We start from the raw sequence: 72,089 nt of genomic DNA on the forward strand, positions 1-72,089 counted from the left end.
TGCACACCCACATTTTGGCATCCTGGTATTTGATGTATTGGATGAATCTATCCTTCCATGCCACGAAGTCAGTTCCTTTCATCAGCCTCGGGGCCTTAGTGGCAGACCCCGCTTCTACTTCCATCTTGACCAAATCGGAGATGTTGATCGACGACATCCTTGCAAAAACCTGAAAAACCTGGAAAAACAAAAAAATATTAAAACAGCTCAGTAGGCGAAGTTAAGAATAACTTCGCTTGAAGGTTAACTTCGCTGAAAGAGAACTTCGCTGAGATCTTAAATTCGCTTGAATTTGGCGAAGTTAAAAATAACTTCGCTTAGCTCTGGCGAACTTATGAGTTGAGCGAACTTGGGTATGAAGCGAAGTTGCGGATAACTTCGCTAAGGCGAACTTATGAAGTGAGCGAAGTTGTAATTAACTTCGCTAATCCTTATATCTTCGCCAAAAACCCTAATTCCAGCGACGGAAACTTCGCCTGAAGAATGGTAACTTCGCCCGATGAACGGTAACTTCGCCCGATGAACAGGGAAGTTTGTTCAGATCTGTTTTCGTCAATCCAGCAGCTCCCGATCAATGCAAAGGCTTGAAAATGACTGTCAAGCACTAGCAAAACTCAATCCCAACAAAAACACGTCCCGCGAATAGGTCAAACGAGACGTTTTCTACACCCGCGTGAAATCCCGAACCTCACAATCGAGCCGATCGGCTCTGATACCAATTGTAGGTTCCTGGACGGATCGTACACGGGATATCGCTAACAACGCAGGTGCGGAATCCCTGCGCAGGTAGTTACGAGTGTAGAGATAGAATCACACGAGCAATAAATCAACCACGTTATATTGATAACCGAACACGTGACTCACGGTCACTATTACAGAAGATGACACGTAACAATATGAAACACACTGAAACAAAACCCTAAACAACCGACACTCAAACTGTTTCAGCGAAACAGTTATATACACGACAACTTCGCCTATGGCGAAGTTGTCCATAACTTCGCTGATTCAACAAGTTCGCCATAGCGAACTTGTTGACAACTTCGCGTATTACAAAACAATCATAAACTAAACATAATTACATTACAGACTCGATTACAAATGCTAGACTATGAACTACTGACACACATGTACCAACATTTAGTATTAGCATAACCAAGTCGACGATGCCAAAGCATTGCATTATGTTCTGACACTTTTGAAAACAAACAAGTTATTTCGTCAGGAACATTTTTGTTCATGTCAATCACATACGCATTATCTTTTCGTTGTGATCGAACAAGAATCCAGTTTTCTGGTATGATTATACCAGGTTTCAGAATTAAGCACTCCTTTTTGGTGAAATGAGTTGAAATATCTTTGTCGCAAATTTGTGACACGCTCAAAAGACTATGCTTCAATTCTGGAACAAAATTAACATTCTCAAACTTTAAAACACCGTTACTTACAGTACTCTTCTGAGTGATCTTTCCTTTCTCTCCTCCCGCAAAAGACACGTGCCCACCATTAAATGTTTGAATGTCGTGTAGCTGAGTAATGTCCCCTGTCATGTGCCTGGAACAGCCACTATCAACATACCAAGGTCTGATGATATTCCTCCATAGCTGTCCCTGCACAAATGCGGGATTAGTTAGTTTTTGGTACCCAGTCCATACTTACACTGGGTGACCCTGATTTGTCTACAGTTGTCACGGACTGCCATGAAATATCCTTTTGATCATCAAAAATAGATTTCGTTGAAGATTTCTTCGGAGATTTAGGCAACCATCTATGTCTATGTGACTTGGAGTTATATGTACGAATGGTTGTTGTAACCTCCGGTGATTTAGACGTGAGAGGAGACGAATCCGCCCTTTTCTCCTGTTTGGGTTTAGTCTTAGTGTTTATATTAGAATTTGAACATGAAACATCTTTTCTGACCATTCTTTTAGACATGTTAGGTTTGGTCTGATGAGGACTAAACCTGCCAGATTTGTTTCGATTCCAATCATCGTCAAAGGAACTAGCTGGATACTGCCTGAATCCTTTTTTGTATGCATTATGAGGCACATATGGCATATTCCTTTGATAAAATCCGTAATAAGGAATGTACGGACGATGAGGACAATTTCTGGCAATATGACCAAGAGTGCCACAGTTAAAACATGTCTGACGTCTTATGAAAAATTCATTCTGGGCAACTCCTTGTCTGGACTGGTTGTGTGGACCAGTCTGCTTAGATTTGCGAGAATTTTTGTTCCCATTTTTGAACTTATCACCTTGTTTGTCATTGGAGCATCCCTCCTTAACAAACTTAGGTGCAACATATTTTTCTGATGTTTTTCAATTTTTTGAAATTTTAGTTTTATTAGAAACCACATTCCTAGAGTTTAAAGTTTCAACTGAATCAACCACACAAGTATCCTTGCTCTTTAAAACAGAGCCCACACAAACAGTCGGAATAACAGAATTCAAAACAGGAAGTTCTAAAGAAACATTAGAAACAAAATTATTATCAAAATCAAAGCTAGGGTCGTCATCCTCATCAGTCCACTCCTTCACAATTACTCAATCTGCACATGAAGTAGATACATAAGAATCGTTCATATTTGAGGTGGACGGACCAGCACTCGCAGAGCTGGTCTCACTACCTTTGTCTTGTTTACCATACTTCGTATCATTTATCTTTTCCTCCTGTTCCTTGGTAACAAGAGTAGGGACATAATTATTATTGTAAGGTGGGGGAACATGACTGTATCCTATTCCCTCACCTTCATTTTCTTTTCACCACAGTTGATTCTCAATCATTGAATTAACTACTTTACTAGAAACATCGAATTTTCTAAAATCAAGTTCAGCCCTTTCAAACTTATTAGTTAGATTTAAAATTTCTAACTTGGAAGCTTCCAGTTGAGCGGTTAACTCGGTAATTTTTCCTGTTGGGCATCTAGATAATGACAGCCTTTTATACTAAGATCAGACTTAAGTTTTTTAATATCCTTGTTTTGAGCTTCTATTTTGTCTAGAAAACCCTTTTCATTTTTCTTAAGTTTAAAATTCTCTGATTTTATTCTTTCCATATCTCTACTTAGACTGTCATTATGAAACTTATACATTTCTATTTTATCACCACAATTTAAAGAGCATGGTTGAAAACGTACCTCAGATGAGTCCGGAGAAGTGAACGCCATGAATGCAAACTGGAGCTCCTTGACCTTCTCCTCAGCAATATTTTCTTCAGAGTCTTCAACAGTTGCGAAATTTGCAGTCTGATTTCCAACGTTAAGCGCTGCCATCTGACCTTCCCAAGAGAACGTTTGAGCAACCATACCTCTTTCACCATTACCCGAACTACCTCCAGCTTCACCCCGAGTATTTCCAACTGGAACCAGAGCCCTTTTTGTATTCCCATCCTTAGTTGGATTAGTGCATTCACGAACAAAATGACCCGGCTCGTGACAGTTGTAGCACCTGAGAATCTCTTTGTTAAAACCCACATTTTGATTATTTGGCGTGTTTCAGTTATTTCTGCACGTCCTCTTAGTAAACTTCTTTGCACGGAAAACTGCCATGGCAATTTTCCATGAGATGTTCATTTCTTCAACATCATCGGGATGAATTTGATCTAGTTCAGCAGTAACCACTGGTTGAACCAAGTCTCCGGACAGAAAAGCATGATAACAGTTCATAAATCCCGCCATTAGAGCGATATTCTCTTGAGTCTCTTTTGGTATGGTGGAAATCTGACCGAAGTTCTGACTTTGAGTGGTTTTACCAGAGTCATTATAGGACTGACCAGACTTGGTAAAAAATGCTGGAGCTGGTTTGGGCGAATTGGATGATGAGGATTGACCTAGAGTAGATGAGAACATTTGGAAGTTCCTTGAGGTGGTTGTTGAGTAGGCTTGAATAGTGAGAAGCTATCTTGAGACATAAGAGCACTGTTGGAAGCAATGTTGTATCCAGCAGCACTGTAAGAACTAGCATGATTTATTGCCTGTTGTTTATCATCCATATCACAGGCTTTAATAGTGGCTATCATTTCAGTCATTCCCATTTTGTTGAGATCCTTTGTCTTTTTGATAACTGCAACGTTCATGTCCCAACTTTTCGGCAGAGAATTTACCAACTTATTGTTTATTTCCGAGGTTTGCAGATAAATTCCTACAGTTCTCATCTCAGTCACAAGAGATATGAATCTTTGAAGTTGAGATTCCAATGTCTCTCCCAAAACATGATTGAACATATTAAACTTTTGTCTCAGCAGATCTTGGCGGCTTCTCTTCATGTCTTCATTTCCCTCATAAACTTCTACCAGTGCAGCCCACAACTCTTTAGCAGACTGAAGTTCTCTAAACTGAAGGGCAATCTCAAGTGAAAGTGCCATAGTTAGAGTGGAAAGAGCTCTCTCATCTTCTTCAACTTTAGCAAAATCATCATCATCATATTGAACAACTGGTTTCACAAGAACCTCATTAGAACCAGCCTTTTGATAGGTGATTATTTGAGGTCCCCTTACAATACTTTTCCAAACTTTTGAATCTTTCATCTTGGCATAGTGTTCAAACCGAAATTTCCATTCACTGTACCCCTCATGAGACAACAAGCTGGGTATACGAGTAGCAGTGCCCATGATGGAATCAAGTTCTTGATGAAGTTACGAGTTGGTGGAATTGCTACCATTAGTTAATTGGGCCATTTCAATTTGATTAGATATTGATTTTAAGTCCAACACCTGATTAAAACTAAATTCAATTTAACAATCCAAGTCCAAAGGAAACAGGCCCAAAAGCAACAGAATGGGCAGAGAACACGTTGAAACAGGTTGACCGAGAACACAGTTTTTTGACCAAACGTTGACCAAAAACTCTGAGTGTTGACCAACCTTGACCGAGAACCACCAATCTTTGACCGAAAACCCAAGAATTGACCAATAACTAACCGATAACCACTCTTGACCGAGAACTACTCTTGGCCGAGAACAAAGTACCACCGAAAACCAGAATAAGCCGAGAACATATAAGTATTTCAGCCGAAAACCCAGTTTATAGGCTGAAAACTCTGAAAATTCGCCGAGAACACTCACAGACAAGTTTGACCACGTAACTTTGGTAACAATTTAATCCCGTTTTTTATGGGATTCAAATTATTTCCAATAATAACGGATCTATGACCAAAACTGTAGCAGTCTTCTTCTCCGATCAATACCTCGCCGGTAACACCACCGAGATTGCAATTCTTGAATCTTTGATATCACAATAACGAGCCTGAATAAGGTCTAAGGCTTTGATACCAATTGTAAGTCCCGAATCTGGATTACTACAATTATGATATCAATATAACAAGTATAGGTGCGGAATACCTATACTTGGTGATTCAAGAACACGAGTTAACACAAGATGGTAACACAAGATTGCTTCAAAACACACGTATATTAGCAAATACGTCTGGTGCTTAAGCACTTACAATGACACGATTGTGAAATCAAAACAACAAGTCAAAACCAACAACCTAACCCTATACACCATATGATCTATATATAGGGAAACCAACACTGGCCCAAAACATACAAAAGCCAACCGAGAACACAAATGTGTTCTCGGTTTACACAGAACCCGCACCCAAGCCCATTACAACTCTATTAAGTACAAACCACATAAACTTGGCCCAACAGTTAAGCATAATGTATGGTTGATGATTTTGTGTAAATCGTGTTAACCTTAATGTTTTTAATGATTTGAGATAAAATCACCTATGTGAAAGAGAAGTGGGGTCGCTCCGGATGAAACTGTGGGGTGCGTAGTTCCTAAAGCTTTCACAGAACCAGGCTAGTGTTCCATGATTATAACGGACACGACAGTGAGGGGATGTGCCCAGCTAAGGAGAGTATTGTGTGAAGGCATATTGTCGTTTCCACAGATGGGGGTCTGTTCAAAAACATCGCGTCTACAAACCGCTAAGAGGCTAAGTATGCTTCACAAAGGAAGGTTCAAAGGGTAACACCTACCTATTATTAGTGAAAATGGGTTTTCACTAACTTTGGACATGAATAATATATTTATATATGTGTTGTATAAATATTGATTTGAGTGTCCAAAACCGAGCTTAGATGAATGAATATCAATGCTCGAAGTTGTATGGTTGGAATAACCAAAGAAGAGAAAATTGGATTTATCTTTGACATCTTGTCCCACGTAGGAGCGCATGAGTGTCGCGCCTGCATAACGGACTGTTGTGAACAGTTCTTTGGACCTAGTCAAATAGTTTGTTTCAACTCATGTCATGAATAAATATGATGGTTTTGATTCACCACTTAAATCTAATTAAAAGTATTTAACCATGATTAATTACAATAATTAATTTCAGGTTTATTATAAGATTAATTATCTTGTTTATGACTAAATTAATTTTATTGTTTATGACATATTAATTTTGGTTGAGTATTTCTCATTTTGTGTAAGTATATAATGAACTTGTTGGTTCATGTTGTAATAACACTTAAAAAAAATATTTTGGAGTCACTTACACACCCTCATGACAAAATTTAGAGAGGAGCACTCTCTATACTTATGTCAAACAACTTCAACAAATTTTCATACATCTTGATAAACACCAATATAGCCGGTGACTTCCTCGGGTTTGTGGTCATCTCCGGCAGTACACATACTGTTCCGGTTGTTATACCCTGGAAAACAGACGCGCTTGAGAGTAGGCACGAAATCTGTTTTAAGGGCCCCGTGTCTAACACGATCCTCAACCAAAATCGTTACCCAATTTCAATAAACGAATTGTTGTTTTGAAGAAACATTTGTTGAAGACTCAAGTGATGAAGACTCGTGACATGGATGCTAGAAGAAAGCTTATGTAAGTACTCCTTGTAAGATATGGATTGAATCATTTCGGTACATAAATTTTTATTTTATATTCTTTTTATGTACTTTTGCAAACGGTATTGTACTAAGTGAATTTCCCACGATTAACGAGAGTATCATTATTATATTTTTATTATTATCTTAACTAAAAGTGAACCACTTCCTACAAATCTCTCCATATTCTATATGCTAGTTTTCCTTCCGTAATGTAACGATCAAACCTTCAACCTTATAGTGCCAAAGGTGCAATGATAGATATCCTGGGGATGTTGTTTCTGTCATAAAAACAAAATTTATTAAACACCTAAAGTACTAAGTTCAAATCTCACTTAGTGAAAAGAAAATGTGAATAATAAAAAAGGTTCAATGATAGATAGGGATAGTGATTGCGTAGTGATGGGTTGAGGATGACACAAACCATTTGCTTGCACTTTTATGGAATGAAAAACACGTTTTGTGCTTGGTAGTTGGTAGCGATCATTTCTTTTGGATTCAATAATTGACATATTGAATGAAAGGATTTGAGGGATTGATGAAGTCAAATAAGTTAAGTATCAAACACTTAAATTTTAAAGAAAAATAACGTAATAACATAGTTATTCTTGAAGACTAATGTTGACAAATGGATTTTTTTTTGGAGGGGGGGTGGGGTTAAGGGTACACATATGTGTCATCGTCTCGACATGCAAAGAAGTAGGATACAACATTACTTAAATTTTGAGTATGATTCAAAAGGGTTTGTCGAGTTCTCATTGCAAATTTTATATTTTGTAGTTGTCATCAACGTTATGGTATAAAAAAAATTAATGTCTTAGATGTGATTGTAAAAACTGTGTTTAGGCTTTGCATTATTGGAAATGTGACTTAGGCTATGTGAAAGAAACAATTTGTGACAAGTAAGAACCATCTTCAAGGCTTTCACATTTAAAAGCATGTTTTATGGTAAGGTAAAATAAGAAATGTGATAGTGTGTTGAGACAAAGATAGATGATTGACTATATAATTAAATAATAATTAACAAGAACACTTGCGTAGCCCTCATTCTCTCGCACCCACTAGTAGTCTCACACCCCTCGCACTCTCCCTTTCCCGCCCCTATGGGTGTTGTTTGTCATCCTATTTAGCCACATCGCCTTCAATGGCGAAGCCATGGAACCCCCCCCCCCCCCCCCCCGGCGGTCTCCACTAACCCGTTATTAATAGTTGCACAATGTGATTGAAACACGTTGAATTCGAGTTTTTTTTTGTGTTAAACTTCAAAGGTTTATTAATTATTAAAAACGTAGTTGTACTTGACGTAAAACATTTTTTTATATCGTAAACTTTACCGAGTGCAGTTACCATACTACATCTGTGACAAGCCGAATCAATACCGACTAACAGCAAAGGCACCAATGTCATCATTATCGTGACCAATTTCGGTATGTGTTTTTATAATTTCCAATTGATGTAAAACATATGTCAATATCCTTTACAAATAGGTAGCAGTGTCGGTATTACCAAGACTTGTATTAGTGTTTGTTTTTGTGACTTTGGATCGATGTAAAACTTGTCACTGTGCGGGTACGTTTACTAGTTAAATATAAATCATAAACTTTTGACATGCTTAATCTATATATGTATAAGACTATTTACACTGCGCCGTTAATGTTGATGCCTTTGATGGCATGGAATGCATCCATAATTACAGGCCCATTGTAGATATTCAAATCTGAAGTAAACGTCCGACTATAAGGCCTCAATACATTTGGGTCCTTGTGCTAAGATAATAACTTTTTCCTTTTTTCTTTCAAATGATATTTCATTATTATTTTATATACCAATGATATTAATTAATATTTTATTAGAGTAGATGAATTTACCTCACATATAGATCTTGTTCATCTTTAATTTATTTAATCTTAATTATTTTAGTTATATAGATATTATTAATTTCTATGTATAAATGTTTTTTTTAATCTTGTTTGCTTTTTATTTAAATATTATTTAATCAATCAATTATTTTCAAATTATCAAGTTAATTAAATAAATTTTATATGTGAGAAGCATTTAAATTAAAGTAAAAATGGGTGATAAGATGGCAGTTGAGAAGGCAACTAAAGGCACCTAAGGACGCTCTTACTATTGGAGGTGAAATTAAAATTTTAAAAGATTTGTAAGAATATGATAACAGCTGGCTGGACTGCTAAAGGCGTCTAGGGGTTCCCTTAACATTAGAGATAGTATAAAATAGATCAAATGAGAGTGTCATTTGCCACACTTTTTCGCAATGTTTTAAAAACCGGTATTTTAGTTGTATCAGATTGGGCTAAAAAATGGTACAACCGGTTGAACCAGATTATACCGGAAGGTTCAACCGGTTGAATAGTTTACCTTATAATTTCCTATAAATGTAACTTCAATCCAAAAATAACCTAAAAGTAAATGATTTCATAACAAAAAATGATCTAAAACTTAATCCATATTAAACATAATGCAAAAGCACTCAAGTTTTAAGAAAAATAGTCATAAGTTTACATGTTTGAATGTTAATTGTTGGGTTAAAAGTAATTTTGAAAAAATATGGGCCACAAATATCAAAAAATTCTCGGACATAGAACCGGTTTGCCGGTAAAAACCGGTATTTTAGACAAAACCCGTTGATACGACGTTCTAGCAAACCAGTCAAAAATATCGGACTCAAAATACCGGCCTGCTATGTGAAATCCGATTTAACTGGTTCAACCAATCGGTTTGAACCGGTTTTTAAAACACTGGTTTTTCGAACCCTTATTTACTTTTCCACTTCTCTTCCTTAACAAATATGTTTTTCTTTCACTTAGTTTTATTTCTAAATCTTTTATTAGTATCACTTACTTTTTCTCTTTCTAAATCTAACAAATATATTATTCAATTATGTATAATGGTAGAAGACTTAATGTTTTTAGTGAAGACTCAAGTTTGAATCTCATTTATGTCATATTTTGATGGGTATTGACAATAAGTTATTTGAGCTAGGCTTTATACAAAGGTTGTGAGTTCGAACCAGCACACCCAGGTTTTCGTCCCATCGTGTGTTACGTCAGAGAGTTTTGCTCTTGTGGTGGCATGACGACTGTCAAGTGGCAGTCGGCGGTATGGTTTCTCGGGGGAACGCCGAAGCCAAACTCTAAATCCAACGTGAGCCCAGTTAAGACAACATAGTCTAGCCAGAGTAAAGCATAGGAGCTCTTCAAATTTGGAGAGTGTAGTAACCAAAATAAAAAAAAATTGTCTTTCTAAAAAGAATTTAATAAAAAAAAAATTTTCACTTAATTTATTTTTTTTAATCTTTTGTTATTATCGCTTACTTTTTCTCGCTTCTTTATTCATCTAATAAACAAGATACTCTTTCATTTATCTTTTGTAATTATTTCATCTTGATGAGTAACTATTTAAGTTTCTGTTATTCAATCCATATAACACACTTCTAGTACTGTTATATTACATGAATGCGTTAAATGCTTATCAAAATTTAGCCACATATCATTTACTACCATTTTAATTCAAGACCGAATTTAACAAGTTCTTTCATGAGATAGGCCAATAATCTCCGGTTGAAGTAAGACTATAATAAAAGGGGGGGGACCTTGAGTTCAAGTACCACTATCAAAATAAAGGTTCTAGGTTGGGCTACGGGGTTTTCTCACATATGATAGGTTTCCTTCTGAAGATGATCTCCACGATTTCATACTAAAGATAATCGGATGGATTACTGGTCTATCCGTAATCAAAATAACCGTTAAAAATACATATAAGATATAGTAATTTATTGTAGAGGACCAAAAGGACAAACATAACATAATGATGTCATTACAACCATTATCAATTGACTCAAACATGTGAAATGCCATGAATTGACAGAGATGGAATGATTACACCATTAAACCCAATGCATCATTAAAGTCTTGAATAGAATATTTTCTTTTGCATATTAATCCCATGGTTTATTTTGAGTTAGGCTATAAGTTATCTATGTTTGTTATAATAAAACTAATAATAACTAAATAGTTGATCAATTTTTTTTTGAACGGCCTATATTAGACAATTTTTTTTAGGTTTATGAGATTTAAACCCTCAACAAACGGAAATGCCAAAGCCTTGTTTAGCATCTTAATATTACTAGATGAAAGACTCTTTACAAAATAGTTGGTCAAGTTATATGGTCAACTTAGATGCTATAAAGTAAAACAGTCAAAGCAATTTGCTAATGACGCTAGGAGCCTAGGATGTGTATGATGATTGCTTAAGATATGCAAGTGGTACCACGATGTTTTGAGTCCAATCATCATATGTGCAATTGGTACCATGATGTTTATTAAACTATCAACGTAATAATGATTTCTGTCTTTAATATAAGATGGTATATTTGCGTCCCAGAGGATTCCCATGATACAACATATCTATACAATGTAAAAAACAGTATTAACTAGCTTCTTGACCTCACTTTCGTTCCATTCAATTTGGTCCACAAGGACCATGTTGAAAGGTGACTACTATGAAAAGGAAATTATCCTGTAAAAATATACCCCAACAAGTTAGTTAAGTGTGAATGAGAGGCAAAGTAAGCCTATAAAAAGGATTGAAAAACGTGTTATGCCACTTATCTTTTATAACAACTTAAATTACATATAACTTTTTGTCATTTAACTCTTACGACATGGAAAAAACAAAACCTTATCCAACGCATTTCAATACAACCAAACACTTATTTAATGAATAAAATGATAGCAATCAACCAAATAGTCTTATAACTTTTTTAAGTAATCTATCATGAGCCTTTTGGCTTAGCGGTAGTCAGATTTCTTCACCTGGAACAAGTCTTTGGTTTCAATCTCGACCCCATCACGGCGAGGCTGTTTTACCCAATTATTTGAGTTTTCGCCTACGGTGTATTTTCGAGTCAAACCTGAAATGTTAAATAGCCGGGGACGACTAAAAGCTTGTCAAAGATAAACATATTCAGTTTTATCACTTTTTTAAGTAATCTATCATGAGCCTTTTGGCTTAGTGGTAGTCAACTTTCTTCACCTAGGACATGCCTTCGGTCTCAGTCTCGACCCCAACATCGATGGGACAGTTTTAGCCAGTTATTGGAGTTTTCGCTTAGGATGTATTTTTGAGTTAAACTTGAAATGTCAAATAACTAGGAACGACTAAAAACTTGTCACAGATGAAATCGAAAAAAAGATTGCTATTAAAACATTTCTTTTCATCGAAAACCCCCCTCTATATATACCCATCTCAAACCCCTTCAACTCTTCACACAAACAAAACCCTTGTTCATTCATATTCAATAACAATGGCTTCCTCTGTAACCCCAACCCCCTTACTAAAAGACGAACTCGACATCGTCATACCCACAATCCGAAACCTCGATTTCCTCGAAATGTGGCGACCATTTAATCATCGTACAAGACGGCGATCCTTCCAAAGTCATCAAAGTCCCCCAGGGCTTCGATTATGAGCTCTACAACCGTAACGATATCAACAGAATTCTGGGTCCTAACTCTTCTTGCATCTCCTTCAAGGATTCTGCCTGTCGGTGCTTCGGCTACATGGTCTCCAAGAAGAAGTATATCTTCACCATTGATGACGATTGCTTTGTAAGTTTTCTTTATTTTCTGGGGTTTGCTTCAATGCTTCTTTATGATTGAAATTGAGTCCAAGATTTCATTTTTAGATTTGGGGTTTGTTTAATTGTGGGTTTGAATTGAGGTTTTCAATATGGATCTGCTGTTTTTCTATCTATATATCTTATATGTAATTAACTGTGTTTGTGACATTTTGATTGATGGAGAATACTTAATTATACAATGAATTTCATGTTCATTAATCAATAATATTATAGAGTTTTCTATGTATGTATGCATTTTATGGCTGGTGAATCATACACATGGTTCTTCGTTGATTCAAATCCAAACACTAGGCCTGATTATTTTCATGTCGTGTCAGGAAGTGTCACCCCTAGGCGTGTGTAGAAAAGGGTATTTTAGACATTTGACTAATGCTAGATTTGTTCAAAAGGCCATGGCTTTTTACCTATACTGATTTAAGTCATGTTACCTATGTTACTCGAAAAGGGGTAATTTATACATTTTACTGACGACGCGTATGTTGATTTGATAGGTTGCTAAAGATCCATCGGGGAATGATATCAATGCACTTGAGCAACACATCAAGAACTTGTTGTCTCCATCGACACCATTTTTCTTTAACACGCTTTATGATCCGTACAGGGAAGGAGCTGATTTTGTTCGTGGGTACCCTTTCAGTCTTCGTGAGGGTGTCCCAACTGCGGTTTCTCACGGGCTTTGGCTTAATATCCCGGATTATGACGCCCCCACTCAACTCGTCAAGCCTCGTGAACGGAACACGAGGTGTGTTTTCATTAATCTTTTTTTCATAATGTTGATATTGTGTCGGACATATGAACCTGAACATGACACTCATTTGCGGGCTGACATGAACAAGGCCTGTTTAACCTGAATTTTTTTGTTGCATATTAATACTTTGAAAATTCAGTTTTACAACTAAAAACACAAATGTTAATTATAAGATGTTATGTCAATTTCTCTCTTTTAAGTTTTAATATTTTTGGCATAAGATACTCGACAAATTAAATTATTGACATAAACCACATTCTAAAAATATAAAATAAAAGAAAAGGGGTTAAACGGGTCAACCTGCAACCCGCCAGGTTGACACGGACATGATACGAATATTCGCAGGCTGAGTTTTTTAATTCTTTATTTTGTTGCATATTGGTAACTATAAAAATTCAACTTTATAATAAAAAAATACAAGTGTATATAGTACGAATACATGTAATTATAAAATGTTGTGTCAATTTCTTTTTAAGTTTTAAAATTTGGCATAAAATACCTAACTAAGGGGCTTTTGAAACCTACTACCTGAGCCATTAAGAGGGCTGACCGATTCAGAGGCTCCATTCATTATGTTTATAAATCTGACTGATTTAATGGCTCCATTACTGATTCAGCGGCTTCCTTTTAGTGAGAACCAAACATCCGTTGGTGCTGACCGATTCAGCAGTAGCCTCTTTTAGACTCATTAAGAGGCTAGCAAACAGCCCCTTAATTATTTATATAAAACGCATCTTAAAAATATAAAATGAAAAATAAATGGGTTAAAACGGGTCAACCCGCGAACCCGCCGGGTTAAAACGAGTTTGCCCTGAAATGAGTCAACCAACTGACATAAAATAAATTTAAAAGGTATAAAATAAAAAATAGGTGGGTTAAAACAGGTCAACCCGCAAACCCGGCATGAACATCTGAAATTAAGCGAACTCGTTTATACTGAAATTAAACCAGCAAATATCGTGTCACGTTCGTGTTGTGTTTTTTGGGTCGTGTCAGAAATTCACATCCTCTGTCCAAACGCTTTTTCTGGTGGACCTTTAAAATCTAATCTTTTGTGCTATATTATTAGATTTGTTGATGCGGTGCTAACCATACCAAAGGGCACCCTCTTCCCGATGTGCGGAATGAATCTTGCTTTTGACCGTGAGTTAATCGGTCCCGCAATGTATTTTGGTCTCATGGGTGATGGTCAGCCAATTGGGCGGTATGATGACATGTGGGCTGGCTGGTGCATCAAGGTATCAATTTTATTATATTTTGTTTTTATTACTCCGTAATAAATAATGTCTTGGATGGGATTACAAAATTTACACCGTTTCAGTAATAATCTTGTTTTTTGGATATTTTTTAGGGGGTGTTTGGGATTGTTTTTTTAAAGTGATTTAACTGTTTTGCGTTAACTAGTTTGCTTTAGGTATTCTAAAACCGATTTTATCCCTCTAAAACATAAATAAATAATCACTTTCACCTAAACACTTAAAAACTGATTATTCGTGATTCTGAAGCTACAACTATCAGATTATTAGTATGTATAGGCAAATTTTAAACAGTCCTTTAGCTTTTATGCATTGAAAATACTTCCAATCAATTTGACCCGTTCACTTTACAAGTAAACCGGTCAAAAAGGCCACATTAGGGCTGTTCAAAAAGCTTGAAACGTGCTCGAAAAAAGCTTTCGTAAACTAGCAGAGTCGGCTCAGTTTGTAAATGAGCCGATCCCGAGCCAGGGTCAGCTTGGCTCGTGGCTTGCTCGTTAACTGGCTTGTTATGTCTAATAATATAAATAACATATAAAAATACTGGAAACAAAAAAAACAGGACTCGCAATATTTTGAATCAGCCTTTCAAAAAACAAAAATAATACATATAATATTATAGGTTCTCTAGTTTATAACGAAAAACTGAAAATAAAATAAATTAACGAGCCCAGCTCAACAAGCTTGCTTGAGCTTTTACGAGCTGAGCTCAAGCTCGAATTTTCAGCCATGAGCCGGCTCGTTTAATTTCGAGCTCTAGTCCAAGCCCAACCTGGCTCAGCTCGTATACAACTCTTGCCTCATCTAACTCATAGTTTCCTACTTTTCACTAACCACCCTTTTATAATTGGTTGTTATAGGTAATCTGTGACCACCTAGGATTGGGCGTGAAGACAGGTTTACCATACATTTGGCACAGCAAGGCGAGCAACCCGTTTGTGAACCTGAAAAAGGAATACAAGGGTATTTACTGGCAAGAGGAGCTCATCCCGTTCTTTCAGGGTGCCACCTTGCCAAAAGAGTGTACAACGGTTCAGAGCTGCTACAAGGAGCTCTCTAAACAGGTCAAGGCTAAGCTTGGGAAAGTCGATGACTACTTCAACAAGCTAGCTGATGCCATGGTTACGTGGATTGAAGCATGGGACGAGCTTAACCCATCCACACAGCTTCCCAATGGGAAATAAAGTGTTGGTTTTTAGATTATTGTCGGTTTTTCTGTTATACAATGAAGTTTCTCATGGTTTTATGAGTTTATTTTATTTTATTTCATTTTAAAAAAGGTATTTTTAGTCATTGTTGCAATATGGATTCTTGGATTATGAGGATATTAATTTTGTTAATCCTTTTGTTTTGATAAGATGTAGTTTGTTAGTTTTGTTTTTGGATGTTTGTTTGGTCAAAGTTAGTGATAAGAGTGTATTTGTCATTTGTATTTTATTCTTGCGTCTTTCTGTGTTTACGAAAAAACATAACTTAAAAGGTTCGTTTCATTTCTTGTCAATCCCATTCCATTTTCAATCCATTACCCGATTCCAAAAAAAAAAAAAAAAAACCTAAGGTGTTTATTAGGAACTAGCAGAATGATATGTGCCTAACTCTGTGCCGCCATGCACCGCCGGGAGTTGTGAACGTGGGATATTATGTGGGTCTAGTTAGTTTAATAGTTAGTGGGTTAGTTTAATAGTTAGCGGGTTAGTGGTTTACTTCCTTTGTTATTTTCTTTTATCAATGTAAGCCTACAAATGGCCTTAGTTGTTTTATTTTAAGGCATGAATGAAAATTATGAAAGTCTAATATTCTTTCTAAATTGCTACTCTGGCTTCTCTCTAATTATCTTTGAGATTGATCCGCTCTACGGGTTACCTATCCCATTCTTGACTCTACCTAACTGTGGGTACTGAACACAGAATTAGAATCTGTCTTTATTAGGAACTTTCCCTGCACCTCTACTCACCAGGTGTGTGGCAACTATGCTATCAATATTTAATCCGCTGTAATTTTCAAAAACCTACGTTGTATTTATTTTAATTATCAAAAAACAACTTTTAATGTATGTTTGTTCGAAAAACGAACATCTGATGTATTTTAACTCCCAAGAATTAGAATTTGATGTATTTTAGTTCTCAAGATAATCATTCAATGTCTTTTGATCCTCAACAATCTAACTCACCTCACTAAAGTAAAATCACTACACATAAGATTTTCTCAGGTCTTTAGTGAAAAAATAAACCCACTATAGGGTGGTTTTAGAGCATCAGCTGGTTCAGGACTTCAGGCTGGTTTTTGGCATGCGGCTAAGTTCACGAGACTGGTCTAGTTCTATTTTTACTGGTTCACTCCGATTTTGGCCTGTCAAGACCGATTCAGGCCAGTATTGTGCCTAGACAGAAGTCTAGTTATAGGGGAGTAAACGAGCTCGGCTGGATTCAAGTCTATGTTTCTGGACTCGAGCCCGGCTCACAGACGGAAACTGTAGCTCGAGATCGGTTCGGCTCGTCCCTCGCTAATTTCAGAGTAACCTTAAATCAACCTAAGCTCTGCTCGAGCTCGTGTGCGGTAACTTAAACAACCCAAAGCTCGGCTCAAGCTCAAGCCAAGCTCCGCTTGCAGTGTGAAATTAATATATAGGCATCCAAAACAGTTAAAACTTACAAATACACAACACTCATTAAGGCTCAACGAGCTCAAACAATCCTCTCATACACGACTCCAGCTCGTACTCGACAACTAACCGAGCTTTATTTGAGGCTCGAGCACAGCTATAAGGCTTGGCTTGTTTCGAGATTTTTATCAATCAGATCTCGAATAGCTCGGTTCATAAATCATAGAACCAAGGCCTCACCTTCACCTGATCGCATGGGTCGCCTTTTTGAGGCCCTGCACCTAGGCCGCCCAGCTTTTGATAACATAGACATTACCACAAGAACACATTTCTCTACTAATCTTTTCAGAATGTAACAATAACTTATATTATTAAATGTGTCATCAAAATTTCATCCTTTAATATTTAAAAGCTCACATCATGGATTCAAATTGGTTTCACATCAGGTATTGTTTCACATCAATGTAAATCATCATCATCATCATTATTTGTATAAATAATAACAAAATTGTACAAATAATGAATTTCCGGCGATGAATCGGCAAAGAAGGCTGTTCAATTTCGACGTCGGAGATACCTATGTCGGTGAGACGAAACCCTAGTTTCTCGCCGACTCTGGAAGCGATGTTGGCGTCCCAAAACCTGTGGGGTCTAGGGAACGTGGTGAGCTTCGATCGGTAGTGTGGCATAAATTCCTGTTCGGTGGATGAGGCCATCGCCACGATGGAGTCCGTGGCGGAGTTGGTCACCTGAGCGGTTATTTTCCGGCAGGAGAGAGCTAGCCGGAGCAGATGACGTTGGTTGGGTGAACTCATCGGGGGGCTTTAATTTGTGTAACCCACTGAGTTTCATAATATTGCTTGGAATAATATATCACTTCTTTTCTTTTATCATATTGCAAAAAATGGTCATGTAGTTCCAAAACTTGTTATCCCGTACACGCAAACCGGCCTACGCCGGACCGGCCTACTTGACGGCAAGGCGATTAGCGTTTAGGATTGGATTCGAACCCGCAAACCTAAAACCCCCTTAACCAACTAAGCTATCTACATAGCAATAACAAGAAAATAATTAAAATAACGGCTATATAATGTTTACGTCCATTATTTCTTTGTTGGTCAGGATGTTAGTTTTTCTTTGTCATAGTCCATTTCTTTAAATGCGCTTATATTTATCGTGGATTGGTTCATTATCGCTACTAAGAAAATGGTTTAATACTTTGGATGTTTTAATCTTTACACCGTTTGATTATTGGAAATAAGTTTGTTCAAATAATTCAAAGCTCGTTTGAAAAGAAGCTTATAACACTTGAAATAAACTCAGAGGGTGTTTGGGTGAGTTTTTAAATTTTGTTTGTTTGATTTTTGAAAGCAAAAATAATTTTGAAAAGCTCCATTTTAAAGCTTTTGGATGAGCTTTGTCAAAACACATTTGTTTTTCAAAAATCAAATAACAAGTTTGAAAAACTCACCAAAACACCGAGTCACTTGTGCATAGGTTTCTATTCTAATGCTTTATCAAAGTAACTGATTAATCTTTTATCCTAAAATAAATTAGTGTAGATAACTGAGATAACCAACCAATATGCCTGCGTGAATTGAAACATAAAAAACACTTGGTATGGTAAAAATAGTGAACCAAATGTTCTGTTTTGCCAAAACAAGGTCAACCCTTAATAATTTCACAGTCAACTTCTCAAAACAAATGATTGCAGAAGCAGCCTTGCGTTGGCAGCTATCACGATCGACTCATCGTCCTGCTTCTCTTTTGCAGCCGCAACGGCAGCCACGTAGGCTTCTTGTGCCTCTTCCATTTTCCTCATTTCCACCTCATCCATGTCATCCTGCATATTACACATCAGATTAGAAGTTTTTCTATGACTTTGAACTAGTGGGGACGCTGCAGGTGGCATATGGCTTACTATTTCAGGAAGGTGACCACAATGTGGGGTTACATCATAACAGTCTTCATGCGAAAGGGTATAATTGCCATTTGGCAAACCATCGAATAACCGCGTATACGATGACGTCTCTCCTTGAATGGCATTCAAATCTTCCTGGAGTTTATCCACCTTTTTGTTGGAAGTCATTGTTTCCCATTCTAGTTTCTCTATAGATGCTTGTTTATCTGCAAGCTGAACCTGTGACAACCAACCAAACAAACAAACAAACACACCCTGTAATAGAAACAGATGAAAATCCTTAATGCATTCAAGTTAACAACGTGTTTGTATGGATGATAGTTCAACCGCTATGCTTTTAACCAGTGGCCCCGCCATTACCATGTTAACCAATGGGATCAAGTAAAATGCAGCTTGTGTTGAGCAAGTAGCCTTAAGCAGTGGAAGTTGTACTAGAGGCACTTATCGTTGTGCCAGCCCGTGAAGGTTATATAATCTTTAATAATCATAGGGGTGTACATGGGTTAGATTTGGACTCAAACCAATATTTCGGTTTTTGAGTTTTGAAACCATTCAGTTAAGGTTTGCCGTTTGAGCTTGATACTTTTTGGCCAAAATTATATTGACCCAAAATAATGGATTTGGGCCTAAATCTTTTTGTGAATTAAGAGTTATTAATTATTATACATTTGGGCTAAAACATTTGGGTTACACAATTTATTAAATTCTTATAAATTACTTAAGCTTCAAAACAGAAAACGAAAATCCATAAATTAGCTTTAGTTCGGTTTGGTTTTTCAGTGATAATACATGCAAAACCGAGACTGTCAAAAATTCCGTTTTTCACGAAAATATAAAACCAAACTGTCAATTTTTGTTTGGGTTCGGTTATTTCGGTTAAGGATCGGATTTTCAGTTTCATGCACACCCCTGCTTAATATGATAAACTTCTAACCCCATTCCACAAACCGTCTCTTTTACTTTCACAAAAATGTCGACTTAGTCATTTTATCTATAAATTCTGTTAGAAAAGCATCTGATTATTAGAATTTCAAACATCAAAAAAGCAATTTTCACACCACGTTTAGTTGCAGTTAATTACCGAACTCTCATTATTCAAAATCACATCTTTGCTTTCAAAACACATACCTTCACATCGGCTAATTGTGCTTGAGTGGATTTCAGTAAAGCATCCTTCTCTGACACCAGTTTTTTCACTTGATCAAGCACGCTACGAACACAATCAGTTTGACTTTTTAAATCTTCCGTTGACTTCAAAATTTCATCTTTCTCAACCAACTGTTTCTGCAAATCCTCCACTTTCTCCCTCAACTCTTCCCTTTCTTTTATCAAATTTGCACCGACTTTCCCGATTCCACCATTTTCCACGCCTTTTTTCCCGTGATCATTCTGACCTTTTGCTCCATTCATCTAAAAACAAAATGTAAACCTTGCAAATTGTGGAATTGTGATAATTCAAGCCATGGAATACAGAATCGAAGAGAATAATTGCTTAAAGTGTTGTAAACATCGAAATTAGTCTGCCACTAGTCAGTAGTCGGGCAAATTGGTCAAAAGTCAGACCTTTAAAATAAAACTGTCGTAAGTTTTGAAAGGCATTCGGACCTTGGTTTTCTCAATGTTTTGCTACGTTTACGTTTAATTGTTACGTTCGAAGTATTTATATGAACACTTATATGTAATTTGGAAAATGTCATATAAAAATTCCAATCGAATTGATTCGATTAGTCACCGGTCAGTACCCCACCTCCGGATTAGCGAGGTTTACAAGACTGATTACCTTATTAGAGATTGAATCTCGTGAAGGTTTGTTGGTGTAGACCATCGACCCTCTACGAACTACTCGCATTTTGATCCTATGAAAACAAGCAAGCCACATTTAAAATTAAGGGTTCAAATCAATCGTTTTCATGAAACCCTCCAAAGAAGATGCAAGCAATAACAAATACAAAGAAACTAAGAATCCCTAATGTAATTGAAGCATATATAAATGGAAATTTAAACTTACAATGAACGATCTGGACGAGGTCATCAAATAAAAGGCGGTCGACGTTGTTGGCGATCGACTGATGATGCATTGCTGGATCAACGACACAAAATCTAGATTTTGAAAGTCAAGTGGGGAGAGGTTTGAAAGATGTGGCGGGGTACCCGTATAAATTGTACGCTCCGAATTAATAACATAAAAACAAAAAAACAAAAAAAACATTACACGAAACGAAAAATAAAACGGTACATAGATAAAAATAAGATGTTACATAAAAATACTACATAAACAAAACGGTTGATTGTTTCAAGCATTAATTGGTATTTGATCGCGGGTTCACCTTACCTGTTTTCGACAACCTAAGGGTTGTCCGCTTCAACAATCGGAGCGCGTCGTACGAAAGTGCGCAATCTAACTCGTCATTCACTTTACCATCTTCGACAACCGGAGGGTTGTCCTGTTCGAAAATCGGAGCGTGTACGGTTGTTGAACCAAAGCGTTGTCCAACCCTCCAACGAAAGTGTTGTCTAATTCGGCAACTAAAGCTTTGCATGGCTTGACAATTGGAGGGTTTTCTAATACATCTTGCGGATGTGGTTTCCAAACAATTTGTTACCATGTCAGTTATTCGAGTTGATTGGGGCCGTTTTTTTCTAAGGTACTGAAATAGTAAAGATGATAAGATATGCTTTATAGAAAGTGATTTATATAGATGAGCTTAAGTAACTAATGGGATATAAAAATTCCTTTAATAATTGGAAGAGGCCCCATCCCCTATATTATTTTATCGTAAAACATCTCTATAATGACGTGATGTCACATGACGTAAAACATTTTCTTAGAAGCTCCATCCGCTACGCCGTCTGACCAGTTGAAAACGGTAATAGAATATCGAAATATTTATATATACCTTTTGTAAGTGGGCCCAACCCCTCATGTTTGGAAAGTTTTTGAAACCCCGAACTTAACAAATCAAACTTTCCTCCCCACAACAGGGGGTCATCCACCACCTCATGGGCGCAAAGAGCAAAAGCACCAATGGACGAATCGATGAAGGTTTTGGTCTACCATACCTTGCTGGGGCATACGAAAAGAAACATAAATAGGTGATGATTGTATGCTGTTTGTACATACTTGAAAATTGAAATATTGTTGGCTTTCATTTTTTTCCAATACACACATATATAATATATATATATATATATATGTAAGTGGCGGATCCAGGATTTTTCGCCAATGAGGTCCCAATTTTTTCGGCGTTCATATATTACGGGTCAGTCGCCGTTGGGTCGGGTCAGAACGAGAAACATAATAGAAAAGAATACCATAATAAGGTATTCACAAAAATTGTTTTGACAATTTTTGAGTTGTCTTATGCAGTACCAATCATTTTTAAACAATATTCACATTTTTATCAATTTGCTTCATCAGAAAATTTACTTTTATTTCATAACTGTTAAAAGCCAATACTAGACAACAACATCAAACGAAAACCAAAACATCCTTGATAAAATAAGTACAAGAAAATACACTCTTAAGTACTTGAGCAAGAAACAAGTATAAAAGATAAGACTATAATCAACACATTTAACAACTTTGAAACACATGTGCCAACATGTTAGGACTTAGGAGAACTTAAAAGCACCTTTTAGTCCTAAAAAATGAAATAAAAAACGGGATTTGGAAACCCTCGAAACCGTGACCATTTGCATACAAACCAAGAGATTTACCACTACATTAGAATCATCATGGGTTCCATTTGTAAATTTTTATGGGATCCATGCAAAATTTAACATACCACATCTAAGAAATTTTTAAAAAACATTGGTGTCCTGAGACCACGATCCTCTTAATATGGGTCCGCCCCTATATATATATATATATATATATAAATAAGGGATTTCTTCCCCCTCACATTTTACTATTCAATTTATTATTCCTTTTCTCTATAACTTTTAAAAATAAAGTATATTTAACAAACCTTAAACGTAGGCAAGTGTCGGCTTTACATGTTTTATTTGTCGGTTAAAATTTTCTTAAACTTTGCTTTCGTATTTTTATGGTTGGTCTTTAAAATGACTGCAACTTTTTTTATGATTTAAAATTGTCTCATTATCACATGTTTTTATATCCGCGTTTCGACGTTTGATACCACGCATTTAAATTTTTGATTTTTTGGCTTACTAATTCAAGTATACCAATTTGTGTTGGTATTGCCGATACTAACCGAATTTGCATCGATTCACAACTGTAACGTGCTGGTTTTTATGTTCCACATATGATAGTTTGTTGTATTTTGACATTGACAAGTTTATTCTTTTGTTTATTTTCGATGTCTTAACCCGATACATGCTAATTTCGCATTGACTCACAACACGTTCGTATTTTAACTTTTTACGCATGTTTTTTTGTTCTGTTTAATGGTCCCGTAGTGAAGCACGGGGTTCCTAAATCCTAGTATTTAGTTATTATGAGGGAATGAAAAACATTATGTTTGGTTGTTTACAATGACGAATCCAAGAATTTTTTTAGGTGGTGCACTAGTTTAAATTCTTCAATTTCATGAAATCGAATATAAATGTTTCGGGTCAATTTGATGGTTCGGGTCGGTTCATTACATAATAATGCTTTACCACTAGTTTAATTTGCGAATTATAATCTAAAATTTTACAAACAACTTAACAATTAACAAATAAACCTAAACAATTAACAATATCAAGAACAATTGACATATGGATCTAAACTCATCGTCATGATCGGAGGATTCGAGGAAGAGTAGCAACTAGCAAGGCTGGAGGAAGGAGGCTGGAGAAAGGAGGCTGGAGAAAGGCACGAGCCTGCTGCGGACGGCGGTGGTATGTGGTCAGCCGGATGCCTGGACTACCGGGGGAAGGAAGTGTGACGTCTAGCCGCCTGTGTAATCGTGGTGGAGAAGGAAGAAACGCATAGAGCGGCGTTTGTAATTTGTATATTTGTTTAAAAGTTTTGGTTTATAAAACCTAAAAGACCGCATAAATTTTTTTTTAAAAAAATAGTGTAAAACGGATTTGAACATGTGACATTCAATTAAACAACGCAGGGAGTTATTCACCAGACCAACAGTTTATATTATAATCAAGATGTTTCCTTTCTAATTTATAAGGTGGTTCACTCTGTTGTTTCCTATATAATAATGCACTATTATTTCGAAACTCGGAACCACCCATTTATATGGTGGATCCGCCCCTGGTTGTTTAATTACATGAAATAATCGATTACAATGTATTAGTTAATCATGCTTTATTGCATTGGATTAGTTAATCATGCTTTTTACCTCCTTATGTTTGATTCCTTAATTTATACCTCCTTATGACTTATAACTCTTTATTTTTCCTCCTTAATTTTACTTCCTTATGTTTACCTCCTTATGACTTATAACTTATGAAAAGTTAAAAAAAGATGTTTGGAATTACTTATTATGTGAGAGGATAAGTTGTAACTTACAACTTATTGCTATAAGTTATACGGAGGTAAAAATAAGGAATTCAAAACATCTCCTAAGAAGAAGAAAAAATGAAACATAAAACTATTTTTTTTTTTTTTTGAACATTCAAGCTTTCCTCCTACTATTTACATTATACCGTCAATGACATAAAACTATTAATAATGAAGATTAATGTATTTAAAATGATAGGGAGGAGGGATACTCTATTTTGATGGCATGCGACATTTAAAAACCTTTATATATTATATAGTATAAATTTGTTAATTAATATTAATGTTTTATAAGAAATAATATTATTGGATGAATAGTAAGCTTTATTTAAAATTAAAATTTTCAATAAACTTTAACTTATATATATATATATATATAGGGATGGATCTTCCGAGAAGTGATATTACAACGAGAAGTGAAGGTATAATTCCATTAATCCATAATTTCACTCTCTTTCATATGATGTTACATACATATATGTAGGTTGGTTGTATTTATGTCTCAATTACACATTCAAACCTACCTACAAACATATAAATGTACCGAGCCACATTCAAACCTATGTACTGTAACATCCTAAAATTTTAATTATAAATAAAGAAAGTTATGTTTAGTGATTTCACGTTGTTAATTATTTAATGTCGAGTAAGGAGGGAGTTGGGCTTAGATTGCGTAAGATGGGTTAAATGAGAATGGGCCTCGGGTCCGTGGGCTTAGAGGGATATAAATATCCCATCCCAAACCCAATCTTTCATTTCCACCTTCTTTCTTCACACACTCAAAACGCACACATTCTAACCGATCAAGATTCGAAGCCGAGACCCGAGATTTTGTTGATAGATCTGAGTTGGTAAGGTAAGAACAAATCCACCAAAGCTAATATTACTGAAAATGGTTAGGATTGGATGGGTTAACCGGACCCGAAACCCAAACTGCCCAAATCGGACCCCTAAAACGTCGATTTTAGGCCGATTTGATGGTTGGGATTTGTAGGCGCCGATCATACGATTCCGTGGGTACCAAAATCGAGTTATTTGGCTAAGAAACGAAGGATTTATGGGCAAACAGATCTGCAGCGCGATAACTTCGCCTGCAAGATTAAGTTCGCCTGATGAACTTCGCCTTCAAGCGTAACTTCGCCTAAGGTTTAACTTCGCCTGAAGCCAAGTTCGCCTAAGGTTTAACTTCGCCTACGGCCAAGTTCGCCTAAGGTTTAACTTCGCCTGAAGCCAAGTTCGCCTAAGGTTTAACTTCGCCTGAAGCCAAGTTCGCCTAAGGATAACTTCGCCTATGGCCAAGTTCGCCTAAGGTTTAACTTCGCCTGAAGCCAATTTCGCCTAAGGTTTAACTTCGCCTGAAGCCAAGTTCGCCTAAGGTTTAACTTCGCCTGAAGCCAAGTTCGCCCGAGGTTTAACTTCGCCTGAAGTGAAGTTCGTTTATAAAATAAATTAAAAACCTAATGGAAAATGTGTTAAAGCAGTTATCGAAAATAAAATTTTTCCAAGCTGACCTGGCAGCTTAACCCCAGCCAGGGGCTCTGCCCCTTGGACCCCGCTAGGGGCTGCCGCCCCTAGAACCCTGCTGCCAGGGGCGCTGCCCCCGGACCCCCGTTCGTTGTGGGTCATATATAGATAGAAATACAAAACGAGTAGTAGTAGTTAATTGATATGTGTAAATATTATACAGTTAGCCGAGCCCAGTTAAAGAAAGGAATTACGATCAACGGCGAGCGTAACAGGATCCAGGTGAGTTTCTAGCCCCATTCCTTGTTATGTTTTCGGGGCTGTGTGCATACTTGATGTGTTGTTAATACATTTATCCTAAGTGATAAGTGTATGCCATATGTGATATATGTGATATGTATGAATGATTGCTTGATGGTACGTGAACGATCTTCGGATATTGCACGTACTGTCAGGTTGTAATGTTATAAATATGGTAAGTATGATATGTATGTTTATGTGTATGAACGTAATAAAGTTAATAAAAGAAGGAAATGACGGTTGTATGGTTGTATGGTTACGAAAAGGGTACCGAGCCCTAATAATACTCGAGGTATGATGTATGGTTGTATGGTAACGAAGAGGGAATCGAACCCTACTAATATTCGAAAACAAGGGACCAGACCCTTATAAAATCTGTGATGTTAGGGACCAGACCCTTATAATATCTGTGATGTTAGGGACCAGACCCTTACAATATCTGTGAGGTTAGGGACCAGACCCTCATAATATCTGTGATGTTAGGGACCAGACCCTTATAATATCTGTGATGTTAGGGACCAGACCCTTATAATATCTGTGAGGTTATAGGGCGAAAGGCTCTTTAAAACGTATGATTATGAATGTAAAGAAAGTATGTAAGTAAGAAAGAAAGTATGTAAGTAAGAATGAAGGTATGAGTACTTATGTGTGTATGAAAGAAAGTTATGAGGTTAAGTACGTATGTATGTAATAAGGTATTGTATGGTATTGTATGATTAACTAGAACTCACTCAGCGTAGCTGACTTTTAGTATGCACGCAGGTGAGTAGGATGAGACAGCTGGCTTGAGTGGAGGACACATGGCAGAAGACTAAAGCCTGGCATCTGAAGATCTAATATGTTTTATAAGTTATGTTTTGATTTTGAAAGACAAGAGGAATGTTTTAAGACATGATTATGAATTGATATGTAATGTTTTATGAAAGTTTTATATTCCGCGTAAAGTTTTTAATTAACTCTGATATTTAGAACTGTGTTTATGAGTAAATCCAACACGAAAGTAGGGTTACCGGTGACGGGGCCTTACATGTACCTACACACGTACAAACATACTTAAACATATACAAACATAAGCACACATATACAAACATACATACCTACACACATACATATGCGCCTACACAACGCACCTACACATAAGAAATGAAGTTAAATTAGGGATTAACGGAGTTACACCTTCACTTCTCGCACTTCTCGCTGTAAAAAAAATTCTGAAATGATCCAATACCTATATATATATATATATATATAGGTATTGGATATATATATATATATACAGGTATTGGATCATTTCAGAAGTTTTTTTTACAATGAGAAGTGCGAGAAGTGAAGGTGTAACTCTATTAATCCCTAATTTCACTAATTTTCTTATTGTGTAGGTGCGTATGTACGTGTGTAGGTACGTATTTTTGAATATGTGTATGTATGTATGTTTGTATGCGTGTAGGTATGTAAGTTTGAATGTGGCTTGGTACGTTTATATGTGCGTAGGTAGGTTTGAATGTGTGTAGGTACGCATATATATGTGTGTAGGTAGGTTTGAATGTGTGTACCTTAGACATAAATACAACCAACCTACATATATGCTTTACCACTAGTTTAATTTGCGAATTATAATCTAAAATTTTACAAACAACTTAACAATTAACAAATAAACCTAAACAATTAACAATATCAAGAACAATTGACATATGGATCTAAACTCATCGTCATGATCGGAGGATTCGAGGAAGAGTAGCAACTAGCAAGGCTGGAGGAAGGAGGCTGGAGAAAGGCACGAGCCTGCTGCGGACGGCGGTGGTATGTGGTCAGCCGGATGCCTGGACTACCGGGGGAAGGAAGTGTGACGTCTAGCCGCCTGTGTAATCGTGGTGGAGAAGGAAGAAACGCATAGAGCGGCGTTTGTAATTTGTATATTTGTTTAAAAGTTTTGGTTTATAAAACCTAAAAGACCGCATAAATTTTTTTTAAAAAAAATAGTGTAAAACGGATTTGAACATGTGACATTCAATTAAACAACGCAGGGAGTTATTCACCAGACCAACAGTTTATATTATAATCAAGATGTTTCCTTTCTAATTTATAAGGTGGTTCACTCTGTTGTTTCCTATATAATAATGCACTATTATTTCGAAACTCGGAACCACCCATTTATATGGTGGATCCGCCCCTGGTTGTTTAATTACATGAAATAATCGATTACAATGTATTAGTTAGTTAATCATGCTTTATTGCATTGGATTAGTTAATCATGCTTTTTACCTCCTTATGTTTGATTACTTAATTTATACCTTCTTATGACTTATAACTCTTTATTTTTCCTCCTTAATTTTACTTCCTTATGTTTACCTCCTTATGACTTATAACTTATGAAAAGTTAAAAAAAGATGTTTGGAATTACTTATTATGTTAGAGGATAAGTTGTAACTTACAACTTATTGCTATAAGTTATACGGAGGTAAAAATAAAGAATTCCAAACATCTCCTAAGAAGAAGAAAAAATGAAACATAAAACTATTAATAATGAAGATTAATGTATTTAAAATGATAGGGAGGAGGGATACTCTATTTTGATGGCATGCGACATTTAAAAACCTTTATATATTATATAGTATAAATTTGTTAATTAATATTAATGTTTTATAAGAAATAATATTATTGGATGAATAGTAAGCTTAATTTAAAATTAAAATTTTCAATAAACTTTAACTTATATATATATATATAGGGATGGATCTTCCGAGAAGTGATATTACAACGAGAAGTGAAGGTATAATTCCATTAATCCATAATTTCACTCTCTTTCATATGATGTTACATACATATATGTAGGTTGGTTGTATTTATGTCTCAATTACACATTCAAACCTACCTACAAACATATAAATGTACCGAGCCACATTTTAACCTATGTACCTACACACGTACAAACATACTTAAACATATACAAACATACGCACACATATACAAACATACATACCTACACACATACATATGCACCTACACAACGCACCTACACATAATAAATGAAGTGAAATTAGGGATTAACGGAGTTACACCTTCACTTCTCGCACTTCTCGCTGTAAAAAAAATTCTGAAATGATCCAATACCTATATATATATATATATAGGTATTGGATATATATATATATATATATATACAGGTATTGGATCATTTCAGAAGTTTTTTTTACAATGAGAAGTGCGAGAAGTGAAGGTGTAACTCTATTAATCCCTAATTTCACTAATTTTCTTATTGTGTAGGTGCGTATGTACGTGTGTAGGTACGTATTTTTGAATATGTGTATGTATGTATGTTTGTATGCGTGTAGGTATGTAAGTTTGAATGTGGCTTGGTACGTTTATATGTGCGTAGGTAGGTTTGAATGTGTGTAGGTACGCATATATATGTGTAGGTAGGTTTGAATGTGTGTACCTTAGACATAAATACAACCAACCTACATATATATAGGTAACATCATAAGAAATGGAGTGAATTTAGGGATAAATGGAGTAACACCTTCGCTTCTCGCTGTAATATCACTTCTCGCAAGATCCATTCCATATATATATATATATACTATATTAATATACATATAGGATGAGCAAAACAGTAATTTTAGTAAAAAATCTTAAAATTGAGAGGTACAATGTTAAAGCAGAGAGTACAAGTTTATTTAGCGTCTGAAATTTGCAGCTTGAAAACACGCGGTACAATAGTCAAACCATTAGGATTCAAATTTCAAATTTGATGTTATTCGTTTGATCTCGGTTTACTAAAACCCTAATCCTCATGTTATTACAATACTTGGCTCTGTCTAATCACAACACCCTAGCTATCTCCCTTAGGTCGTTCAAATCATCCGTAAAGTTTCTCACTATCAATGGAGTTTCTTTAAATCGTCTCCAATTTTCTCTTCATCTTCACAGAGAATCAAAGCCTTAAAATGGGTGTGAGGAACACACTGGTAGAGACGAACACTGCAAAAAGACAGGTCTTTTTGATTTTATTCAGTTTTTGTTGCAATTACAAACAAATATGCTTCCATGTAATATTCTTATTCTTGGTATTACTTTTGTTATATTTTAAGAAAGAGTATATTCCTGGAATTTCATTATGGAGGATTTGGTTGTCTTATATGTTTTTTGTTGTTCGAATTGTTGGGTTTATTTTAAAAGAAGTTATATGTGGTGTTGCACATTTTTTACTTATTTTGTTTGATGGCAGCACATCTAGGACCAAGATGAAATATCAAATGGAGAAGATATGAATGAAACTACAAAGCAACAAAACAAACTCAATGATGTTGGTCTGTTATCATACCCTGAGGCGTCTGACCATTCAGAACCTAAATCTGACCTTGAGGTATTATCTTGGTCAAATTCACTTTGACGTTTCTCTCCTACAAAGTACAGTTTTTTGTGAATATTGATTTTTTTTATCTCAATAGGTTCTCATATGGTGAGTCGATGATTGTGTAGTCCAATCATCTTTGGTGAAGGCGATGAGAATCTGTGTGTCGTGGAATCACAAGATTCTACAAAACAAACAGAATTCTCTAAATTTGAACCTAAATATTGACATGTTTAGAGAATACTGAAAGGTATACATTTATTTTAAAAAAATTAATGATTTATTTTCCCATATACAGTTTTATTCCTGTGTATTATCATTAAACTTGATAAGATGATGCTTGATAAATTCAGCTGCAATAATCTTCAAGAAATAGCAAGATGTGGAAACATGTGTGTGTCAGACACAATGGCCATGGGCAACACAGGAAACATGTATGAATGGGTTTGGCTTTACTCTTTAAATTCTTATCCACTTGCATAAATACTAAAAGGAAATTATGATAGTATATAAACAATATTACTACAATAATAACAATGAATGGTTTTATTGTCCTATATTTAGTAGTTTTTTTTTTCAAAATTTTATTAATAGTTACATACATGCTTCAGAATGTTTTTAATCTAGTTCTTAAATTGCAAGGTTGAGTTGCGGATTGGAGGCAGATTGTTGCATGAGCCAAATCTAATTATTGTCTCACATTCAAGTTCTATTTACATGCTCTCTAAATTAGTTGGTATCTTATGCCAATTTTCAAAACTAAAAAAGAAACCAACAAAAGATTTTATAACTAACATATTACTATTTTATATAAAATTATAAATGTTTTAAAAACCTAAATTTAATGAATTAATTTCTCAAAACAATAAAAAAAATAAAAAACTTCGGGTCAAATTAGGGATGAGCAAAATTGGTACCACAGTTTTGAGTTTTCGTACCGTACTCATACCGGTACGGTACGGGACCGATATTTCATGAATTTTTACCTTCAATACCGGTACCGTCCCGGTCTGGTACCGGTATCGAACCGAATATTTCGGTACCGTTATCGATACCAAAATTTCGCGATTTTTGGGATCGTTACAGTCCCGATCTCATCCCTAGGTCAAATGGGTCACGTTTGTGTCAATTTGTGAATATGTATGTTGGGTCATGTTTTTGGATTCGTATCGAGTTGGACCCATCAGAGTGCGAATATGACCATTCTAGCATTCTTGCTTATAGTTTGGTTACTGTCACCGTGCATACGTGACAACAAATGGTAAAACCGGAACCAAACTGAACCAAACACAACCTAAAAAACAAAACTGGAAGGTTTCCAAAAACTCAAAAACCAAGTTTTCTGTTTTGGGCTCGGGTTGAGCCCAAAACTGACACAAACCAACCCACCCTACGACCTTTTATTTTTTACTTATGTATTTAATCTAAGTTTCTGTATGAGTTTTAGTTAGTGATCGCCTATCATTCTATACATGTAGCAGGTAGTTTAAATGATAACAATTTTCATGTGCTAATCCTTTTTTTGAATTCTATCAATAATTATGATTAATATCATTATCCAGATTCCAATCTGCAACTTATTTGACATATTTTTACATTGCAGGTTGTTTGGCCAGGCGACTTAGTTTCCAGACATTATGTGTCTTTTAGTGGTGTATTTGCTTCCAAAAGGGTGTGTTCATTAATTCCTCCCTTTCCTTTTTATAATTATATTTCATTTGCTTCAATTACCATGGAAATTATGAGTTAAAGTTGTGTTTTGAATTTCTAATATTTATAAAGCCAAAGACGAGCCCGTTGCACATGTTACCCTTTATTCTGGTACTGTTTTCGGTAATTAGGCATGTACTTATTCTTCTTTTTTGTTGTGTGCACATGTCAGTTTGGGCTAAATTCGAAAACTCGGTTTTTAGATTCAGTTTCGGTTCTATCTTTTGGGTTTAAAAAATGTTGGCTGCTACAAATAATGAAATTAGTTATTATATAATTAATTGTTATACATATGGGATAAAACTGAACCGAAAAACAAATCTGAGTTTTTAAAAACAGTTTGATTATTATTATTATTATTATTATTATTATTATTTTGGTTTTTGGTTAGGGGGTTGGTTTTTAAATTTTTATCTTTTGGGCTAAAATTGTTAGGCTTAAAAATTTTTGTTTGTTAATAATGATTTGATTGTTATACATTTGATTACATTATTCTTTTAATTATTAATTTAGATAAAATTTTGACTTTAATTTAATTTCATTCATGAAATTTCTTTGTTGTACATGCATTAGGATCCCATGGAATGTGAAATAGGATATTGTGATTGGCAAGTACAGGATTTTTGATTTTTATTTTTCTTTGTTGTACATGCATTAGGATCCCATGGAATGTGAAATAAGATACTATGACGGGCAAGTACAGAATTTCTGATTTTTATTTTTATTTTTTAAATTTTGACAGTTTTTGAAGGTTCATTGACCTCACTAATTAGTTTCTTAAATTGATTATGACCTCACGATGGTCGTGCTTTACTACTTTTACTTCTAAAAGTTTCGATGTCGTGAACTAGACCAACATTTGTTTTTCTTGGTGTTGATATTTTATTATATTATATATTTACTTTTAATTGTCAATTGGTTTGAAATTAATTAATTCGATCGTTTGTAATCCAGTAAACTCACACAAGAACATAAGCGTTTGGATGACATTATTAATATGATTCACACTACAAGCTTTATACATGATGGTGTGTAGGATCAAAGTGATATGAGAAGAGGTAAAACTTTTAAATTCATAAATGTGCTTCATGATTTATAATTATAATTTTATTAATATCACGTAATCCCCTTTAAAGATTTTATATAGTAAGCATTTTTATTTCCGTATGCAGCCCAAGAAACTGTTTATTAGCTTTTTGGTACATGAGTGGCGTTTCTAGACGGTGATTTTATGTTTGTACAATCATGATGGTACCTTGCGAGTTACAGGGAGTTGCTATTATAATGTAAAGCATTTGCATGTTTAATATTGCACATTATTAAACCATTTTGTTGACTGTAGATTTGTAGAACTTTAATACATCCGTAGTTTTGGTTGGGTTACAAAGTAAAGCGATTATTATTAATACAATATAATGCTTAGTTTATACATCAATAGTCATTCACTTGCACATTTGGCTTCACCTTAGTCTACGTTCACGCGGTGTTATTTTTTATTGCATTTTGTACATAATCACATTTTTGTATTGCAAGTTGTTTTCGTATCCCGCCGCATCGCGCGGGTACCTAATAGTATATATATATATATATATGTTTATTAAATTACAAGTTTTTTCTTTCAAACCCTTAAAAGATAAATTCACTATTTATGTATTCTTAGCGTTTATGTTAATTTAAACGAGCGAGTTTCTTTAACCGATTAAATGATCAAACATGGTTAGGCCAAAACAATTTATGATTATAATGAGTTTCAGTCCACGTGTTGGTTTAAAAGAGTATCCATTTACAACTTTTTTTACTTGGACTATTTAATTAATCAATCATTTATGTTAAGTTCATCATCTTAAAATTCACTATACACACACACACACACATATAGAATTAAACACTAGACTAGATGTTTTAGTTTTTCAAATGGATAAGACAGTTTCTTGTTTTAAGAATACACATGTTAGACTTCGTATATCCTTTTATTCTTGAAGATTTCAAAAATATAGATTCCGTATGAGTAATACATGAACCAAAAAATGTGTTTGTTCAAAAACTAACAACCGTTGCTATCCATGTTTCCTATAGATAAAAATATTACCATTGTTTAGCTGGTATATGTCAAAATTAAAATTATATGTTACAAGAAAGTATTACTTTCCTAATGTTTTGACTGGCTTCAAAATTTAAGGTTGCAAGTCATAGGTTAGTTCAAAAAACTAATGTTGATACCGGTTAAAATATCAATAAAAAAAGTGGCATATGCAATGGAACTAAATTACATATGAAAATATAATATGGTAATTATCGTGTTATAGAAGCTGAAACTATATCTGGAATTAATATCGGAACTCACACTTTTAGGGTATGTTTGGCAAAAAGCTTTTATAGGAGTTTTTAAGAGCTTTTAACTACAAGATTTTAAGAAAAAAAAAATCCTATTTAATAAAAAGTCTTGTTTGGCTGGAGTAGTTAAAACTTTTAGGTTAAGACAAAAAGCTTGAAGCTAAAAACTCCAACTAGTTGCATTTAGGAAAAGCTAAAAGTTTGAAGCTAACAACTCCGACCATGCAACCGTCAACCAACATCTCCGACCACATGACTGTTCACAAGGATCCCCGACCACGTATCCGGAAAAATCCGTCACAGTTTGTTCCTCCATTTTTCCTTAACCCCATTTTTTGCTCCTTGTGAACGCCGACGTCTCTGCCAGTTTGTATAAAGTATTCAACCAATCCATCTCCATTGATATGGGTAAAAGATTAAATACAAAACTGAGAGCTAGAAGTTAGGAACTGTTACAACCAAATTAAGAAATTGACAACTATATAAAATGTAACACCGCGTCTATAACCCTATAAGAATTTAGCTAAATAAACTAACTTACAAAGTATAGGGGCTAAACTTGACAAATCTGAAATTATCATCCATCACGATACGCGACGGAGTTGGCATAAAGCCCATCGCGTAGCGCTATGGACTGGCACAAAGACCCAGTTTTGGGCGGCGTAGCGATACGCGATGGATCATCCCACGGTACTATCGCGTAGCGCGATGACCAATGCTGAGTCACTAGACACATGGCATGATATGACAGGCCACGCGTCACCACCAGATAAGGCGGCGTCAAATTGCGGCGTCGCGATAAACGACGGGGTTGAGAAAACCCATCGCGTATCGCGATGGGGCGTAAAATTCGCCTATAAATAGTGAGTATGGGATTGAGCTTCATTCATCCCAAAACACACTCACTTTCACACATATAAGCATAGGGAATTGTGCCCAATAGCCGAGACGAGCCGACGTGTTATTTTCTTTAAGTTTATGCTAGAAACAAAGCCATAATCAAGTAGTAGTCACATAAGTGAGTAGATCAAGATCCCGCTTTTTTCTTATTATCATTCTAGTATCCGATCTAAGGTAGGTGTTACACCCCGGCTTAGGGCCTAGGCGTATGACCAATAGTTGGTACCTGTTTTGTAAATACATCATAGTTGCGGTTTATTTTAGCGGAAGACTTTGGTTATAATATTAATTTATTTGAAAGCTTGTCGGGTAATAAATACCCGAGTGTTTGATTTATAAATCATGTTTCAATCTTGTTTATAATATTTTGATAATTTAAAACTGAGCCATCTCTACCTTGCGAGCGTCTATCTTCATGAATGACTATGTTCCTTGCTACCTGTGCTAATATGTTTCCCTGAAATGTGGGGAAAATACTTTAGCTATATGCTGGTGAACACGTATGACTCAATAAAACATTTGAATGACAATATAATACAAATATAGTTTTCTCTATAAGCTCAGCAGAAGCATTTCTACTTATGGTCTATGTACCACTGCCCTACACACACAATTGTTCCCAAGCCACGTAGCTCTTACCGGGAGACTAGTTATGACCATTAGCCCACGACCACGTAGCCTTTGAATGATTAGGCTGAACGGTTATGTTTGGATCCAGACACATGTGTATTCGGTCTGAGTTGACTTTATTTTCTACTTTGTATTATAAAGTTTTAGAGATTACTCGATCTCATGTAGACATTGATTGACTCGTTAAGACAAACACCCGTTCGTCTCATTGAGTATAAATATGTTTTGACTGATAAAAAGGTTAACGTATTCACCTGTCCGTCGGTGCGCGTTTGAAACCTTGACTGTGAATGAATGATTGATTGACTGACTGACTGATTGATTGACCTATAATAAAATAGGTATATAAATATCCGGATTGTCTCTTGATCCGGCTATAGACCTTTAGTTTGGTTTAAATAGCTTTAAACCTTGATTGATCATTTGTTTGAATAAAATATTTAGACCCGTAGTCTTTCTGTTTATTTATCAAATCATATGATGAGTTTCTTCCTCATGAAGAAACATCTATAATCTGTTCCTTCTTCAAGAAGAAACATTCATTGACTGCTATGCATGTAAAATCTTATGTTTCTTACACATGAAGAAACAAAGTTTTAACTATATTCTTTGTATACGAATGCTATGTTTCTTAATCGTGAAGAAACTATATTTCCTTATGAATATAAAACTGATGTTTCTTAGTTGTAAAGAAACACTATTATAATCCTTTGAATGTTTAAAGCTTATGTAAACATAATTATGATCAAGGTTTGGGCTATACTCTTGACTATGGTCTAAGCCATATAATAATAATATCATAATGACTTAGGTCAGAACCCTTACCTTACACGGGTATTCGAAGTTAGATACCTAAGTTTGTATGAGCAGCACTTCTACTCTATGTCGCATACTGGTGCTTAGATTGTCAGAACTTCGGGGCTTTGCACGAACTTTGAGGTTGGCACGCAAAACGAGGAAACATATGGTGGCCGTCGTGATGTGCACGTACTTCGAGATAGAATGTCGGGTTATTCTCGTGTAGCACGCACTTCGAAGTTTCTTCAGTGTATGGCACAGATTACGAGGTAACGATTGTCGGATCGGCACGAAAACCGAGGTAGTGAGTGAATAATTCTAGAGAGAGAGTGGAGAGGTGTGTGGCGAATGAGCTCGTGGCCTCCCCTTTTATAGCTGATTTTGGATCCCATCGCGGTACGCGATGGGATTCTTCCCTGACTTCGTCGCGTAGCGCGACGTGTACATTCTGCCACGTGTCCTTGAGTCATCACGTCCCATCGCGGTACGCGATGGCCGTCTCCTTGGACTCATCGCGTAGCGCGATGGGTCCCTATATATTATTTTTCATTTTCAGTCCTTCATCTTTTGTAGCTTGTCACTTCTGGTCTAATTCTCGTTGTCCAAAAATACTAAGGCGGCTCGCGACGATGCGAGCGTGTGAAGTGCAAAGTGCGCCATCAAAGCGCCACATTGCGCCCATCGCCCGAGCCCGAGCGCGTCGGGTGCTTCGCACCCTCCGCTAGGAGCACTGGGTGCATGTTAGGCATATAAGAATATAAATATGGAAAATCTCTTCCTTTTAAAGAGCTTCTATTTGTTTACCACTTTCCATGTGGGATGAGTTTTAACTTCCTTATTTATACCCATGCGGAATGCTTCCACTTTCTTACATCTTTCAATGTGGGATGAAATTTCCTTATTCTATATCCTTAACATAAGGTAACTTTATTTAAATGTTCCCAACACTTATTTTTGTAAATTTTTGATCCTTCAAATTTACTTAGTTGTCAAATTTGGATCAAAATTTTGGGGATGTTACAGTAGGAATTATGTTTAAGTTATTCGAATTATAGCTTAGACCATCAATCGAGGCTATGGCCTTTAACCTTGAAAATATTTTATAAAGCGTTCTATAATCATTCATAAACAAGTTTTCATAAACGTTACTTCATAGCAAAGTAATGTTAACAAAAATTATATTTTGACGGGCATGTAGTAAATGGTAAGGGGGATATCACTAGTAGTGAGTTTCTTGCCTACGGAAAGTAATTCGTGCAAATCCCAATCAACTGAGGGACCCGTTTACTTACCTAGAGAAACTTACCAAACGTGTTATAACCTATTAGGCCAAAGCATGCTACATCAAACGTCATATAAAACTAAGTGTTTTCATTCACAATCAAAGATAAACGATTTCAAGGTTAAGCTTAGCAATCATAGCTTAATCAAGAAACACCATTCAAAATGTTTATACAAACCTATTTATGTATAGGTTAAATATCATTCTCATTCACCATCAAGGTTTCAAACGCACACCGACGGTACAGGTGAATACGTTAACCTTTACAATCAGCCAAAACATATTTATACTCGAAAAGATGAACGGGTGTTTGTCTTAACGAGTCAGTCAACTTTTACATGAGATTACGTGATCTCTAAAACATTATAATACAAAGTTGAAAATAAAATCAACTCAGACCGAATACGCATGTGTCTGGATCCAAACATAACTGTTCAGCCTAATCAGTCAAAGGCCATGTGGACGCGGGCTAAGGGTCATGACTAGTTCTCTGTCCAGGGCTACATGGCTCAGAGAATATAATTATGTGTGTAGGGCAGTGGTACATATACCAGAAGTAGATATACTTCCGCTGAGTTTGCCAAGAAAGCTATGTTTGTATTGTAATTGTTATTCAAAAGTTTTATAGAGTCATACGTGTTCACCAGCATATAGCTGACGTATTTTTCCAACCCATTGCAGGTAATTAAGCATTTGTAGCTATAGAAAGGATTGGAGTCTTGTGAAGATAGAAGCGCGTTACGAGATGGCTCCGTTTTTGATAAACTAATCCTTGTAATATGAAACACATATTTTGTAAACTAATAATTGGGTATTCAATTCCAGAGTAAATTTTCAGTGTAAATTATTATTATATTCAAACCTAAAGTCTCTCGCTAAAATTACCCAAAACTCTGATAAATTTACAAAACATGTACCAACTTGTGGTCACACGTCTAGGCCTTAAGTCGAGGTGTGACAGGTTGGTATCAGAGCCATCGGTTTCAGCGAATTAGAATTAAACAATTGTACCTAGGCTTTAACCATTAAAGTTATTACTATTCTTATTATTTCATAGGGATAATATAGGATTGGTAAACCTACTATCCCTAAATTTAACTAAGTGCAGATGACTTACATTAACTATCATGGTTATAGACGCCGAGTAGCTATTCGATCAAAACTGACAATCATTCACGAACATCTGATATGGAGAGTAGCAATAGTTACTATACGAGCTTTTTCTGTCACAATCAACCAATCAATCCGGTGATGCCCTATGGGAGCCAACCCGTGTATCCCAGGAAGTCAGCAAATGCCATTAGAAATTTCTGACGACACCACCTATAACATTCCCCAGTACTATCCATCTGAAATCCCAACATACCATCCTTCCGAGGAACAAGAAGTGCAGAGCAAGATCAAATAGGAGACTATCTCCGAATCATCTAGCTGGATGAATTGTCACTCTGACCAAAGGAGATGGCAATTTGGATCGCCACCACCGAACTTTCAATACCAGATCCCACAGACCATTGCAGGACCAAGCCAAAAACCAAAGATGAGGGCTATCTTACCCTACAAAAAGAGATTAGTTCAATCACCAATCAAGAATCCTTATGAATCGAAAGAGGATCCCGAAGAAGAGGAGGATCCTGAGAAAGAAGATGAGGAGAATGAGAATCCTTATTTTCCTCCATACTTAAGAACGAAACCTACAATCTCTAAACAAGCCAACGATATCCGCGAGTATGCAAACCTTATTGAGGAATTCTATACAAACAATATTCCCAATAAGGAAATGCATGCATACGTTGCAAACCCGCATCTCTATCCACAAGAGAACGCTTACCTCTTCCCAGCTGCATCCGCACCAACGGGATATCCTAACCCGCCGAATTCAGTGATGGACGAGTTGAGGAACGAGAAAGTGGGCAAAAAGAAAATAGGAAGGAGGATTGTTAAGAAATGTGACAAGATGAAAAATCTTGTTAAAAAGTGGATTAAGGATTAGGAATCGTTGTTATGTATTGTTGTTAGTTGTTATGTTCTCTTTCTTGTAAAATAAATAATGTATGATAAAGAAAGTGTATCGTCTCCCAAAATCTTGTCTTATTCATGTAACAGCATGTCTAAAGCCAACAGTAATCAAGAGGTTCAAATAAATAATAAAGAAAAGACAGTTGAAGAAAACATGCAAATAATCAATAATAAAAAAAAGACTGTTGTGGAAAATATACAAGCAATACCACAAGATTATGTGCTTGGTATTCGCGTTCTGATCAAAGAAGCCGTAACTCCGCTTTATGAATTAATGAAAAACGATCCTAGTCGTACTGCCTCACATTCTAATAAAAGGATGAATCGAAGAAAAAGTGAAATTGCTAATTCAAAAAGAGAATCTAAGAAGAAACAGAAAAAGAAAGTAAGAAAAAGGAAAAGGAACCCGAGAAAAAGAAAGAAGCAAGTGATGAGAGTTCAACAGCTGAAAACGACCTCCGTGATAGAACAAAGAAACTTAAAATACACGAAGGTTGTGATTTCAAGGTGTTCAAGGTCTATAATCCCAAAGTATTCCATGGAGACAAAGGAGCGATAGTTACCCTCCGATGGTTGGAGGAAATGGAATCGATCGTGCTGATAAGCAAGTGCACGAAAAAGAGAAAGTTCAATATACTTCCCAAATGTTCTAAGGGGAGGTAATAGAGTGGTGGAATACCCTAATAGCAATTAAGGTAGAGAAAATTTGTACAACTTGGATTGGGCAACGTTTAAAGCCATGATATTAAAGAAGTTTTGCCCAATTAATAAAATGGATCAAATTTAGACTAAACTGTGGAATCATAAGGTTGTGGGAACAAACCTCAAGGAATATAACACCAAGTTTCTTGAGTATTGCAGAATAGTCCCTCACTTGGTCACTCCTGAAATTAACAAAGTGATACGATACATCTACGGGTTACCAATAGAAATCCGTGATTTGGTTCGTTCACATATGCCGTCTTTGACGGAATCTGCTATGGAGTTGGACGAAAACTTGATAGATGGGATGATTAGAAACCGTGATGAGAAAAAGAAGGATGACGGAAAAGCGACTGTGTGAGGAAAGATGAAGAAGGTTGAGAAGAAACGAGAAGGGGGTGTTTGTGTATAGTCGCCCTGTTTTCAAATCTTGCGGTAGGAGACATTTCGGTAGATGTGTTCGACCAACCAACACCGTTATATGTAATTTTTGCAAGAGACCAGGTCATGTGGAAGCGGACTGCAAGAAGAAGGCAGTAGTGTGTTTCGACTATTGTGAGAAAGGACATTTTAGCAATGAATGCCCGAAGAAGAAGCCGACAACAACAACGGCTGGTGCAAGTGGCAGCGATGCCAAGACCGATGCCAAAAAGAGAAGCACACGTGTCTTCATGTTAGACACTCAAAAGGCTGCCGATATACCAGACGTGATCACCGGTACGTTTCCTATAAATAATGTTTATGCTAGGGTTTTATTTGACTCAGGTGCAAACCAAAGTTTTATAGATTATAAATTTTGTAGTCTATTAAATGAACCCTTAGTTAAACTAGATAAACATTATGAAGTCGAAACTGCTAATGGTAATGTGAGTAGAATAACCGTAGCTCTAAATAACACCATAATTTCGTTAGCCAATCACATCATACATGTACGACCGTTACCTATGACATTAGCAGGTTTTGATGTAGTTTTAGGAATGGACTGGTTATCGTCTAATCAAGCCCGTATCTTATGTAGCGATAGAGTTATTGATATCCGAACGTCTAACAATAATACCATTCGTATTAACGGAGACAAAGAAGTTGGAAAGGTAGGAATAATTTCAAAGATAAAAGCAAGTAGTTGCTTAGGTAAGGGATGCCTCGCATGCATGGCTTATGTAACTAAAGAACCCCAACCCAAAGCAAACGAAGAAGTATCAATTGTATCCGAATTCCAAGATGTGTTCCCTGAGGAATTACCAGGAGCCCCGCCAGACAGGGAAGTAGAGTTTAGGATCGACCTTATACCAGGAACTTCACCGATAGAAAAATCTCCTTATCGTCTAGCACCTACGGAAATGAAAGAATTGAAGAAACAATTAGATGGGCTATTAGAAAATTCATACGACCAAGTTCGTCACCGTGGGGAGCTCCAATTTTGTTTGTAAAGAAGAAGGACGGATCGATGAGGATGTGTATAGATTATAGAGAGCTAAATAAGGTAACAATTTAGAATAAATACCCACTACCGAGAATCGATGATCTGTTTGATCAGCTATCTATTCCAAAATATCTCGAGGACGAGATCATTCAAAAGGTGGGGAGGATGTAACACCGCATCTATAACCCTATAAGAATTTAGCTAAATAAACTAACTTATAAAGTGTAAGGACTAAACTTGACAAATATGAAATTATCATCCATCACGATACGCGACAGAGTTGGCATAAAGCCCATTGCGTAGCGCTATGGACATGCACAAAGACCCAGTTTTGGGCGGCTAGCGATACGCGATGGATCATCCCATGGTACTATCGCGTAGCGCGATGATCAATGTTGAGTTACTGGACACGTGTCCAACCACGTGTCAACACGTGGCATGATATGACAGGCCACACGTCACCACCAGATAAGGCGGAGTCAAATTGCGGCGTCGCGATATGCGATGGGGTTGAGAAAACCCATCGCGTATCGCTATGGGGCATAAAATTCGTCTATAAATAATAAGTACGGGATTGAGCTTCATTCATCCCAAAACACACTCAATTTCACACACATAAGCATAGGGAATTGTACCCAATAGCCGAGACGAGCCGACGTGTTATTTTCTTGAAGTTTATGCTAGAAACGAAGCCATAATCAAGTAGTAGTCACATAAGCGAGTAGATCAAGATCCTGCCTTTTTCTTATTATCATTCCAAGTATCCGATCTAAGGTAGAAATTATGTTTAAGTTATTCCAATTATAGCTTAGACAATCAATCGAGGCCATGGCCTTTAACCTTGAAATTTTTTTATAAAGCAATCTATAATCATTCATAAACAAGTTTTCATAAACGTTACTTCATAGCAAAGTAATGTTAACAAAAATTATATTCTGACGGGCATGTAGTAAACTGTAAGGGGGATATCACTAGTAGTGAGTTTCTTGCCTAAGGAAAGTAATTCGTACAAATCTCAATCAACCGAGGGACCCGTTTACTTACCTAGAGAAACTTACCAAACGTGTTATAACCTATTAGGCCAAAGCATGCTAAATCAAACGTCATATAAAACTAAGTGTTTTCATTCACAATCAAAAATAAACGATTTCAAGGTTAAGCTTAGCAATCATAGCTTAATCAAGAAACACCATTCAAATTGTTTATACAAACCTATTTATGTATAGGTTAAATATCATTCTCATTCACAATCAAGGTTTCAAACGCACACCGATGGTACAGGTGAATACGTTAACCTTTACAATCAGCTAAAACATATTTATACTCGATAAGATGAACTGGTGTTTGTCTTAACGAGTCGGTCAAAGTTTACATGAGATTACGTGATCTCTAAAACATTATAATACAAAGTTGAAAATAAAATCAACTCAGACCGAATACGCATGTGTCTGGATCCAAACATAACTGTTCAGCCTAATCAGTCAAAGGCCATGTGGACGCGGGCTAACGGCCATGACTAGTTCTCTGTCCAGGGCTACATGGTTCGGAGAATATAATTATATGTGTAGGGCAGTGGTACATATACCGGAAGTAGATATACTTCTGCTGAGTTTGCCAAGAAAACTATATTTGTATTGTAATTGTCATTCAAAAGTTTTATAGAGTCATACGTGTTCATCAGCATACATCTGACTTATTTTTCCAACCCACTGCATGTAATTAAGCATTAGTAGCTATAGCAAGGATTGAAGTCTTGTGAAGATAAAAGCACTTAAGATATGGCTCCGTTTTTGATAAATTAATTGATGTGGTGTGCTTGTGCTAGTAATATATAATAGTTTGGTTAATTAGCTTTTGCACAAGATTGTGTTTTAAATTTATAAAAGTGATTTCTACTAAGACTAAACACACACAAAATAGACAAGTGTACCTATCGTATATGTAGAATAGTATTAGTAAGAACCAAGTATCGATCCGTGGACACAAATGTTTCTAATAATGAATCTTTGTTTTAGTTTAATTGGAGAGTTTTAATCATTTTGAGGTTGATTTTTAAACTTTTATAAAATAGAAATATATGATATATAGTGACAAGAATAGAAATTCTAAATGAGTAGTTCAATTATATAAAGGTTTACCATCTATTATCAAGAATCCACTCCATTATTCCTTGATGATTAATAATTAAACATGTGATAAATTTGTCCTAATAATATATGATAGAATAGTCCCTCATTTCTAAGTGAACATATTCTATGATATAAAAGAAAGTAACATGCGCATTTTATAGTCCATCCATCCTAATGTCATGTTACCACGAGAATGTCAATTTAAGTAGACAAACAGTTTGGTATAGTAGAACGATTAGGATTGACTTCGATTTCTCAAATACCAATCCTAACAATTTCGAGTGATTGTAGTTATCTCACACAACCTCCCCTTGGTTGATTTAATTAATTTATAATTACACATTCCATTGTCATATGATTTATTTAACTAGCATGATAACCTAAGCAATCGTGTTAACAATGTTATTTTAGAATTATCAAAACTAGAGACATAGATCATAGCTTATATCTCATCATTTCTAAGTACAACATAAGGATCCGTGTTTTATCTTGAATAAAGTATCAAAGTATTCTTTTTACCATTTCTAGTTTCTAAGAACATGAATTACCATGAATGATATTAAATCATCAACCTTGATGTATGGATTAAAGTGATAAAACATTTCTTCATCAATGGATATTTACAAAATAACCATGTACTATACCAAACTAAATCACATGTTTCATGTAATCATCAAGTAAAACAAAGCTTCTTCATATATTATAGATGGTAATAGGAGTTTAGCTCAAAATGAGCATTGTTATGAACATAAGAGATGATGATAACAAACACATAATTAAACTTAGAACAATCTAACCAAATATGGATGAATCTCCTCTCTTAATGATGGGTTATGATGATGGATGATTATGATAACCTCCAAGCCTTCAAACTCCTCACAAGATCTTCAATATGAGTGTAATGTGGGTGTTTTATAAGTGAAAACCGTTTAGAATTATTATTCAAGCACACTTCTCAAATGACACAAGAACCACTATTTATAGGCTGTCTGGAGGAAAAAGCACGGCCCCGTGTCTACGTGTCCCAGTTGCATGGTGTCAGATCGTACATGATGACTCACTACGGGTATGTGCTTTCAGAGGCATGCCCCCGTGCTTTTATTAACATGTGCTCAAATTCCTTTTGTCTTTATCTAGAGGTGACCACGGCCCCGTAGCCAAGGGGGCACGGCCCCGTGCTTTTATCAACACGTGCTTAATTTCTTGTAGATTTTTGTCTTTACTTGTGTTCAGAAGCATGAGGGCGTGTTTCTTGAGGCATGGGGGCGTGTTTCTTGTTTTTCTTGTGTTTTCTTCCGTTTTTCTTCGTTTTTTCGCTTGTTTCTTCTTTTGAGGCTTGGGCGTACCTGAAATTACATTTTATTAATATAAGTAGCCTTCTGTGCTATATTATTGAATAGAAGTTGCAGTTTTTAGAGATTATTTGATGCTTAAAAGATGTATAATTTTATATACATCACTAATCCTTGTAATATGAAACATATATTTTGTTAACTAATACTTGGGTATTCAATTCCCGATTAAATTTTCAATGTAAATTATTATTATATTCAAACTTAAAGTCTTTCGCTAAAATTAATCATAAACTCTGATACATTTACAAAACAAGTACCAACTTGTGGTCACACGCCTAGGCCTTAAGTCGGGGTGTGACACAAAATCATCTATATCAAGTCAAATATATTTAATTTAATTCTCGGGATTGTGTTGATCTTTAAAAGCCTCCGTAAGATGGACGATCTTGGAAGGAGACAAATCTTGTACAATAAGGTGCAATAACGATGTTTAAGGAGTGGATTCGTTAAAGCATCGGCTAGTTGATCATCATCAGAAATTCGAGTGACACGTATTGACCCTCCTCGAAGTTTATCTCGTACAAAGTGAAAATCTAAAACAAGATGTTTCATTTAAGAGTGGAAAATGGGATTTGATGAATAGTGAGTAGCACTCAAGTTGTGTAGCAATAGATTTGTAGCCCAATTCAGAAAGCAATGAAATGACCCATTGCATTTCTGTTGTTGTGGATTCAACAACCCAAAACTTGGCCACAATAGATGATCGGCTAAAGTATGTTGGTGTCTGGAGCTCCAAGAGATCGGGTTTGACCCGAGGTAAACTATATAACTTGTTGTACTACAATAAGTGGTTTATCTCCGACCTACTCCGTAATGCATTTAAGTGTAAGGGAGATTCTCTTTAATGAGCAACCCATGATTAATGGTTCCATGCAAATAACGCAAGTGATGTTTCAAGGCAGCCCATCGGAGGTGGGTTGGGGAGTGCATAAATTGAGACAATTTATTTACCACGAAGGCGATATTGGGGAGAGTTAGGGTGAGGTATTGTAGTGCACCAACAAATGCACAATATATAGTTGGGAATTTGGGAATTCTATGATCAATTTTGGGAAGTGATTCTGAACAAGACATTGGTGTGCTCTTCGGTTTACAATAATTCATGTTGGTACGAGTAAGGAGATCAAGAATGTATTGTTATACTTCTTTAACTTTAAAACATTAACATATTATGTGATTACTGGTTATGATCCGCAACAAGTCGTCAGGTCATATGTAAGAGCAAATTAGGGTTAGAACGAGTCGATACGAAAATGGCAAATTTTAGTTCGGTTCGTGTTGCCGTGTCGGTACGGTTTTGAGTCGAAAAGGGGCATGTCAGAATAGGTTTTAGATTAGAACAATGCACCGCGCCAACACCGATCTAGTTTTGTTAAAAGCTCCAGCTACTCTGCCAAACACCTAAATATTTTATAAAGCTACAACTAACAGCTACCGGCTTCCAGCTAGTTTTGCCATATATACCCTTATTCTTTAAAAAATCATATACCTTTAGATAAAATAATTAATTTCAAATTTCAAAGAAGAAAATTTTTACCTTATGTTTGTTTTTCAATGAAGATAAATAAAGCCAACGCCAACACTATAGCTGGTTGGTTTGTTTTTGAGACAACCTGACTAACGTCGTTGCCGCCACCTCCACCACCACCTGACTACCACAACTATGACATGAATGTTACCACCGTCACAGCCATCACCATTGCTGCCACCACAGCCACCACTGTTGTCACCACAACTGCTGCCGCAACCACCACTGCAACCGCCACCACCATCGTCGTCGCCGCCATCGTTGTTTCCACCATTGTCGCTGCAACCACCACCGCAAACACGAGCACCACCACCATCATTGTCTTTGCCACCGCCCTCTCCACCATTGTCACTGTCACCTCAGACAACTGACCACCACCATCACCGCCTAACCACCACCACCACCACCGTTGTCGCCATTAACATTTTTATTTTGTAATATTTGTTTGAGGCTTGTATTTTTGTCATTTGGATTTCATTTATGCAGTTTTTTTTTCTGTCAAACAACATAAAGTAATAATTCATTTTTTCTCATAGGTTAAATAAACATGACAAGTAAAATGTAATTATCCATTTCATTTCTTTGTTCATCCCATTATTAGGGATGGGAATGAGCCAACATTTTTAAGCTAATAGGTTTATCAGTGTTGATTTGGACAAAAAGAGCTTAATATTTTGTTAACGCATCATCACTTGTTAAACGTTAAACAGGGTCATGTTATTCTATAAATGGGGAAAAAAATAAGAAGAATGAGAAGACTTTGTAGACACAACAAAAAAAACCACTCAAAGAAAATAATGAAAAATTAATAACTCAAAATTTAATAAAATAACTAAAAATGTAAAAACACAAAAAACGTTTCCACCGTCTTCCTTGTTCTAAAAAAAAACTCGAGAAAGACATAATGTTTAGGAAAAAAAGATCATTTTGTCTTTTTATTTTTATATATATTTTTGTTTATTTTCGTCATTGATTGTGTATTTTTTTTTGGATATTGGTTTTTAATACTCCAACTTTCGTTAGTTGGTTGATAACACTCCCAACTTTCACTTTGTCTCCCACCACTCCCAACTTTCACCCTATTTGTTTTTATAACCCCCTCGTTAACTGAAGGCTAACGTTGTTAGTGGAGATGCTAACGTTATTTTTTTTAATTAAGTAAGATGAGGTGTCACGCTTATTTGGAAATTACCTTTTTTTTGTAAATTTTTTAATCTTTCATACCTTGGTCAAGACATCATCTTCTCCACCCTCCAACCTCCCACCACAACCACCTTTGCCGGACATCTCCGCCACCACCACCACTTCTCCGGCCGCCATCCTTATCTATCAGTACCTCCAATTATGCACTCTCTTTACTTTAATCTTACAACGCCGGATCACACTCCTCTACTTAAATTGAAGTCCGGTTGCTCTCATCCATTCAAATTAAATATGGTACAAGTACAACACTCTCATCAACCATCCAATTAGTTGTCTCCTTGTTGAAAATCACCATTGATAAAGAGCAGGTGGTGGCACTTGGGTTTAGCCGCCACACTCGATTTGCTGGCGAGCATCGTGGGTGGCAACCAGACAGTGTTTTAGTTGGAAAACGGCGACAACATCCCATGGTACAGTAACAACCAACGGTGGGTCTTGCGAGACTAAACAACGGGTGCCATGGCGGGTCTAAATGGATGAACAATTCGGGTTTTGGGAGTATTTAAAACCAATATTTTTTTTTCATATTGTGTTATATTACTCAAAAGTGTGTTATATTTTGTTCGACACTGTACTATATTTTGCGACATATTGTATCTTATTTATTTATCATTGTGTTTTTTAGAACAGAAATGACAGGGGAAACATTTTGTTTTCTTTAAATTTTTTTGTTTTATATTTTTATTTTGAGTTATGATTTATTTAATATTTCTTTTGATTTTTAGGGGTTTTTTGTGTGACCTTAAATCCGTCTCACATTTCTCATTTTTTTTTTCCTTTGCATTTTTACTTTACCCTGTTAAATATACCATTTTAGTTACATTCAAATAATATAATCCAAGAAAATAAAGACCTAATTACTTTCATCAATAAAATATATTTAGCACGCTTATCATATAATTAATTGTTAATAATTGTATAGTTTAATTAAAATCTGGTAATATACAACGAAATATATTGCATGCGGAAATTTAGTTTTTGTATAGTATAAGTAACCCAATGTTTGTTAAACGTAATTATACTTCACAAGGTATAGACAAATATTTGGGTAAGATGATAACCAAAACGCTCACCGAAAATGATACAGCGAGAGTAGGAATGATCGCTTTGCCAAGTGGCGAAGTCAGAGAAGATATAAAGAAGCTATTAGATGAAGACGATTTTAATGAACTTGCACATACAATTGATAAGTATATTGGTGTTATTTTGGTGAACGAAGAAAAAACAGAAGATATTTTCGGTCTATCGTTTGGTGGGTATGGATATCTATATCGGTTTCACAATTTCTTTCAAGTAGTCAATACTTATAAGTTAAAGGAGGGGGAAACTATTACGTTCGATACTAAGGAATATTCTGGTGGAAAATTGCATATTACGTTTAAGGTTCTGCGTAATCCTGAAACTATACCAGTACCACCAGAGGAATGAAGTTGATCAAAATGGGTATTATATCGATATCTAAGCCAATCATATATTTATAAGTATGTATGTTTAATAATTAATCTATTTAAATTTTTATTAATATATAAGAAATTTGTAATACAATAATCTATAAAAGTATATCTATAAACGTGTGTCGTGTCTGAAAAAATACCATTTAATTTCTTACCGATCACAATCACACTATTATATGGGGAAAATATAGGTAGCACAACAAATATGAAAAGGTTCGATATTTAGTCAACTATAAAAGTGTACCAGATATTGTAAAGTAGTATCGTATCGGTGAGAATCAAATATCCTACACGGTAGCTCTTAATATTCAACATTTTACTATTGTTTAGTCAATTCTAAAAGCGTATGGTAAAATCAGTAAAATAAATATACGTAAAAATAAAGCGTAGTAAAATAAATATATGTAAAAGTAAAAAGCTAGAGATCGGAAAATAAACAATCAAGGAATGAAATCACTTTGGTTTCATTTCCACCGGGTGTATATATTTTGATATATAAAATTAGACCAATGTTGTGGTCATGAAATAGATGCAAATGTAGAGACGACTCGTATTAGGATTACCGAATCATATGAGTTTTTGAAAAGCTTGGATAATAAGGTACGTTAGCCACCTCAAGTGTGCAACGAAAACCAAATGAAAAATGTATTAAATTGTAACAAAATGGAAAGGCCGTCATCAAGGCTGTCAAATCCCACAACTTAGGGTGTGTTTGGGATTGCTTATTTAAGTGAAAAATGACTTTTTGTTAAAAGGACTTATAAACTTATGAATTTTTTAAAAGAAGTTTTTAAAAAAGTGTTTGGATTAACTTATATGTTGGGGAAAACCAAAATGACTAAAAAAGACACTCTTTTTTAAAAGGAGTGTAATGGGTTTGAGGGTTAAAGGGGTATACTAGGTAAATTAAACTCATTAAGTTAATGAGTTACATATTACTAACTTTTCAAAACCCCTTTATTTTGCCTTCACCATAAGTTAAAATCCATAAGGCCTTATGGTTTGCCAAACACCTTATACACCTTATTAATTTTTCAAAAAGTTTATAAGTTATAAGTTGATGAAAATAAGGAATCCCAAACACCCCCTTACTAAAAATCTAGAATAATTAATAAGACAAGCAAGCCACCTCAAAGTCGAGATAATCTCAAGAAATCTTAACCATGTCAAACTTTATGATAAAGTGATCCTGAAACTACACCAGTAATAGAGGAATGAACTTTGATAAAGTGGGTATTATTTTTAGATCTAAGAAGGTGTTTGTTTTTTCAGAAAAAAATCTTCCTGACCTCTTTTATCTGCAGCGTATAGATCATGCACAGATGTTTAAGTCTATAGTATGTTTGTTTTTCGGAAGACCTTTCATTAGAAAGGTTTGCATGCTCTCTTCTTGAAACAGATATGGACCATGTGCATCTAAGGTCTTCCATCCTCTTCTAAGACCTAAGACATGATCCATCTGTTTATTACTTCAAACCCTAGCTCATCCACCACTCTCTCCACCGTCACACCTCCGCCACTCTCCCTGCTTCTGTCGCTCCCTCCACTGCCTCTGCCGCCCCTTCCTTGCCTTTGCCTACCACCCCCTGTCGGCCGTCTGCTAACCCTGCCAGCTGCCGGCCACGATACCGCCATTCACCCTACACATCCGGATATTATCTTGTGACAATCCATTCTCAAAAAATCAAATAAGTACTTGTGACAATCTCTACAAATAAGATTTGTTAAGATATTTAATTGATGTTTGTAGAAATTGATTTGTTAAATGTTTGTTGAAATTGATATGTTAAATTATTATTCTGTTTAAAAATTGATATGCTGAATTATTATTAGTTTTTGCAACTTGATTTGTTGAACTAATATTAGTTTTTTTTTATAGAAATTGATTTGTAGAAATTGTTTTGTTGAATTTGTAGAAACTGATTTGCAGACGTTAAAAAACTAAAAATCGTCTTCTTGCAGGCTGTAAAGGTTTAGTCCACCTCTTCTGCTATAGATGTCTGCAGGTCCGCAGACTACAAATATTTTACCTCTAAAAAAATAAACAACACCTAAGTCATCTATGTATTTTCAAGTAGACAGAATTACAATTGTTGTCTTTTAAACATAACCAAATTTATGAATCAAGTCCTTTAAAAAATTTACTTTTACTGGTTGTCCTTTAAATGACAAAGTATTTCGATTTTAGTCTTTTTGACTAACGACAATCGATATCTCAATTATGTGGCAGCATGTGCCTTGCATGTTGGGGGTAAAAATGTAATTTCAACCCCCTGATTGTTAATAAACAATAAATAATAAATTTAATATTTTATTAATAAAACAATGAAGCAAGCACAAAGTAAATAAAAATTGTAATTAAAATATGTGCCTGAACACCACCCAATGTCGGGAACCGCTGCAGCTAACAACTCCGACCGCAACCATCTACCAACATCTCCGACCACATGACTTTTCACAACGATCCCCGACCATGTATCTAGAAAAATCCGTCAAGGTTTGTTCCTCCATTATTCCTTAACCCCCTTTTTTGCTCCTCGTGAACGCCGCCGTCTTTGCCGGTTTGTATAAAGTCTTTGATGTGCTAAAAACAGTCAATTAAATATTAACTAAATTAAACAAGTAATAAAAACTAGACCTAAGACTCAACTACACAAAACACCGGCAAGTGAACCGATCAACTGTATTAAATCTAAGTAAGTCCGGAATATCGAACCCACGAGACACTATAAATTACATTAATTAACTAATTAGACTCGACTTACGACACGACTATTTATTATTAATGTTTTAAGGGGGATTTTAAACTAATATTAAACTAAGAAATTAAATAAACAAGTAAAACAAGAAAGAAGCAATGAAACACAAGATCGAAACCAATAAGAGAAGGAATCTTCCTAAGTAAGAATCCCATGCATCAACAATCATCAAGTAATGGACAAATAACATGATATGGAAACTGATTTCTTAACATATTCATCTAACAAACCCTAAAGAACCCTTGACTGAATCAAACGACATCCCAAAGAATAATTATTAGATTATTAAGTAATCAGTTATATTGATTTCCTCACAATTATCAAATAGGGTTAATTAATAGTATTTAAAGCAAGCAATCTCACGAAACACTTAACCATAGATAACTTGATAAGCTTATCATGACATCATGAACAAAGATCAACACAATAACCAAGAAAGAATACTGTCACTAATCTAACTTAGAATGCGATTGAACAAGACACATGAACAACTCCTCACCTTACAGCTATTGAAATTTAGCAAAACATTTAAAATCCTAATCAACGATTAACAAGCTTCTATGATCTAATAGGCCTATTCAATCACAATAATCAAAACACCAAGTAATGATTAAACATAAACCCTAAATCTAAAGAACAAAATCAAGAGATAAAAGATCTATGTGAGGCAATAGATAACAATCAATCAAGATAACAAACACTCATATGCATCATGAAAACAAAATCAAGTCTTTACTATTAAATAAACAAAACCATAATCAAAACAATCGTCCAAATCAAGAATCAAGCATCAAAACATGTTCATCAAACCTAGGTAGACATGAAGTCTAGCCTAGAATCATTATTAAAAACAATCCCAAAAAAAAGAAAACAAAAGAGATTCATGAAAAATAACGAGAACGAAGAAAATAGAGCGATAAAACCCTTAAGACTCCTTCCTTGATTTATTGAATGAAAGCTCCTTGATCTCTAATGTAATCAACCTCCAAAAACCCTTCAATCCCTTGGTTTCTTCTCTCAAAATTGGCTGCCAACACTTGTTTATTCGTCTAGATTTATATCTATCTTTATATATAACGAGCTGGGCCTTGGACTTGCAAAAATATGCTGATCAGGATGCCTAGGCACCACGCAACCGGGCCTGGCCTCCCCCATCGCGCGGCGCGGCGTGTGCCAGAGGGGTGTTCGAATTTTTGCTTTTTATTTATTGCTTAAACATATCAAATCTCTTCCTTGAACTCCAAGTAACAATTAGGAACCTTCTAGGCCTTCTTTTCCTTGAATCTCAAGCCACCATCTACATGAAAAGAAATCAAAACTCTAAGTGTACTAATCATGTAACCAATGATGAGCAAAAACGAACTTAAACTTCACATGAAATGATAGATAGAATTAAAGCTTAACATGCAAGACACCAAATGCTTTAAAACACGATATATATAAAATACTTGACCCAAAACCTAAATATTTAAAAGATAAACGATACACTAACTAAACCAAACTCAAACCATTAAAAACATATAAATTTACAAGGGATTCGAGATGTATAAATAGATGTATATCAAATATCTCCACACTTACTCTTTTTTCGTCCCTGAAAAAGTCTGATGCAGTTGGATCAGAATCGGAAAATTACAGTCTTACAAACATATAGCTTACTTTTTAAAGCTTAGAAGAACGCAAAAACCTCGATCACCGATATTGTTGTCCCACTTAAACCCATGTTTTAATCTTTACCGGACAAATAAGATCCGACAATAATATTACTCAGTGGTTTACACAATTAAGACCCGCTTATTTTCAGCTTTTATCGGACCAGACCACCCCAACTTGACTTAAACCTCAAAATTAGCATATTTAAAACTTTTGTTGCTCTATCTTTTAATGAATAGTTAAGATGATCAAGGGTATTGTTTATCCACCTAAGCTTAAGCATCAAAGTCTACCAAGCAGCCATTAGATATGATAAAGGTACGATTAATTAATAGCTAGTGTTCCCCACAACATGACATACCCCCGTTATCAAGCAATACACCAAACCATCACCATAGGTGCGTATGCAAAATTTCATCTGTAGGGCTTACATGTGGCGTGTCCTTATGGTCCATTTTTTAATGGTAATGAGACGCGCACAAGGGGATCCCACATGGCTAACAGTGTGAATGATCAAGTCTGTAGTGTATTTGTACTTTTGTACTTTTTGTGATCATGTTTAAAGACTTATGTGGTAGAAATATGCGGGTTTGCTCTTTTTAGCTTTATTTTAAATATTCGCAACCCCATTTGGAATTGTGAATACCCAGATGAATAGAATGCATAAAGACCCATAGTCTCCGGACACGGGGCATCCCATCAATACAAGATTTAAGGTTATAAACCATACGCCAATGATGTGTAAAACACTAAAACTAAGCAGTTTAAGATTATATCACAGGCTACACGACATACTCTAACGTTAAACCTACCCAAGCATCATATGATAACGTATTCAAATTTTTTAAACTTTTCAAACTTTATGATATTTTCCACTTTTCATACCAAGAATTGAGGCTTGAGTATGGATTGACCTTTCATTATTTATTTTCCACGGACAAAACGCTTTACCCACAAGAGATTTCCGACCCATTTTATCAAATTCCCTTTCATTTTCAAGGCTGAGCCTACCGACACATCCCAAGTTAAGTGCGCTTTCTTTTATTTATCTCATATTATTAGTAGTTTGAAAAACCAATTTCCGATAAATATCATCATCTCCCACTTTAACGCAAAAAAACTATATTCAAGGGACATTTTTAAAACATTTTTCAATTTTTTTAATAAGTTAAATTTAAACTACGACTCAAATATCCTATCCCCCACACTTAAATTTTGCATTTTTCTCAATGCAAGGATAAAGACGACTTAAAAATAAAAATAAAATGAAAATAAAGTCGGAGTACAAAAAAAAAAACTAAAAACTAAAAGTTAAAAACAAAAACAAAATAGAAAGAAAATTAACAAGCTAGATAATGGAAAAGACTTAGCAGGTAATATGCGCATGAAACATGATGCCAAAGTCTTCTTCCATGAATGCCCTCCAACTACGAACGTGCTCAGCAAATGGTAACTCCTTCTCTCACACACGAACGTAAGCGGCAAAACAAAACAAACATACCTAAAAATGTATCTTATCAAGCTGATAGATATTAAGCAATTAAAGTGCTTCACATCAACCGAAAAATAACACATGAATAATTAGCAACAAAAAAATAAATATAAAGTATACGGCTCCATGGCTACTCCATCCCTACACTTGGCTTTTTCCGTATACTCGTCCTTGGGGATCGTTTCTCTAGCTCACTCAATCTTCAAACTAGCAAAACTCAAAAACACAAAACAAAGTCGAACTACAAAAACTACGTTAGTGACTCGATGACTCATACAAGACACGGAAAACTAGACCTTAAAACATGACTCGAAATACCAAACTAAACACAATGAATCACACCTGAATAATATAACAAGGAATTAACAAGAAATAACAAATAAAAAAAATAGGGGCTGTGTACAGTAGTGGCCGTGCCGCGCTGTCGGCTTTCTTTATGGTGTCGCGTAGCGCGGCGCCTCTGCTCCCATCCATCTCGTCTATGCGTCTCACGGAGTGTAACACACACCCCCGTCGCGCGGCGCGACGGGGCTTTTTAACAGAAAGTTTATAAGTATTTTAACTCTTTTTGCCTTAGATAATTTCTAGAAAATTACCAAGTCTTTTGATTTTCATTTTAACCTGATTTTTTAACGTGCAAAACTTACCTGGCCTCTCTTGAATTGTCGTAAATTCCTCTCTCCATGATGGTGATGATTCCTTGAGACGACTCGACGACGCAAATAAAAACTACAGAAACTATTGTTAGTGACTCAAAGAAAATAAAAATAAAATAAAGGAAAATCTACAAACTCTACACTTGAGTTTTCACTCAAGAACCCATGTTATGCGAATCACGTGGCGGACCGAGTGGAGCTTCCTCCACCTCGGTAGAACTCCAATGCCCTCAAAGATTTCGAATCACGTTCTGACCATTCATCAACCTTTGTCTTCTTCTTTTTAACACCACGAACCCTCTCAAACTTACGCTTACCACCACCTCTTTCTCCAACACACTTCACCATTTCTTGAGAACTCAAAACCTCCGCTCCTTCCCTGCACTAATACTCACTGAATGGGAATCGTCAAGACTAGGGCCCATGCCCGAGATAAATGATTATATCGAGTAAACTGGGTGACATGGATCAATGAGACCGTCTTGACCACTCGAATGTCTCATGGACTTCGCCAAATAAGTAGCACTTTCATCACTGGATCTAAGAGTGATCTTGCCTTCAAACACATCGATGACCTCCCTAGTGGTACGTAAAAACGAACGACCCAAAATGATAGGAACTCTCTTGTCGGCCTCCAAATCCAAAACAACAAAATCTGTGGGAAAAACCAAATTATCTACCTTAACGAGCAAATTTTCCACAACATCCCTCGGATACTTAATGGAACGATCGGCTAAAGACAACGTCATACGAGTAGGGGTGAGCTCTTCTAGGCCCAACTTTTCATATAAAGAATATGGCATGAGGTTTATGCTAGCTCCAAGATCTGCCAATGCTTGACACGTCGTGTCACTTCCGAAAAGACATGGAATGGTAAAAACACCAGGGTTGGATAATTTCTCTGGTACTTTATTAAGAACCATCGCAGAACACTCTCCATTTAGCGGAACTGTCAAAAGCTCCTCCAACTTATCATTTCTTTTAAGAAGGTCTTTCAAAAATTTGGCATATTTAGGCATATGCTGGAGGACTTTGACGAACGGGAAGTTGACATTCAATTGGCTAAATATATTGAGAAAATGCCCGTAATCTTTCATATACCTTTGATGCTTTAGACGGGCGGGATACGGGATACAGACAGGGTCAATGATGTGTGCTGGTGGCCGGACTTCAACCGGCTTCTTCTCAACTTGTGGCGCAATAATTGGTGTTGTACCTTGTTACTTACCCGGAGCTTCCACCTCTTTCTCCTCATCTACCAACTCATCATCCCCATTTTTCCCAATTTCTCAACTAACTCTCTCCGGACCAAAAACCCTACCACTACGAGTGGAGATGGATTTCAAATGAGCAGCCGGATTAGTTTGAGGAATACCCGAAAACTGACCTGGAGGCCTTTCTCCTAAATGACGAAAAATATCACCAACAGTCCTTTGAATATCAAGAATAGCAGATTGTTGATTCTTAAAAAGGAGGTCGTGCTCGGAGAACTTCTTTTGTGTAGCTTGGTCTCTCTCTAGGATTTGCTTCATCATCTCTTCCAAACGCCCAATTCTACCAGTCGAATCCTGCACATTATTTTGAACATTAGTTCCATAGGTATTATTATTATTGAAATACTGACCTTGTCCTGTAGCATAAGAATTTTGAAAGCCGGGTGGTGCGCCAGATGGACGCCAATTAGAATTATTCTGATTCGGGTTCTTGTATGTGTTCCAACTCTGATTGTTGTTGTTGTTGTTGTAATTGTTGGGAAACCTATTCTGACCAGCAACAAAATCGACCTTTTGATTCATCACCGGGCATTCCAACATGCCATGTCCACCTCTACAAAATTCACACCTGTCCACCTTGGCCTTCTGCTCCTTAACCTCTCTAGTTAGTGATTCCAAAGCAGCAGCCACACTAGTATCTAGATTTACCTGGTGTACACCTCGAGCGGACGAGGATGTACTGCTAATGGGAGTGGAATTTCCGCGTTGTGGCCTTTTGGCGAGGTCCGATTGAGCGAAGCTCTCAAACATCTCGTTACATTTTGTGACATTTTTCCTTGCCATTAAGCTCTCAAACATCTCGTTACATGAGTTTGGATTATCGATCTGGGGAACAACGATGCATGATTGGTTTCTGGTTAAGCCATCGAAGGCTTGAGCAGCAATTATCCTATCGTCGTCCATTGGAACTTCTGGTTGAATTCTAGGACTTTCTGGTGGTGAACTGTGTGGTGACGATTTTGGTGTAGACGTAGCTTCTGATGGTTGTTTCTCTGCTGACGAGCTAGTCTCGGTTTTTAAATGAGAAAAATCAAGATCAGCCAGTGGTGGTCCTTGCGAACGAAGAGGTGGCATAAAACTGAAAAACGCAAAAGACCAAGTGAGTAGACTCGAAACTTAAAAATAAATAAAAATAAACTAAAACTTAAATTAGACTCCTACGACTCAAACAAACTAAAACAAATAGCACGTATGTAGCAGATAAGTCCAAGTAAAACTAATAACACATTTGCTAAGAGTCCCCGGCAACGACGCCAAAAACTTGATGTGCTAAAAACAGTCAATTAAATATCAACTAAGTTAAACAAGTAATAAAAACCAGACCTAAGACTCAACTACACAAAACACCGACAAGTGAACCGATCAATTGTATTAAAGCTAAGTAAGTCCGGAATATCGAACCCACGAGACACTATAAATTACATTAATTAATTAATTAGACTCGACTTACGACACGACTATTTATTATTAATGTTTTAAGGGGGATTTTAAACTAATATTAAACTAAGAAATTAAATAAACAAGTAAAACAAGAAATAAGCAATGAAACACAAGATCGAAACCAATAAGAGAAGGAATCTTTCTAGGTAAGAATCCCATACATCAAAAAATCATCAATCAATGGACAAATAATATGATATGGAAACTGATTTCTAAACATATTCATCTAACAAACCCTAAAGGACCCTTGACCGAATCAAACGGCATCCCAAAGAATAATTATTAGATTATTAAGCAATCAGTTATATTGATTTCCTCATAGTTATCAAATAGGGTTAATTAACAGTATCTAAAGCAAGCAATCTCACGAAACACAAAACCATAGATAACTTGATAAGCTTTTCATAAAATCATGAACAAAGATCAACACAATAACCAAGAAAGAATACTGTCATTAATCTAACATAGAATGCGATTGAACAAGACACATGAACAACTCCTCACCTTAAAGCTATTGGAATTTAGCAAAGCATTTAAAATCCTAATCAACGATTAACAAGCTTCTATGATCAAATAGGCCTATTCAATCACAATAGTCAAAACACCAAGTAATGATTAAACATAAACCTTAAATCTAAAGAACAAAATCAAGAGATAAAAGATCTATGTGAAGCAATAGTTAACAATCAATCAACATAACACACACTCATATGCATCATGAAAACAAAATCAAGTCTTTACTATTAAATAAACAAAACCATAATAAAAACAATCGTCAGAAGCAAGAATCAATCATCAAAACATATTCATCAAACCTAGGTAGACATGAAGTCTAGCCTAGAATCATTATTAAAAACAATCTCAAACAAAGAAAACAAAAGAGATTCATGATATTAACGAGAACGAAGAAAATAGAGCGATAAAACCCTTAAGACTCCTTCCTTGATTTATTGAATGAAAGCTCCTTGATCTCTAATGTAATCAACCTCCAAAAACCCTTCAATCCCTTGGTTTCTTCTCTCAAAATCGGCTGCCAACACTTGTTTATTCGTCTAGGTTTATATCTATCTTTATATATAACGAGCTGGGCCATGGACTTGCAAAAACATGCTGATTAGGATGCCTAGGTGACGCGCGACCGGGCCTGGCCTCCCCCGTCGCGCGGCGCGGCGTGTGCTATAGGGGAGTTCGAATTTTTGCTTTTTATTTATTTCTTAAACATATCAAAACTCTTCCTTGAACTCCAAGTAACGATTAGGAACCTTCTAGGCCTTGTTTTCCTTGACTCTCAAGCCACCATCTACATGAAAACAAATCAAAACTCTAAGTGTACTAATCATGTAACCAATGATGAGCAAAAACGAACTTATATTTCACATGAAATGATAGAAAGAATTAAAGCTTAACATGCAAGACACCAAACAATTTAAAACATGACATATATAAAATACCTGACCCAAAACCTAAATATATAAAATATAAACGAAGCACGAACTAAATCGAACTCAAAACATTAAAAACACATAAATTTACAAGGGATTCGAGATGTATAAATAGATGTATATCAGTCTTCAATCAATGCATCTTCATTGTATGGGTAAAATATTAAATATAAAACTAAGAGCTAAAAGTTAAGAACCGTTACAACCTAATTAAGAAATTGACAAATATACAATCATCTATATCAAGTCAAATATATTTAAATTAATTCTCAGGATTGTGTTGATCTCTAAATGTCTCCGCAAGATGAATGATCTTGGAAGGAGACCAATCTTGGACAATAAGGTGCAATAACGATGTTTGAGGAGTGGCTTCGTTAAAGCATAGGCTAGTTGATCATCTCCAGAATTGCGAGTGACGTGTATTGATCCTTCTCTAAGTTTATCTCATACAAAGTGAAAATCCAAAGCAAGATGTTTCATTCAAGAGTGGAAAATGAGATTTGCTGAATATTGAGTAGCACTCAGGTTATCGCAAAAAATAGGCGGTGTAATAATAGATTTTAGCCCAATTCAGAAAGCAATGAAATGACCCATTGCACATCTGTTGTTGTGTGTGCAACAACCCAAAACTTAGCAATGGTAGATGATGGGCTAAACAAGGTTGGCGTCTGGAGCTCCAAGAGATTAGGTTTGACCCAAGGTAAACTATATAGCATGTTGTACTACGATAAGTGGTTTTATCTTCGGCCCAGTCACCGTCTTTAATGCTTGTAAGTGTAAGGAAGGGTCTCTTTTAATGAGAAACCCATGATGAATGGTGCCATGCAAATAACGCAAGAGACGTTTCAAGGCAGCCCAACGGAGGTGGGTTGGGGTGTGCATAAATTGAGACAATTTATTTACCGCGAAGGCGATATCGGGGAGAGTTAGGGAGAGGTATTGTAGGGTACCAACAAATGCATAGTATATAGCTAGGGATTTTAGAATTCTACCATTGGTTTTGGCAAGTGATTCTGAATAAGACATTGACGTGCTCATCGGTTTACAATCACTCATGTTGGCAGGAGTAAGGAGATCCATAATATATTTTGCTTGCGATAAGAATAAGGCAATGTGGAAGAACTTTCACACCTAGAAATTATGAGATTTTTCCAAGGTCTTTCAAGGAAAACGCTTGGCAAGAGAGGTGATGAATGCACTCACAAGAAAAGGACCGGGGTCGGGGTCGGGGCCGTTTATAATTGTGTCATCGACGTAGAGGAGAATGAAAATGGGAGAAGATGTTGTTTGATTAACGAACAAAGACGAATTAGATATTGTTGTTTGAAGTGGACAGAATGAAGGTATGTTTTTAGTTCCTCTTACCAAGCTCGCGATGCTTGATGAAGGCCATAAATGGCCTTGTTAAGCTTACAAATGCGTGTAGGAAGAGAAGGATCGGCGAAGCTAGGTGGTTGAGACATATAGACGGCTTTAGTGAGTTTACCTTGTAGAAAGACATTATTGATGTTATGCTGATGAAGACACCAACTATGGGATGTGGCTAAAGCAAGTATAAGACGTAAAGTGGTAGGTTTAACAACGTGACTAAACGTTTCGGTATAGTCTAAACCGGGTTGTTGATGGAAACTCATGGCTACTAGGCGAGCTTTGAGACAGTCCATCGAGCCATCAGGTTTAAATTTAGTTCTAAAGACCCATTTTCAAACCACGAGGTTGGGTGTGGAGTCGGGAGGAACAAATGTCCAAGTTTGATTACGTTGAAGAGCATAAAACTCGTCTTGCATGGCTTTATGCCATTGGGGTTGTTTTAGTGCTTGTGTGATAGAATAAGGTTCGGGAAAAGGTTGAGTGGTGGTGTTGAAAAGAACGAAGTCAGATTTATGGTATTTGGGATTTGGTTTTCGTGGTTCATGGGTAATGTGAGGTTTGGTTTGGTTGATAGGTTCGGTGATAGAAGGTGTAGGATCGGGTGTTCTGGTTAATGAAGTGTTTCGGATGAGTTAGTAGATGAAGATGGTGTAGTAGAAGTGTTTATGTCAGAGTTATTAGAAGGTGAATGAACGTTAAAATCATTTTTTAATGAAGGGAGGGTGGGTGGGTTGGCAGTGTGTTGGACAGTTAATGGTAACCAGGTGTCCGGGTGGGGTGGAGACTGGGTTGATGCTTTGTTTAAAGTTTCATAGGGAAAATCGTTTTCAAGAAATCGAACATGACGAGATGTGTAAACATTATTTGTGAGGGGGTCAAGAAGATAGTATGCACTTTGAGATGATGAGTATCCCACAAAGAGACACGGTTTAAACCGAGATTGAAGTTTGTGGGAGTTGTAAGGACCTTACCATGGATAGGCTAAACATCCAAAACCATGAAGTTTATCATAGTTAGGGGTGATAAAAGGAGAGAAAAGGGGAGTCATTTTGGAGTATAGCTGTAGGTAATCTGTTAATGAGATACGTGGGGGTAGTGAAGGCAAACGGCCAAAAATGTAGTGGCATTTTGGCATGTGAGAGAAGGGTAAGGTCCGTTTCAATTACGTGGTGTGACGTTGTTCGACATAACCATTAAGCTTGGGTGTGTGGGGGTGGAGAGGTAAGATAAGTAATACCACATGGAGCATGATTTGAAGTAAGTAAGATATATTCTCCTCCATTGTCGGAGAATAGTTGCTTGATTTTGGTTTGGAAGTAGTTTTCCACTAGTTTTTGAAAACGAATAAAAGTTGTGAGGGAGTCCGATTTGTGTTTTAATGGGTATATCCAAATGTATTTGATAAAGTGACCTACAAATATAATTTAATATTTAAATCCATCAATGGAGGTGGCGGGTGAAGACCATACATCAGAAATAATAGACTTAAGGGAGCACTTGAAGTGATGGTGGAAGAATGGAAAGGAAGCTTGTGACTTTTATTAATGCAACATGTGTTGCAAAAATCATGAAGATCGGTAACTGAAGAAACAAAAAAGGACAAATGTTGTGTAACTTTAAAATGAGGGGTGACCTAGATGATGATGCCAAAGTGAAGTTTTATATGATTGTGAAAGAAAGGCTTGAGGTTGTGAGTTCGGTCGGAGCTCATAGATTCCTTGGCTACTTGTCTCATGGAGGAGGGGAGTGTTGGTACGGGAATCTTTGATAATGAAGTTCAAAGAAAAGAATTAGACTATTACATTATTTTCAATGCATAAGCTAGATATGGATATTATGTTGTGAGATATGGAAGGAACACATAGAACATTGTGTAAAATGAGAGAGACATTGGTGTAAGGCCCCGTTACCGGTGCCTCACATTTGGACGTTGGATTTACTCATTCACATAGTTCTAGTCATTGGAGTTAATAAGAACATTCGCGGGATATAAAAAAAACATTCATAAAACATTAAATTAATCCATAACTTGTTTTAAAACAAACATCATGTCCAAATAAACGAAACATTAAACCTAAACATCTTGAGTCTTCCGATGCCAGCCTCTTATTCAATGCCACGTGTTCCCCTCAAGCGAGCTGCCTCATCCTACTCACCTGCGTGCATACTAAAATTCAGCTACGCTGAGTGAGTTCTAGTTAAACATACAACACATAATACATTCATACTTACCTACTTTCATTAATACTTCATTATACATAGCATTATAACCTGACAATACATGCAATATCCAAAGCACGTATCGACAAGCAAACATTCCTACCTTTCACGTAATCACATAAGGCATACACTTATCACTTAGGGTAAATGTATTCACAACACATCGAGTATGCACACAGCCCCGAAAACATAACACATTATTGGGGCTAGAAACTCACATGGATCCTGTTACGCTCTCCGTTAATCGTTATTCCCTTCTTTAACTGAGCCCGACTAACTGTTAAATATGCATTTGTTAATTAAACGTACAATTATTTAAGTTGGTATTTTAATTAACCAACACACTTTCTAAGTTGGGCTTTTCTTGATTAATTGATACAGAGGGGCCAAGTTAGCTAATACAGGCCCATTGTCTATCACAGCACATGGGCCCAACTGGCCAGGCCCATAATCAACCGAGAACTCAGGTTGGCCGAGAACCCATGTATGACCGAGAACTCTGTTTTGACCGAAAACCAATAAGATGGCCGAGAACCCTTGGTGATCGAGAACTCAAGTCACCGAGAAATCTTGTTACCCGGGGATTCCCGTTGACCGAGAACTCCAGGTGGAGGTTCAGGTAATCGAGAACCCTTGTCTGATGCCTTCAACTCCTATTTTCCTATCTTTAAATTCATTCTGGTCTCACATAACTGTTAACGCTCCATAACTACTACTGTTAACTACCTATTTTTCATTGTCCTTAACCGTTTACGCCCCAACCTATAATCTCATCAAGAGCTGACCCGTTTTAAGCATAAAGTTTGGACCTTTAGGCTAAACGTTCAAAACTAGATTTAGGGTTTCTTTAAATGAGCCGTTCATAACCATATGTTCGTAGAGTCCATTTTAACATCAAGTTTGCTACTTTATGGTTCGTTTATGCCCGATCTATTCCACGTTCAAGTTTCATGGCCAACCGTTCATAAAAACGTAATCTTTAAGATCAAGAACATACCTTTATACGGTTATTAGGTCACGGCTTGACTTGTTTATCAGCCTTTATCATGTATCTAGCTTGTGTAACTAATACCTATCGGTATTCGGCTTGGATTTGGTCTTGGATCTCTCTCTCTCGGCCGTAAATAGGAGTGTGTGTGTGTTTTATGGTGTAGGCAAATGTGTAGAATGGATGGAAATGGAAAAATTTAGGGTTTAAGGGGTATTTATACTCCCTTAAGCCCATGGGCCTAATACCCATCTTTCCTTTTTAGTCCATAATTAATTACATCTAAATAGCCTACTACCCTTCCATCTTTATTATTTTATTATTTCTTTATCAACTCAAGTAAACTTGTCTATCATGGGAAATAATATATTAAATACTATTATTGAAATTTTAGGATGTTACAATTGGAGAATTTAAGAGTAACAGAGCCAACATGAGTAATAGTATAATCTTAAGGGGTGTATAGAGACATGTAATTAAGGTTGTAACAACTCGTACTTTTCAAAATTTAATATTTATACTAGAACCCGACCTATTTCGATGTTCGGGAAGTTTTATCGCGTTTATTGAGTTAATTCATTTTTATAATATTATTCTTAATTATTTATATATTATATAACTATAACTTTCAAAGTTTGGCAAAAATCTCTCAAACTTAAACTTTAATCCTACTTTTTTTCCACCTCAATAGTCTAGGGACTATTTAGAAAATTCTGAATATTATAACCTATTAACCCGGACCCATATCCACGATCCATAAACCCAAACCGTGACCCGTTTCCGTATCTTGAACCTAAATCTTCGTCGATAATCAAATTAAATCGTGCATATGATTCTTGTTGTTATAAACGGCTTAACCAACTAATTCAATTAGGAATTAACAATCTTCTTGATGCGTATTGACATAAATTGTAACTGGCTTTAACCTAAAATTTGTTAATAACATTCGAAGCAATCTAAACACAATTGATCGCGTCTGAAACATCCTTGAACCAACGACAGTTGAATCCCCATAGTTAATTGAATGATAATAACCAGATCTGGATCTTCCTTAATCGTTCTTTGGCCGTTAGCCTTGTTTTGTCATTTGCATTCAATTCGTTTTCGTATCAGGATTTCTCTTCGGTAATCCCCGAAGAGCATCATTTACCATTTTCTTATCTAATCATTTTCCCTTGCTTAATTGTTAAGGTGAGTAATCACTTCCCTTTTTACTTATTTTAAATCTTTTGGGACATATGCGTACTTTATCTATTTACATATTATTTAATACTCAACTTGCAGTTGTTTGCCTTGTGCGTTTAACAATTTATACCTAACATGTTATATGCTTATATGCTTTACTTGAATACATGTCGGAGAGGTCCAACATATTCTCAGTCTAGTATGATCATACGCCCTTCGTGTTAGCCATTGTTCAGTTCATCTGACATCGAGCTTACCGACAACTAATTTTTGGTAACCAATGCCCATCCGCATGGCAACGGTTTAGCCCTTGCTTTATATTTGTGTGATTTGTTTATATGCTTTGGTTTAAATTGCTTATCTCACTTGACAAAATTTGCATTTTTATTTATTATTATATATTATTATTGTTGTGTCTTAAAATGGTGTTTTACTCACTCAACATGTGTTGTTGACAAACCTTTCTATTTTCTACGCATATGCAGGTTATTGTTTGAACTAGTTGCAAGATTTGGTGAAGATTTAGTGAAGAATTATAGTAGAAGAGATATAATTAAGATTTAAAATTTTACTTTCTTGTTTAATGGGTTGTATTTTGTATTTGATTATCTGAATATTTAATTAAATTAAATAGATATTGTCACATTTATTATTGCGTGATAATACATTGAGAGCTGTGAGCAATCAGCTCACACCCCGACATATTCGACGTAGGTTGGGGTGTGACAGATTGGTATCAGAACCGAAGGTTTAAGATAGGTCTCTAGTGGTGCCTTAGTAACATGCTTAGGAGCCCCATACGTGCTTACAGCCCCGACATTTACATGATGTCTTCTAATTGTTTGTTTACAGCTTATGTAATTACTTGTTAGATTACGTACTTTAACTGTTTAAATAATGATTGTTAATTGTTATGCACACACACACAACTCCGAGGCTATGCCTCAACCTTCAAAGAAAATTTTTCATAAATATTTTAAATTAAATTAGATTCCCTTTGGGAAAATTCCTTAAGAATTCCATTCTTTTGTTTTTACTCTTTCATCTTTAGGCTAGGTAGCATGACAAGTTCCTCTCGGCCAAAGAAGAACACAACAGTCATACGACCGACACCTTAGTTTGATTTTAAACCGAATTCACGGTGGTTCGTGGCTAAATTCGATAAATTCCGATTATTGTGTTTTGTTATTTAATCGGTTAGTTGGGTGAAAAACCCATGGTATCCATGTGCACTCCTACTATCTGTTCCTCATCTTGTTTTGAATGTTATTTTTGTTGGAGTTAATCATACGTGGTGGTTCACGGGATGCTCCAACTAGTCATATTTTTCTTTTGTTTATTCGTTATTTAGTTTGGTTGGTTAAAATGAAATGTAACGCTCATGGGCCGACAAACTCTATTGTTTTGTTAATTCGTTAATTAGTTGGGACAGTTAAAATGCCATGTAACGCTCATGGGCTGTCCAACTCAGCTACTTTTATTCGTTAGTTTCGTTGGTCCATTCAAACTGCCATGGAAAGCTCATGGGAGGCCAACACACAAACTTTGTTTCGTTAGTTTTTTGTTAAATCAACTCAATCAAATAAAAATTAACTTTTAAACTGACATCATCTCCTCGTGTAATTATCACACATTAATCATATTGACTACATCGACTCATAAGTATTTACACTACGTACCCCCCATCTTATAATATTTTACTTTTATACCTCACGATGTGACACAAATTCCCTATTTCTTAAAAGAAAATTTTTTATAAGTTATTTAAGAAAATTAAACTGTTATTAGTTTCCTCAACTTATCCTTCAACTTGTAAATATTTATTTTTGATCCTCATAGAATCTCACCTAAACCACCATCGCCCTCAACATCAATAGTCTAGTTCTCATGACCATCGTGTGTACAGTCAAAGAGTTAACTGCTGCAACCTCTAAAATATAAACTCAAATTCAAAAACATTAATACAAACAATTCAAACTTGTTAATTTACTTCCTTGATGGAAATTATAATTCATTTACCCCTACTCATTCTCGCAACAACAACAACAACAAGCGCAAGTCTAATCATAAAAACTATGCTGTTAATCAAATCAATCATCAACCTCGACAAAATAAAAGTATCCCTAGCAAGAAACTCTACATCGGTATTCAGTTGTTATGCCCCACTAGTAACTTTCATCATTCGACACAATCCTCAAGTCGTTTTTGCACCCAATGTAATCGCTTCGATCATCCTTGCAAATACTTGCCCTACACCGCCTAGGGCACAAGCCATCCCGCAACAGTCTATCCCTCATGCTCAACCTGATGCCACTACTACCTGTGCTTGCTACACTTCAGGATACCTTAATCCTCTCTGCAATATGTGCCCTCAGATTATCCAAACTAATCAAGTTCAAACTATGGTTATACCCTACTACACTACCCATCATGTCCAAACCTATCAATCCCTCGTCCTTCAAGCTCCTTTCGTCAAGCAAGAACATTCATACTTAACCCAAACTTATCAGATTCCGCACCTGCAAACCCAAGTTTACCAAACCTACTCTAAATAAGCAACCCTCTTGCAAACCGTTCACCCCGAAGTTATCCAAGCGATGCCGGATCAATCTACCTCGATTGCTCAAGTCCTCATGGATCAAATCACCCAAGACACTCAAGTTTTAAGGTTCCAAGTCATGCGCAATTGAAGATTTAAACTACTAGATGAATTTTCCGCTCGTCGTATTCTCTTACTTGAATTTTACTTTTCTGCCTTGCATCGACTATTTAATAAATTTTGAATTAACATTTTTATGAATTATTGAGGTACTAATAAGATTTTCTATTATTATGCCCCTCGAGTAAAGTTTAAAATTATTGGAGGGTGGTTTACTAAAATTCCCAATTTTTAGATAACCAAACTATAAGCTTTTGTCTATTTAAAGACGTCTCACTTAAAACTCCTTTCCCTAAAGGATATCTATTCTTAAAATTATATTTTCAAAATTTTTTTGTAAACCCACACGATAAGACTAGTTATGTGGACCATCCGACGATTTAAATAATTATGGTCCGGAACATAATTATCGAAGTCCTCGCATAGATATTATTATGCATAAGATTGTGTGTCATAATATAGAATTGAAAGTAGTTGGGAGAACGGTGCAAATGTAAAGATGATAAGGACATGATGGATATGCCACTGGTACATCCTATATATAAGTGCCATTATCGGGTTTTCATTTGGAGCGTTGTTTTAACTATTCAAGGTTCCGTGTCATGATAATTTTTTTAGAATTTTAATTAAATTTTCCTTTCTTAAAAATTTAATGTTTTTGTTATAGTTTCTCTTAATTTTGGGACGAAATTCCCTAAAGTAGGAGAGACTGTAACAACTCGGACATTTCAAAATTTAATATTTATATTAGAACCCGACCTATTTCTATGTTTGGGATATTTTATCGCGTTTTTGAGTTAATTCATTATTATAATATTATTGTTAATTATTTATATATTATATAACTATAACTTTCAAAGTTCGGCAAAAATCTCTCAAACTTAAACTTTAATCTTACTTTGTTTCCATCTCACTAGTCTAGGGACTATTTATCAAATTCTGAATGTTATAACCCATTAACCCAAACCCATATCCACGATCCATAAACCCAAACCCGACCCATTTCTGTATCTTGAGCCTTAATCTTCGTCGATAATCAAATTAAAATCGTGCATATGATTCTTGTTGCTATAAACTGCTTAACCGACTAATTCAATTAGGAATTAACAATCTTCTTGATGCGTATTGACATAACTAGTAACCGGCTTTAACCTAAAATTTGTTAATAACCTTCGAAGCAATAAAAACACAATTGATCGCGTCTGCAACATCCTTGAACAAGCGATAGTTAAAGCCCATAGTTAATTGAATTTTAACATCCTTGAATTTTAATCGTTCTTTGGCCGTTAGCCTTGTTTCGTCATTTGCATTCAGTTCGTCTTCGTATCAGAATTTTTCGTCGGTAATCCCCAAAGAACATCGTTTACCGCTTTCTTACCTAATCATTTTCTCTTGCTTAATTGTTAAGGTGAGTAATCACTCCCCTTTTTACTTATTTTAAATATTTTGGGACATATGCGTACTTTATCTATTTACTTATTATTTAATACTCAACTTGCAGCTGTTTGTCTTATGCATTTAACAATTTATACCTAAAGTGTTATATAATTATATGCTTTACTTGAATACATGTCGGAGAGGTCTAACATATTCTCAGTCTAGTATGATCATACGCCCGTCGTGTTAGCCATCGTTCAGTTCATTTGACATCGAGTTACCGACAACTCATTTTTGGTAACCAATGCCCATCCGCATGGAAACAATTTAGCCCTTGCTTTATATTTGTGTAATTTGTTTATATGCTATGGTTTAAATTGCTTATCTCACTTGACAAAGTTTGCATTTTTCTTCTTGAACTGGTGTTTTACTCACTCAACATGTGTTGTTGACAAATATATCTATTTTCTACGCATATGCAGATTATTATTTGAACTAGTTGCAAGATTTGGTGAAGATTTAGTGAAGAATTGTAGTAGAAGAGACATAGTTAAGATTTAAATTTGTATTTATTGCTTGTTTAATGGGATGTATTTTGTATTTGATTATTTGAATATTCAATTAAATTTAATAGATATTGTCAAATTCATTATTGCATGATAGTACCTTGAGAGCGGTGAGCAATCATCTCACGTCCCGGCATTTTTGCCGTAGGTTGGGGTGTGAAAAAGATCGTATGTGATGTGATGGGGAACACCACTGTCAAAAATTCAAGTGGGGATGGAATTGTGATTATTTGCTAGACCCAAAATATATACTTGTGTGTTTGTGTTGAAGGTGTGGTGTAAAGTATGCCGGTAAATTAATATATGGGTAAGCCTTCTTAAAAGCATAACAATGTGTGAGAGAATGTGAGAAACGAGGGGGGGGGGGGGTTGTTAATGGGAAAGTATGTGTCAAAGCTGCCTGTGTTGGTCATTGGTGGAGGAGGAATGACCGGAAAAAATGGTAGCGGTGTCCGGATTTTTTTGGTTTTGTAAAACTTGACTGATACCACATAAAATATTCAACCAATGCATCTTCATTAATTGTTATGGGTAAAAGATTAAATACATATATGAGAGCTAGAAGTTAGGAACTGTAACAGCCAAATTTGGAAATTGCTATGCAAAATCGTATATATCAAGTCAAACTAGCTACGTGCCTGCGCGATGCGGCGCGGTATGCATGCAAACATGTCATCGGATGCGTAACCGGTGTTACCGTTTCTGTATGTGCGTGGCTTCTCAATAGTATGTGTGTAACCCGAAGATAGTATGTTCGTATTTCGGCATTGGAATCTTAGCCGGTATTAGTAAGCACGTCACACAACGATTGTACACGTGCAATCAGGTGTCGATGCACACTTAACGCTGCATTGAACTCGTCTTGACCTGCAACCAGTTCCGTTTGACACTGTTCTAACCTGAAATTCGTTATGACTTGACCCCTTT

The 72,089-nt window shown here is 35.9% G+C and overlaps 1 protein-coding gene and 1 pseudogene across 2 annotated transcripts; one reads left to right on the top strand and one right to left on the bottom strand.

Annotated features, from left to right (window-relative positions):
* The first annotated feature begins 12,101 nt into the window (after window positions 1–12,101).
* LOC143547921 (putative UDP-arabinopyranose mutase 2) lies at window positions 12,102–15,778 on the top strand (annotated as a pseudogene). The gene is made up of 4 exons (XR_013137863.1): window positions 12,102–12,475; window positions 12,999–13,249; window positions 14,325–14,493; window positions 15,372–15,778. The product of XR_013137863.1 is annotated as a putative UDP-arabinopyranose mutase 2 (transcript).
* A 2,838-nt stretch (window positions 15,779–18,616) lies between these two features.
* On the bottom strand, window positions 18,617–20,883 carry LOC143547918 (uncharacterized). Its single transcript, XM_077039217.1, has 4 exons — window positions 20,815–20,883; window positions 20,163–20,444; window positions 19,035–19,253; window positions 18,617–18,956 (listed from the first exon to the last, which is right to left on the bottom strand). Exons 1-4 carry the CDS (start codon window positions 20,881–20,883, stop codon window positions 18,801–18,803), a joined length of 726 nt encoding a protein of 241 aa, XP_076895332.1. The 3' UTR covers window positions 18,617–18,800.
* Between the last annotated feature and the right edge of the window lie 51,206 nt (window positions 20,884–72,089).

The sequence above is a fragment of the Bidens hawaiensis genome, unplaced genomic scaffold, assembly GCF_021521415.1.
Source record: "Bidens hawaiensis isolate Kalapana, Puna unplaced genomic scaffold, B.hawaiensis_p1.1 tig00014895_1, whole genome shotgun sequence".
NCBI lineage: Eukaryota > Viridiplantae > Streptophyta > Magnoliopsida > Asterales > Asteraceae > Bidens > Bidens hawaiensis.

Bases quoted from the DNA above. Each gene is read 5' to 3' on its own strand.
- LOC143547918 (XM_077039217.1), bottom strand. From the start codon at position 20,883: ATGCGAGTAGTTCGTAGAGGGTCGATGGTCTACACCAACAAACCTTCA. The intron at 20,445-20,814 runs GTAATCAGTCTT...TTTTGTTTTTAG, and splicing joins GAGATTCAATCTCTAATAAG to ATGAATGGAGCAAAAGGTCA. The intron at 19,254-20,162 runs GTATGTGTTTTG...TGGTTGTCACAG, and splicing joins CACAATTAGCCGATGTGAAG to GTTCAGCTTGCAGATAAACA.